At 37.3% G+C, this 60,948-nt stretch overlaps 1 pseudogene; it reads right to left on the reverse strand.

The window, feature by feature from the left end:
• Positions 1-41,444: 41,444 nt before the first annotated feature.
• On the reverse strand, positions 41,445-43,070 carry LOC126380924 (uncharacterized; annotated as a pseudogene).
• Between the last annotated feature and the right edge of the window lie 17,878 nt (positions 43,071-60,948).

The following is a 60,948-nucleotide window of genomic DNA, read 5'->3' on the forward strand; positions in this document are numbered from 1 at the left end:
CGAATCCATCAAGGGCTCACGGAGGATGTGGTCTGTCGTGTGTTCCGGCAGACCACATAAAAGCGGAGGTCAGGGTGGACTGCACTCCTCCCACCCTGAACCCTGGGAGCGTCCGTTCCGGACGGCGCCGGCGGGTGCACGGAAGAGTGTGTAAACGTCCCCGCACACCCGCCAATAGGCGAAGGCTGCTGAACACCGAGGAGTTTTAGTGAGTAGGAGTCTCACATAACCCAGTCGCTTTCCCCGGGCGGCTGGGTATCCATGATGGATTTCTCCTCGTTAAAAAAAAAAAAAAAAAAAAAAAAAAAGGCATGGAGCTGGGTGATGATGCAGTCGCTGTGCGTGAGGCTGCTATGCACGAGGTGCTCACAAAAATTGACGATCATCATCCGCCCCTGGTAATACAATTTAATTATTGTACCAAATCCGCTTTAAAGATTGAGGCCTCCAACATCGACCGCCGGCGCGACTGGTGTTTCCCCAAAGCAAATTTTTTTCAGCTTTATAATATGATCTTGAATTTGGATTGGCAAAGCATATACGAAGAGAGGGATATTGATGCTGCTGTTCAAAGATTTAATGGTAACTTGTACTCTGTATTTGATATATGCGTGCCTAAAAAACTTCGTAAAAAATCACTTAGTAGGGTATATCCTGTATTTTACACCAAAGATATTATTCGGCAAATCGAAATAAAAGCTAATTACCATCGTCTTTGGAAAAGTACCGGTGATGCTTTGGCCTATGATAAGTTCTCGGAACTGCGAAGGGAAATTAAGATCAATATACATAACGCGTATACCAGCTATGTACGTAATGTTTCCAATGACTTACACGCCGATCCTAAGAAGTTCTGGTCTTTTGTTAACTCCTTGCGTAGTAAGGGTGGCATAGAGACCGAAGTTACCCTGCGTGGCAAGGAGTATCGAGGTCCTGAAGCTGCAGCGGCCTTTGCTGAGTACTTTAGCTCCGTATTCTTAGCAGATGAACCGAATCTTGACTGGGAGTCTGTAGGCGCAAGTACGTTGTCTCATGCTAGGTATATAGATATACCTAATGTTACTGAAACCGACGTAAAAAAGTCTATTGCAAAACTGAAAGCTGAATCCTCACCTGGACCGGACGCCATACCTGCACTGATTATAAAGGGCTGCGTTGACATTCTTATCAAACCTATTACATTCCTATACAATCTGGTGCTGAAAACTGGCACATATCCTAGGGCCTGGAAACAGTCACGTGTAACTCCCATTCCGAAGACTGGCTCAAAAGTCGCAGTGGAGAACTATCGACCGATTGCTATCCTCAGTGCGTTGCGTTGGTCTTCGAGGTTATTATGCACAATTTTATTATGCCCCAATGTCTTCCCTTTATTACAGATAACCAACACGGCTTTCTCCCCAAACGCTCGGTTGCAACTAATCTTACCCATCTTCTCGACTTCATCTCAGTGGAGCAGCAGAAGGGGAGGCAGGTCGACGTAATCTATCTTGACTTCAGAAAGGCATTCGATAGGGTGAACAATGACGTGCTACTAATGAAGCTAGGTAATATGGGCTTCTCGCCTAGATTGCTGAAACTCTTTGCTAGCTACCTCTCAGAGAGAGAGCAATTTGTTAAGTACGGTTCATTCGTGTCAGATCCCTATCGAGTGCATTATGGAGTCAGTCAGGGTTCTAATTTGGGGCCATTACTTTTTATATTGCTGATAAACGACCTTCCTGAAGTGGTAAAGGACTCGCTTGTACTGCTCTTCGCAGATGATATCAAATTGGCAATATCCGTTAAAGATCAGTACAATTGTTTCGCATTACAGAGTGACTTAGACCGCATACTCCAATGGAGTTTATCAAATAAGCTCTATTTCAACCCTGAAAAATGCGCAACAATTACATACACACGCAAACGCTCGCCAATAATGTCCCAATACACCCTGGGGGGTACGATTATCCCTCGAGTGGAGCAGGTACGAGATCTTGGAGTCCTCTTTGACGAGAAGCTCACCTTTCACCCCCATATCGTGTCCGTAACTGAGGCCGGGTTTCGCCGCCTTGGTTTTGTGCTTCGAAATTGCTCACAGATGTCCGACCAAGCGGTTAAAGCGGTATACTCAGCATTGCAGCAGAAACGCTTTTTGAGACAGTTGTATAAAAGGCAGTTTGGGTACTATCCATTCATGTACCCTACACTATTTTTGCAGGGTCACTTGGGATTTGACTCACTTCAGTTGCGTAGGTATCTGGCGCTCGTCAGGTTGGCACTGTATATTATCCGAGGCGAAGTGCACTGTCCCTACCTGCTGCAGCGTCTGCTCTGCCTGTATGTTCCAAACCGAAGATTGCGCCACCAGAGCCTATTCGCGCAGCATTTCTCACACACGGAGACCCACAGTCAGACTCCCGTACCGCGTGCCATCGTACTTCTTGGCTCCATGCTTGACAGTGCACCTCACTGTGATGTGTTTTTTAGTTCACTCTCATGCTTGATGAATGAGTGCAAGAGAACGTTTGAAAGTATGATGCCTGCAAGTACGATACAATAGTTCGGAATTATGTTTTGAATTGAATATTGTTTAACTTTTTTAATGTTAAGTATACTTCTTTGTGTGTAAACTTGTAACGATTTGGTCGTGTACTGTTATGTTGCAATGTATAATAATAATAATAAATAAATAAATAAATAAATAAATAAATAAATAAATAAATAAATAAATAAAATAAATGAGGGATGGCGGAAATAAAACTTTGGTTTGTAATTAAACGTCTTCTTCTATTTTTAAACAAATTAAATCCGACCACCGCACGCACACTCATCTCCAACCGCCATCACACTCCCCGTCCCTTTCACACACACCTCTCTTTCTTCCCCATTCCATTCAACTTACGTTCCGTTCCCACATTCGGCCGTCCTGTTACAATGACTGTCCTCAGTCATTCGTCCACACTTTCATAATGTTTCATATCTTTCAATACAATACATCACACAAACACTCTTCATACCTTCAGTCATACCTAACAAACCATCTTTGAACCTTAAATATTACAAAACATCTTATAGAAAAATTAAACATGTTACAAAACATCGTATGTAAATCATCAAAACCTTAAACATCTACTTTTAAACATTTTTACTAACATCTTACGTAACAAAACATTTTATGTGAAAGACAACTTAAAAACACTTTAATTTAAATTTACAGACAGACAGCCTTACGTTATGCCTCTTGAATATATTTAGTACTTATTAGCTTACTTACATAAACTTAATACCTTTCAGACTAAACTGTAAACTAGACAAAACAAACTAAAACCATGCTAACTTCTTCTAACTCCAAATATTCAAACACTAATAATAAAACATAAACCTTCTTTTAGTAAATTAATACCATTTGGCCACAAAACAACAAAAAATAAAATAAAAACTGCATCCTCTTCCTGCAACAAAAATAAAAATATTACAACAATTAAATAAGAATCTTACCAAAACTATTCTTCTGGCCACTTCTTCATGTTATCTGCAGATGTTGAAGTCTTGACAGGACCTTCTGTATAGCTGTCAAGCTTCTCAACGTCATATCTATCATGGCCTTTATACTTTAAGATCTTGTAGGGTCCTAGGAACTTAGGCTTCAATTTAAGTCCTGTACCAAATTGTGTGCGTTTTATAGCAACAATGTCTCCAGTTTTATAAGGTAAGTGCTTCTTCCTTTTCCTATTAAAGCTCTTTGTGTTTTCTTCTTGAATTCTATAAATCTGTTCTTTAGCTTGTCTTCTTAGATCTTCTCTACTTTCATTAAACATCTGTATGTATTCTTCCTGTAGTAACTCTTGTATCTTTACATCTTCTTTTACTCTCATCTTTGTACCTAAAAGCAATTCACAAGGTGTACAGTTTATGCTCCTTTGAAAAGTGCTATTGATGGCTCTCTGCACTCTACTGACATGCTTATACCAAAGGCTTGAGTTCTCTATACACAACTTGGTAAGTAATGGGATCAATATTCTATGTATTCTTTCGACTTGCCCATTGGCACGTGGAACTCCAGTGGTTATGGTTATATGCTGTATATTCTCTTCTTGACAGTAGTTTGTAAACTCGTGACTTGTAAATGCAGTTCCTCTGTCTGTTATTATCCGTCGTGGGTTTCCAAAAGTTTGTTGGTGGATCTCTAGCTTGTTTAGAGTCTCTCGGCTTGACGTGCTTTTTGTAGGGAATAGCCAAACAAACTTAGTGAAAGCATCTACCACTGTCAGTATGTAGTTGTACTGTTTACTGGTTTGCGTCAAGGGTCCAACATGGTCCAGATGGATAGTGTCCAATGGTACACTCTCCTTTTCAATAGGATGTAATAATCCATCTAGTTTTCCTTCCCTTTTAGTAGCTAGTAAACATGGAATGCATGTCACTATGAACTCTTCTAGTTTCTTATCCAATCCTGGTATGTAGTAATCTCTTTCAATCACTTCCTTCATCTTCTTCTTTGAAAAATGTCCATTGCTATGCACCTGTTTAATTACTTCTTTTTCCATTGTGTTAGGTATAACAAGTAGCTTATCTCCTTTATATAAAATGTCATTCTGTGTCCAATAATCTTTATATGTCTTTTCTTGTAGAATCTCTTTAATAGCCATGATGCCTTCGTCTTGCTCCTGTGCTTGCTTTACTTTATCGTGTAATGTGGTAACTCCAACATATGGGTAACGGCTTAATGCATCAACGTGTCTCATCTTCGTTCCAGCACGGTGTTCTATCTCGAAGTCATACTCATTGAGGAATAACACCCAACGGGCAATCTTGGCAGACAGGTCTTTCTTTTCAATGTCAATTCAAACGCCTTGCAATCCGTGACAATCGTGAAGTGTATCCCATACAGGTACTGTCTGAACTTCCTTATGCCTTCAATGATAGCAGTTGCCTCCAGCTCATAGCTTGAATATCTGGACTGAGCATCACTCGTCTTTCTGCTCATGTAGTGCACTGGGTGGAGACCTGTATCTGGATGATGTTGCATGAGTATAGCAGAATAGGCAATACTAGACGCATCAGTGTGTAATTCAGTCTTTAACTTTGGATTGAAAATCTTTAAAACAGGGCATGATGATAATCTCTCCTTTAAAATATTAAATGCTAGTCTTTGTTCGTCTTCAAATAAAAATTATTTTTCTTTCTTTAATAAATCCGTGAGCGGCTTTGATATTAAGGCATAGTTCTCAATGTACTTTCGAAAGTAGGATGTCAGCCCAACAAAACTGTGTAGTTGTTTAGTGTTTCGTGGTTCAGGGTACTTACGTACAGCTTCCATCTTCTCTGGGCTTGGCTTTATCTCTCCTTTACTGATTACGTGGCCTAGATATTCAATTTCAGGTTTGATCAAGTTTGCCTTCTTCCAGTTTATCTTAAGTCCATATTCTGCAGCCACCTTTAACACAAGCTGAAGTCGTTCGACTGCTTGTTTTTCGTCTTCTGCTGTAATTAGAATGTCATCAATAAAAATCATCATGATGCCTTGGGAAATCAAGTCCCTAAAGATAATGCTCACAAATCGCATGAAATACTTCGGGCATATGGACAGACCAAACGGAGCTCGCAGGAATTCGAACTGGCCGTGATGTGTCACAAAAGATGTATAGGGGACAGACTCTTTAGACACCTTTAAATGAAAGAAACCATTCTTAAGATCCAAAACACTAAATATCTTGGCTTCACACAGCTTATCAATCATGTCATCGATCACAGGTAGTGGAAATTCATCTTTAACTATTTTCCGGTTCAGCATTCTATAATCCACACATACCCGTACATTGCCATCTTTTTTTTTGACTAACACCAAAGGACTTGAATACTCAGAAAAACTTACTTGAATAACACCATCCTCCAGCCACTCCTTTACCTGTTGTTCAACAATCTTTTGCTCCATCAAAGACAAGCGTCGTGGTCTTTGAGCTACAGGCACGTCGTCTTTTAAAACAATCTTCAACTCAATGGGTGCATCTTTAATTTGGGTTGGATTATAATCTTCAATACACTGAAGGACTTTCCCTCTCACTGCAGGATTGACAATATGATCCACTTCTACTGTTGAATCTGAAAAACAACACAACTTAGACATCGCACCCTTCGTGGAAAAACGCAGTAAGTTGATTTTATCAACTTTTCAGGAGCTAAAAAAAACTGTCCTACTAATTAGGTATAAGTCCTGGAAATAACCTTCAAAGAGAAAATAATAGCAAAATGTAGCCCGGATTGACCCACATTTATTAATTTTTAATTAATAGTGTATATTTGAAAAAAAAATAAAAAAACACGATTGCGTAGATATTCCACGAAACTATAATCAAACGTTCCGTTGTAAGTACAGACACTGCTTTATTATTACGTAGTGCAAACAACATTGACAGTTGTAACTTTACCTACAACGTTGTTCACCTTCCGATTTCGCCTTACTCGGATGTTGTAAGTATTAGTTACTTCGTTCTTACACGAAAAATTTTAACAAAATATTTTGCGTAAGTTGAGAAACCTATTTGTTCCACGTGAAAGTAAATGATCTTAGATAGTGTAACTATAGAAATTGCTTTTTTAATAAGGAAATATCTCAAAATAATTGTATGTATCTTTAAATACTTGTTTGTTGCAGGGGTTAGTCTAGAATGTAGAAGTATGTATGCTCATACATTATACAGGGTGGCCCAGAACTTCAAGTTCAAAATGAAAAATTTGATAGAGTGGCTCATTGGCTACTAGAAACACCCCCATGTATGTTCAGCCATAATTTATTATTATTTATAGTTTAGGAGATATGACCTATTTTGTACCTTTTTCTAGATTTTCTACCTTACTTCAGAAATAATCATTTTGTCGCTATCCCTTTCTTAATAATTATTTTATTTTACTTCACAACTACGTCTAAAGATATATACCGCTAGGTAAAAAAATAAAAACAGTCAAATCAAAGACAAAAAAAAAGTTATTGGAAGTCAAAGTGAGAATTGGACCAAAATTGTCACAGTTGTTAAAACTTCGCTGAAGAATAATTAACACATGAGATTGGCATGGACGCTGACAGTAGGTATCTCTAAAAAACTGCTCCATTTAATAGGCTTTTAGACACATCCAAAAAAAGTACCCTTAATAGAAGCAATAAACTAAGTAATTAGACCTCAAAGATGGCAAGATAGACAGATTTGAAGGAAAAAATTACATTCTCATACAATGTAGGTAGCTGCTTCTTTCTAACGTTGTTAAAGGTGCTCAAAGACACATTTTCAATAAAAAGAATCACGCTCATAATCGCTAACAGGGTAGACATAGCAACAGTCTGAAGACAAAACTTGCAGTCACTTTTGGTATTCATATTGTAATGAAGGTAAAAGTTATCCCCAAACACTGTTGGTGATTCATACTATGAGATACTAAAATAAAATCTGTCTGTCTTGCAATCTTTGAGGGCTAATTACTAGTTTTATGCCCCTATTAAGAGTACTTTTTTTGATGTGTCTAAAAGCCTATTAAATGGAGCAGTTTTTAAAAACACTTTCAGGGTTCATGAAAATCTCATGTGTTTATTATTCTTCGGCGAAGTTTTAACAACTGTAACAATTTTAGACGAATTCTCACTTTGACTTCCAACTTCCAATGACTTTTTTATCTTTCATTCGACTGTTTTTATTTTTTCACCTAGCGATACACATCCTTAGGCATAGTTATGAAGCAAAATAATTAGAAATTAAAAAGAAAAAATTAGAATTATTAAGAAAGGGATAGCGACAAAATGATGATTTCTGAAGTAAGATAGAAAATCAAGAAAAAGGTGTAAAATGGGTCATATCTCCTAAACCGTAAATAATCGCTGAACATATATGGGGGTGTTTCTGGTAGCTAATGAGCCCCTCTATCAAATTTTTCATTTTGAACGTGAATTTTTGGGCCACCATGTATATTGAAATAAATTAAATCAGTGTTAAATTAAGTGTTTATTCTAATTTGTATTAAAAACATGAATATTTATTTACTAGCTGTGCCAAAACTCGTTTGACCCGCATGGGTTTTCAGTTTTCAGGGAGTTATTTCTATTTGTAATTAAAATCCAACTTTTAATTTTAAAACGTTTATTAATTATTACATGCATAATCACAAAATAATATTAATACGGTATGGCACTTGCCTTCATTAGAAAAACCTTCATTTTCAGTTATTACAGTTAATCATTAAGAGTTTTCTTGAACATTTTGCTCCTTTCCGATCACTCCCTCTTTGCTTTTCGGTAGAACCTGCAAATGACAAAATATAAAAACTATTCAGTATGATAATAAATTACTAAAAAGAAAAACAACCATTAATACCTATTATAGTAAGCTTAGAGATGAGCCAATTTTCCAACGTATCCGAAAAGCGACAGAGTCAGTGATAAAAATGTATGTGATTGACATAAGGTTACATGTCAATCTCTCAAATCACTGTCACTGTCGTTTTACGTACTTAATCGTTGCAACTTGGCTAAAACCCTATAAAAGCCAGTTGGTTTGCATAAGAGATAACTCTAGAAAAAACTACATTAAGCAAATCAAAAATATATCTGTGGTTGTTATGATAAGAGGAAAATGACAGAATAATTATACCACAAATACACAGGCACTGACTATTTCAGAGAAACTTTACCACGCGCCGCTTCCAGGTTAGTAGGTAAATAACTATATCAATCTAGAATACAAATACTGAAAGGATATTTCGGCATACAAAACAGGGAACGTTTTCAGCTGCTTAGCTTCCCGGCCAAGTCGTAAATCAGAAATGGTACTAATATTCATTTTAATATTTAATATTAGTACTATTTCCTAATTACCGACATACATAAGTAGTCAAAGTGACACCCATATCGTAGCCGAGCGGCGAGATCACTAGGACATTGCAGTCTGGTTACCGGATGGCCCAAAAGTAAGATGATCTGTGCGTCGGAGAGCACGTTAGGCAGTTGGTTGCGGCTTAATTAAGTATGCAGGTATGTCGTCGTTACATGAGGCATATCAAGGACCTATGGCGGCTCAGTAGTAACCCTGATACTAGGGTTGATGAGGTCAGTCAATTATTGTCTCAACCCACACGAGAGAAGAAGAAGTTTACTCGACTTTAGTAGGATACGGATAGGTACATACGAACCTTCAAGAGAATGTGTCTCATGTTGACTACGACGAGAAGATATCCCATAGTTTCTTGAAATATTTTTGCATTTCTGGTCATTCTTCCACTGGGTTGTACTGGATTGGGTTGCAGTATTAATGGAATCTGTTAATTGTAACATAATGGTTTAAATACATTGTTTGTAGGTAGGTACATAATAGACGTTAAGCAATAAAAATGACCTATTACCAAATCACCCTAATAATTAGACACAAACCTAGATATTTTATCGTTATTTAGGTACTAGCTTTTGCCCGCGACTTCGTCCGCGTGGCGTGTTATATAAGAGAGAGATCTTTGTGTGTGTGGGAGTGCATACTTATGCAGTTTAGATTTTTTCATAAGTACATTTTTTTTTCCCAATAACTCCCATTTTTCAAAATACAGCCAAAAATAAACTTTATATTTACTAAGGTATGCATGCGTGCTAGATTGAATCAATTGATTGAATTGTTTTTTTTTAATTGATTATTCATTGAGTTTTAATTTTAATACACACTTCCTCTCTTCCCTTCAACGTTGCTGTGCCCTATAGGGTCCATGTTTTAGTTCCTATGCCTATGTAACACCCTATTGTACTACATGGAATGCAATAAATAATTTAATTGAATTGAATTGAAAATATCTATCTTACGCGGTTTCGATTTTTTCATACAAATGTTTTTTTCCCACTAACTCCCGTTTCCGTGGGAATTTTGCAATATCCTGTTGCAACTAAGCTTTAAGTTAACTAAGGTACCTGCATGCCAAATTTCAAGCGTCTAACTTAAGCGGTTTAGATTTTTCATACAAAAAGATTTTCCCGCTAATTTCCGTTGCCGTGGGAATTCCGGGAATTCCTTTCTTAGTGCACCTCTACGGTACCTAAGCTATGTCCCTTCCAAATTTCAAATGCCTACGTTTAGCCGTTCAGGCTATGCGTTGATATATGTCAGTCACTGAGTCAGTCAGTTTCTCCTTTTATTTAGATTTGATTTTTTCATACAAATGTTTTTTCCCGCTAACTACCGTTCCCGTGGGAATTTTGTAATATCCTGTTGCAACTAAGCTTTAAGTTTACTAAAGTACCTGCATGCCAAATTTCAAACGTCTAACTTGAGTGGTTTAGATTTTTCATACAAAAGGATTTTCCCGTTAATTCGCGTTCCCGTGGGAATTTGGGAATTCCTTTCTTAGTGCACCTCCACGGTACTTAAGGTACTTGCATGCCAAATTTCAATTGTCTAACTTGAGTGGTTTAGATTTTTCATACAAAAGGATTTTCCCGCTAACTACCGTTCCCGTGGGAATTTTGTAATATCCTGTTGCAACTAAGCTTTAAGTTTACTAAAGTACCTGCATGCCAAATTTCAAACGTCTAACTTGAGTGGTTTAGATTTTTCATACAAAAGGATTTTCCCGTTAATTCGCGTTCCCGTGGGAATTTCGGGAATTCCTTTCTTAGTGCACCTCCACGGTACCTAAGGTACCTGCATGACAAATTTCAAAGGTCTAACTTGAGTGGTTTAGATTTTTCATACAAAAGGATTTTCCCGCTAATTCCCGTTCTCGTGGGAATTTCGGGAATTCCTTTCTTAGTGCACCACTACGGTACTTAAGGTATCTGCATGCCAAATTTCAAACGTCTAACTTGAGTGGTTTAGATTTTTCATACAAAAGGATTTTCCCGCTAATTCCCGTTCCCGTGAGAATTTTGGGAATTCCTTTCTTAGTGCACCTCTACGGTACTTCAGGTACCTGCATGCCAAATTTCAGTTGTCTAACTTGAGTGGTTTAGATTTTTCATACAAAAGGATTTTCCCGCTAATTCCCGTTCCCGTGGGAATTTCGGGAATTCCTTTCTTAGTACACCTCTACGGTATCTAAGGTACCTGCATGCCAAATTTCAAACGTCTAACTTGAGTGGTTTAGATTTTTCATACAAAAGGATTTTCCCGCTAATTCCCGTTCCCGTAGGATTTTCGGAAATTCCTTTCTTAGTATACCTCTACGGTATCTAAGGTACCTGCATGGCAAATTTCAAACGTCTAACTTGAGTGGTTTAGATTTTTCATACAAAAGAATTTCCCTTCACTACTCTGCTCCTATTGATTGTAGCGTGATGAAAAGTATACTATAACCTGTCCAGGAGTGTGAAGAATAATTGTACCAAGTTTCATTAAAATCCGTCCAGTAGGTTTTGTTTCTATAAGGAACATACAGACAGACAGACAGACAGACAGACAGACAGACAAAAATTTTACTGATTGCATTTTTGGCATCAGTATCGACCACTTATCACCCCCTGATAGTTATTTTGAAAAAATATTTAATGTACAGAATTGACCTCTCTACAGATTTATTATAAGTATAGATTAAATAGAAGGTTAGTACCAATGCGTTAATAATAAAATGCATATCAAACTCAAGCGAACAAATAACAAAATCAAGGGTGTTTTTGCAAAAGTTAACTTATATACCTAGGTAGATAATTCACAACCAAGCCGAAATACTACAGTTGATCACGTAACAGTTTTTTTGTTAAAATATCTTTATTTTATTTATATACCAGGTGCTATGCCAGGTGATAGCGAATGTATAAAAACGGCACACCCTAATTTAAATAGGTAGTTAGTTTATAGATTAAAAGCACCGAATAGGCACCTAGGCATGCTTAGTATACTTTAATAATTAGTACAGAGCAGTGCAATCATCATCACGCATTAACCAAACCAACTTACGTCAAGTAGGTAGGTATCTGCTTCTGTGTAAACCTTACAAAACAAAATATTTATAATATTAATAGTCTAATAAACAGTAATATACTAAGTAGGTAAGGTAATAGGTACCTAAAATCTAGCTAGTCTATTTATAAGTAAATAACTCACCATCTTCGATTTTGTCCAAGTTGAGCATACGTATAATCCTTGGGTTTTTTACTTCCACACAAAGATATGTACGCTTCGAGTAGCCACCATGAACAAATTAAATAGAGAGATAATTATTACATCTATCCAACATTCGTCAATCATGACTTTTTATTCTAACAAAAATCGACCTTATTATTACTGCAATGCGATCGTTATTTGTAGGGTCGTATGCTGACTGACGGAATACCGTGGTAAAACTACGATCACAAATAGACAATCAGCTTTCACTCTACAAATAACGATCACAGTGCGATAATAATAAGGTCGTTTTTTATAAACTTCGTCGGCTATAATTTTGTCTATGGGTGATCTTGGTTTTACCGTGGTAAAAGCACAATCAGCATACGACCCTACAAATAACGATCACAGTACAGTAATAATAGGGTCGATTTTTGGTTGAATATAAAGTCGAGATTGACGAAAAATTGGTGGATAGATGTAATACCTCTCTAATATCTTTCTAATACCTCTCTTTGAGTGTGCAGCCCGCCGCCGCCGGCGCGGCGTAAGTACAGTAATTAGAATAACACGACAAATGATTCAAATTATTGCCTTTAAAAGAGTTGTATTCATATTTACGAAGAGTGTAGTATAAAATATGTCATCGAAAAATGAAGTTAAATGAAATAACGTAATAGTAATATCAAATCTTGCTTGGAAAAAAAAACGTGATTATATTTACACCAAACCGTTACGCTAAAAGATTCGCAGAATAGGCAAGTAGCTGGAGTTACACCAAATAGTAACGCTAAAAGATTCGTGGAATAACGAAGTAACTAGACGTACAACCACTGTCGTGTCGTATAATGTCGTGAAACATGTTAGTACGTTTACTTACGACTCGACCATCCTAAAAAACTTTCGTGTAAAATCGACGTAAGTGTTATTATGACTTTACTATATGGGAAAATTACAAAAAAAAATCACGTATTTATACTTACTTTCTTATTATGGGGGAAAAATATTTTTATCAATGTTGCACAATTTCATTGTTTTTGTAATAATTTCTTCATTTTTACTGATATCTTAATGAAAATTTGTGAGAAGGTGTATTCGTGTACGCTGAATTGAATGGTGCAATAAAAAAAAAATGTCGCTAGTCCACTTACTGCGTTTTTCCACGGGGGGTGCGACATCCATTCATCCCTTTCAGACAAAAACTTAACTTTGTAACCACTCATAATCATGGTAAGTTTTTGAAGTAATTCCTGGCCTAAAATCATATCAAAAGGCATAGCGTCGCTGTTTACAATATGAAATAACACACTATTATAGTATTTGCCGTCGATCGTAATGTCCAAGTACACTTTTCCCAATGAATTCACTATCGTGCGTCCAAGTCCGGTTAAATTTAGGTTATCTTCATATTTCTCCGCTCCAACGGCAACAAAACAGTCGTGAGACATCAAATTGAAGTCGCTGCCGGAGTCTATAAGCGCGTTCACTGATAAATCTTCAATTTTCACCATAATCATCGGCTTCGTAGATGAATTTCTGCCTTTGTTTTCGATTTGCATAACCTCATTTCTTTCGTTTGACGTTTGGTTGTCAATATCAACACTGTCACTTGTCACGTCCATGTTGAAGTTCGCTGAGCGCTGTTTTACCGACGGTGTACGTGCAGTGGCGCCCTCTGAAGGTAACATTTTTGAGTGCTGTTTTACCGACGCAACTTGGTCGTTAATTTTCGGACACTGCTTTCCTATGTGTCCATAATTATTGCACCGAAAACACTTGATTCCTTTTCTGCATTTATTAGCCACATGATCCGTTTCGCCGCAATTGTAACACCTGTTCATTCGTTGCTGCAGTTGTGGCTTACTTTTCTTAGCTTGAGTTTCACTCGTAGTCTTAGCTTTATTCTTCATTTTCTCATATAGTTGTAGTCTTTCCTTCAATACTGGGAACGTCGTAGCTCCGTATAGAATAGACTTGTTAGGTTCATAATCGATGATTCCATCTATGACGTATTGTACAATAACATAGTCGGGAAATTTAGCTTTGCGCCCCAACTCTCTCATGATTAGCATATACTCGTAAAACGTCTCATTTCTTTGCTTCTTTCGCGCAGACATGATTTCGTGTACTTCTTTTGTGTTCATCGTGTCTGGAAACTCTTTTAAAACAGCCGTCTTCAACTCGTCGTATGTTCTGAAAACCTTCTCGCTTTTCAGCCATAGACCAACGGTGCCAGTCAATGATCTCCGAGCGAAAACGAGCTTCTGCTGGGGTGTCCAGTCGAAGATCGCAGCGTTGTCCTCCAAGTCTTGCGCCCATTTTGAGGATGATTCGGTGTCGTCGCCGCTAAACTTTGTAATGCCGTCTAGGTATAATCCACCCATCGCCGTAGTTAGCTCGATTCCTTTATTTTCGCTCGCAGCCATTGTTCGTCGTCGTAAAAATCGTTGTTCCGTCTTGAAAGTACTCTTCGTGTCGTCGTTATTATAAAATACTCGTCGTTTCGTCGTAGATTGCAAAAATACTCACTCGTCGTTTTCGTCGTAGATTTTCGAGCACGTGGCGGCGTGGTCGGCCCGCGCACCGTCTTGTAGTAATCGTCGTATTTACGCGTCGTAGCACTGGTTTTTTATCCCGGACGAGCCCCCAAATTGAGGGATGGCGGAAATAAAACTTTGGTTTGTAATTAAACGTCTTCTTCTATTTTTAAACAAATTAAATCCGACCACCGCACGCACACTCATCTCCAACCGCCATCACACTCCCCGTCCCTTTCACACACACCTCTCTTTCTTCCCCATTCCATTCAGCTTACGTTCCGTTCCCACATAAATGTCTCTAAGATATCCCTCAAGATGTCTTGAAGACACAGTTTAGTAAAAGTGGGCACATACTTTAACTCTTATACAAGACAGACTTAAGACAACGCTAAGTCAGACTTAAACCCTACTTTAGACAATGTTCTTGCGTATTCTAAACTTAGAATTCTTGTAGTATCACTTAATACCAAGAATGTATACTTGAAGATATCTACAATACTTAGTTAAGACTATAGGATTGTATTGCACTGAGTCAATTGTAACTTAACGAAGTAAAAGTTCAGGTCATACTTAAAACGATTTTTACTTCACGCGTCTTTATTTTAGAATATAATGGCGAACATTTACATTAACAGAAGAAATGAAGTCTGTAAGAAAATGGCGACCAAAATACTATATATTTAATAAAAGGTTATTCCGTCGTTTCACATACAGGAAATAATTATAAACGCATGATTGTTTCTCGTGTAAAATCGATAGAAAGTGTTAAAAAACAGAAGGGCCTTGAATATACCAGAAAAATAATAATAAAATTTGTATAATCATATTCAGCAAATAAAAAAAATGGTGACATATGGTACAGAGAAATTCATTTTCTATTAATATGTGACAGCTGAACGCAGTAATTGTTACTACAATAGAAATATTATATTAATTTACTTCAGTTTTTGACGATAATATTATCAAAAAAAATTACTTGTTTTCTTCCTGTAAGTGCAAAATGGCGTTAAGTAATATTTTTCTAAATGAAGTAAGACTTTAGAAACAATTGATTTCGTAAGAATCAGTTTAGAAAAGTAAAGTCAATTTGCACTTCATCAAGTACTAGTTAATTTTACTTCAATTGTCTAGGAGTATACCCACTTAAGACAAAAAAGTATTTAGTGAATTCCTACTTAAAACTCTTATATCTAAAGTGATCCTCTATTTTGATTTAGTGAAGTAATGTCGTAAAATCATGTTTGTTTATTTTGTGCCAGAATTAGCTATGTAACAAGTAACAATTAAAATCGAACAAGCTTTTAAAACTTATGGAAAGTATGTTTGTTTAAGAGGTAAGTTTTTCGACTCGTGGAAGATAAACAATAATGTTATGACAAGTTCGTACTTGGATAGGAATGTGATTTACTTAATTGTTTAATATTTATCAGAAATGGAACTAACAAACAAACTCAATTTGCTAACGAGTCACCGTGCATACATTCTCATAGGTACTTACCTACATGGTTCGCTGACGCAAAGTAGGTACGATCACCGCGCTTCTAATTGCCAACGGATACAATGTGATTTTTGTAAAAATTAACGAGTATCCGTTGAATATTGTATATGTCGTGGCCAGATCATAGAATTAACCATTTCATGAAATGATCGACCATTTCATGAAATGGTCGTATTTCATGAAATGGCCAACTTCAACTGACCATATCGTTTAAACGTCAGCGTTTAATGATATTTCCATCCACGTTTGGCCATATCATTAATGTAGGGTGTCCATGATAAGTGGTGTAATAAAAACGCGAAATAAGGTAGGAAATAATGTATTACTCTAGTACAAAGTACAAAAATGTTTAAAAGTCAATTAAAAATTAAAAAGTCATTTTCGATTAACGGAGTGTTGATGTAGTTGACATATACGCCGTAACTGCATCTCGCTTTGAAGTCGTCGTCATATTTTTTGACACTATTTCATGCCATTGGTCATCATTCAGTATACTTTTCGTGTGTAAGATAAACATACTGGCGGCGTAGGGGTGGCCCAAGGGCCACCCCCGCCGCACCCTAACCTACTGTTATGCCTTGTAAAAATTATAAAAAAAAGGATTATAATAATTTAAATTATGACAAAAACATTTATGCGTTTTAATAGAATCCTGTTTCAAGTAGTTAATGCCATCTGCGGCATATCTACAATAAGTCACGTCAAAAAAAGAAACTTTACGGACAGTAGGATCGTCTATATTTTTCTTTTTTTAAATTAATATCTCTTCATTCGCAGTTTTAATTATATCATATTTTGAAATCCAATAATAGTCCATTGATTTACGTAGCGTGGTCACTCGACCTTCATTATTTGCCATATAACCTAAAAATAAAAATAAAGTTGCTGTCTACTGTTAATACGAGTTTTTCTTTTCACCTTAGTGTCAAAACATTGCTTCAATGCACTTTTATCTTGTATTTGCTCATTATTATTCGTATTATTCGCGTTCACACAAGAATAATTATTGTCCGCCGCCATTATGCAAAACATAAACAAAGCGACACCAGCGCCACTACCGGTGGATAATGTTACTATTTTACGATATGATCGCTAACGTTTGGCCATATCATGAAGTAATCATGCATTTAGTTGGTCATATCGTTAAACGTTTTGTGTTCATTGATCTGGCCAAACCACATCATGATGTGGCCAACGAATGTTGTTCTATTTCATGAAATACGACCATTTCATGAAATGGTCGATCATTTCATGAAATGATCAATTCTATGATATGGCCACGATATATATACGTAAACGTCAGAATGGCTGGTCACCACCCGTATTCAGCTTCGAAATGGTTATAGAGAGTTGTTACCTAGCTGCTACTAGTTGCTACCTTTCGTCAAATACTTGCTACCTACGCATTTTGGAGGCTAGATTACTTTTTGCGGTGACCAGCCATTCTGACATCAGAATGGCTGGTCACCTATCCGGTGAGCACAAACTGAGCACTTAAATCGAATATTTTTTGCACCAATAGTCGCTACCTGGTTGCTACCTTCAGATTTATCACATTTAGATCACATAGCTTCAAAGCACATGAAGTTATTATCAATTTAACAACGAAACGCCTGTTGAATTTACAAGAGCAAATTCGACATCAGATGAAAAAGCATACCTATGCTTTTATGAACAGGCGCTACTGCTATACTTGACTTAGAAACTTTTATTAGGTACACAATTCTTTATATAATATAATTTAAATGGTGCAAAGCAGCTTCTATCAAGATACACTTTGGTTAAACAATTTTCGGAATACCAAAAAACTAACTACTAGGTACTAAGATATATCTTTCTTCAAATGAGGGTAAATTCGTTTTTTTTTTCTACTTAACAGAATAGCCCATTAATATGTGTCATTAGTTAACCACATTCAACTAAACTACATACTATTTTAGTGCAATATTGATATTATTCCCAGTATTTAATAATAATAAGTGACGTAGTGTACGAGTATATCATAGAACTTTTAACTGCAATTAATTATACTGCAATAATGCCAGGAGGAAGGAAATTCGTAAATTCCTTGGAGGTACAAAAAAAAGTGTTCATATTGTACAAACAATTTTTTCCAAGTATAAATGAACTTCCTTCACCCAGTGACCCTTTGTTCAGTGAAATTAAAAACATGTTACCATGCACCGTTTCCGAAAAAGCATTATTATTTGTCTGTGAAGAAGAATTTGAATTACTTTTTTTTGGACAACGAGGATATTAAAATCGGTGATATGGGTGCTCCAAAAGAAACTGGACCAGAAACATCTACTGACAAGTCAAGCTGTAAGCCAATTACTTTCGAGTTTATGATAGATTTATATCAATGGGAAAAAATTCAGCCCATAACTAAACATGTTAAAGTTACCCTAAAGTCAAAGTCTATTTTAAAAAAGAAATATCGTTTACCTAAACACATGTGGGCTCACGTACTACGAGACGAAATTTGGAAAGCGACGAGGAAACCATGCTCTTGGATTTTTAAGCAATATTCTATTATGAATGAAGTCAAAATATCTTGTAAAGGTTGGTGTAAACAATGCAATGCAAGTATAACAGTTGTAATTACTTGGCCTGTTGACAAGATTGCTCGCTGTAAGTGTACCATTGATGATTTTAAGATTTCGTTTATTCATCGCCCTGAGAAGAAAATTAAAATGTCTCCCGTAAAACGGGTTGAGGTATCAACTGAACTTAAACATTAGTCTGCTATTAAATATCGAAATGTTTTAGCTCATGAAATCATGAATACTGATGATCGAATAGAGCCACCACATTTGCCGACTGTTGGTTGCTTAAGGCAAATTAAATACGAAGCAAAACAAAGTTCAAATTACGATAAAGATCAAATACATTCACTGTGGATAATGACGAGCATTTCCCCTTATAAGGAAGCCATCCGGCATATTTCTGTATATCCTTTTTATTTATATTATTGGACTCCCCTCCAAGAAACCTTATGCGCGAAAACTAAAAAAGACTGTAGATTAGTACTGAGCCTGGATGCCACTGGCAGCATTTTTAAATAATAATAATAATTTCTTTATTCAGGTAAAAAAAAAAGGCTACCCACACATTGGAGAAATAAATACATAATTTTAAATCGTTAAAATAATATAAAATATAGTACAAATATAAGTGTAAAGTTAAAACTAAATTAATACAAAGTGACAAAAATTATCACAGTCATTTGCGATTCGCACTCTGGTGCACCTCTCGCCACGCTCTGTAGATCGGGCTGTCAAAATAGTCATTAAAACACTGCACAATAGTGTTATTCGAACTTCTCAGCCCATCCCAATAAGATGCCACTCTGGATCTGATGACGGCAAAGAAGTCTGGAACCCGCGCATCGGCAAACATGCTCGACGCGCTGCAGAACCGCGGCTTCCTCATAAGGATGCGATATGCATCATTATATTGCACCCTTATGGTATGGTGAGTACTGCGGTTGAATTTCGTCCAAAGCTGGCAGGTGTATAGGCAGAGACAGAAGGCTTTAAATAGCGTTATCTTGACCTCTGTGCTACAGCTGGAGAATCGGCGCGCGAGCATATTACACCTGATGGACAGGCTCCGTCTTTCTCTTTCCATATCTGCGTCATCACTCAGATCCTCAGTTAAAATGTGGCCTAGATATTTGAATTGGCGTACGATCCTCACTGGGGACCCCCTTAAAAACACATTAGGTGTCCTCTCCGGACCCCTCCCAGATCTAAACACTAACATTTCTGTTTTAGACACGTTATATATGAGCCCATGAGCAGCAGCATACGACTCACATATAGCCAACAGTTTTCTTAGGCCACTGATAGAAGGACTGAGAAGCACCATGTCATCGGCGTAGCTCAAGTTGTTGACGCATACGTCACCAACATGACATCCCACTCTGGCGCCTCTCAGCTCCTCGATCAGACCGTTCATATAGATGTTGAAGAGGTCAGGAGAGGTCAAACCACCCTGGCGAACGCCGCATTCCAGCCTGTACTCGCTGGAGGTCGAGTCGCCCCATCTAACTACGTTCGTTTGGTTCCCATACCAATATCTCAACAGACTCACGGCGTTACGTGGAATATCTGAGTCTCTCAATTTGGCCCAGAGAATTTCATAATTAACTAGGTCAAACGCGCGACTCAGGTCCAGAAAGTAGTGGACTGTTTGCTTCAAACTGTATATCGCAGAGTCCGTCGAGACACCGGCCCGGAAACCAAACTGCGCGTCGTCAATCCTAAAATTTTTCACCAGTGATGGCCGCAGCAGCCTTTCAAATAATTTACTAATCACTGTACCTAATGAGATTGGCCGATAATTTGCGGGATTACTTAGATCGCCAGTTCTATTTTTTATGATGGGAATAACTACAGTTTTCATTAGATTGTCGGGTAGATAAGAATACTTATAGCATAAGTTGAACAAACTACTCAACTTAATAAATATTAAGTCGCTTGCCCACTCAATGTGCTCAATGCTCAGACCATCGTGACCGGGTGACTTGCCCCTTTTCATGTCCCTGACGGCACGCATGACGTCATCGGGCGTAAAGACATGGATTGGCTCGATGACACCCGTTTCACTGGCCGGAGCATCAAGCACGCTATATTTTTCAGGTACTATTTTAAAACGTCTAGCGAATAGTTCTGCAATTTTCATCGGCTCCTGCTCGCTGCCGACCGCCACCGGTAATGGTTTTTTGATATTCATGGCTTTTGTACCATTCCAAAACTTCATAAAATTTTTATCCTGTCTATGTTTTGTAAGTATATTCAATTTAATCATCTCCTCATTCTTTTGACACCACTTTAACTTGTTTTTAAACTTTTGTCTACTAATTCGCATTTTATTATAAATTTCCCCCGATGGCGGCCTACCAGCGAAAAGCCAGTCGTAGAAGTCAGTTTTCGCGAGTTGATGAAGGGATTTGACGTGATAATTCCACCCGACAATCCTCTTCTTATTTATTTTCTTAATTAGTCCACCAGAGTGCGACTCTTTACTTAGAACAGCAGCCTTTTGTAAAGTATCTGTAATATTATTGTATAAATCGTTAATAAAAATATTATGACTAGATAATTGTGTACATAAAATACCTTGAGTGCAATTCGGACAGTTAAGATTATCATTAATCTTAGACAAATTATTAAAACAATATTCTCCATATATATTAATCTGACTTACATTTCTTTGGCCCCATTTCACGCTGTTAATTAAACTATTATTTTCATTATATGGCCATATTTGGCTTTTGCATACACTGTCTATATTGCACTTAATCAGTAGCGGAAAGTGATCAGACGACAGTATGTCAGTTAAAACTTCGGCTGATTGTACAGTATTGATGGCGGATTCCGTTACGATACAGTGGTCTAACCACCTGCAGCCACCATGCGCTTGATCGATAAAAGTAAAAGTATTAGAATTACGACCAAATAATGACATATCTATGCAGTCCCACTTTTCCTCATCACAAAACGCTAGGAGTTCTTTACCAAAGTCAGCGTCAGGATGAGCGTTAAAATCCCCGGCAAAGTATGCTACCTGTACCTGGCACTCCTCTACGATAGCAGACATTCTACCTTACAAACTAATAAAATCAGTCAGATTATCTTTATTGTCAGTAGGCATATATATACAAAACACAAGAAAAGATCGCAACCCAATAGTTATTTTTATAGCGGCCAGTCTATCACTATTGCAGTCAATGACAGATACATTACGAAATCTCGTCTTATTCCACATAAGCGCAATGCCTCCGTATGGTCTGCCGCGAAGCACGCCAGCACCCAGGTCTACAGATGTTTTAGAAATATAGTCAAAACCGTTGTCAATTTTTGATATATAGTCCAAATCATGGTCTAAAAGCCAGGTTTCCTGAAGGCAAATTATATCGGCATAAGTACATAATTCACGTATATCATCTAGTGAAGTTTTTATATACACTTCTCATCAAAAAAATCGAAACACTTCCGTTTTCATTGTTTCTGTCCGAATTTAACACAAAAAAGAATTCATACGATGAAAAAAAATACATAAATGTATAGCTGGCAGTTTGGCCATTACAGTAATAAGCGAAAATTCTAAATTCAAAATTAGAATTTCATTTGTTTATCTTATAAACGAAATGAATCACTGGTTTGAGATAAATGTGTGTTTAGGGTTGGAGTACATTTAGCGTTTAAAAACTAAAAATTGGCGCCTATCCTTAAACTTTTTGTTTTTTATTTCAATACTGTGACTTTGGGACGTCTGAAAAAAGGTTTTTTTTCTAAAACGTATGGATACTTCGCCCACAGAAGCCGCCCAAGTTGTGGCATTGCTGGATTCTGGCCTTAGTCAGCGTGTTGTGGCTGCAAGACTGCATCTAAGCCTGTCATCTGTTCATAGAGTCTATAAACGTTATCGGGAGACTGGTTTGTTCACGCGCAGTTCAGGATCTGGCAGGAATCGGGTCACTTCTGAGCGAGATGATCGATTTATTGTAACAACTTCTTTAAGAAATCGACGCCTTAACGCTTTTCAACTGCAGCAGCGGCTTCGTGTTGTACGAAGGGTGGCTGTAAGTGACTCTACAATTAGAAGAAGGTTGAAGGATCGTGGACTGCTACCGCATAAGCCAGCAAATGGGCCGAAATTAACTGCAGACCATCGAAGAGCGCGCCTTAACTTTGCACGTGAGCACCTAAATTGGTCATACCTACAGAACCGCCACCATAGCTGACCTTTTCTTCAATGCAGCATTGTGCATAGCGTTCTCCGTCTCTTCTGTAGACCTTGTTCCTTCCGTCGTTACCATACAGCATAATTTTACACTCATCAGAAAAGAGAACTTTGCTCCACTGTAGGTATGACCAATTTAGGTGCTCACGTGCAAAGTTAAGGCGCGCTCTTCGATGGTCTGCAGTTAATTTCGGCCCATTTGCTGGCTTATGCGGTACCAGTCCACGATCCTTCAACCTTCTTCTAATTGTAGAGTCACTTACAGCCACCCTTCGTACAACACGAAGCCGCTGCTGCAGTTGAAAAGCGTTAAGGCGTCGATTTCTTAAAGAAGTTGTTACAATAAATCGATCATCTCGCTCAGAAGTGACCCGATTCCTGCCAGATCCTGAACGGCGCGTGAACAAACCAGTCTCCCGATAACGTTTATAGACTCTATGAACAGATGACAGGCTTAGATGCAGTCTTGCAGCCACAACACGCTGACTAAGGCCAGAATCCAGCAATGCCACAACTTGGGCGGCTTCTGTGGGCGAAGTATCCATACGTTTTAGAAAAAAAACCTTTTTTCAGACGTCCCAAAGTCACAGTATTGAAATAAAAAACAAAAAGTTTAAGGATAGGCGCCAATTTTTAGTTTTTAAACGCTAAATGTACTCCAACCCTAAACACACATTTGTCTCAAACCAGTGATTCATTTCGTTTATAAGATAAACAAATGAAATTCTAATTTTGAATTTAGAATTTTCGCTTATTACTGTAATGGCCAAACTGCCAGCTATACATTTATGTATTTTTTTTCATCGTATGAATTCTTTTTTGTGTTAAATTCGGACAGAAACAATGAAAACGGAAGTGTTTCGATTTTTTTGATGAGAAGTGTATTTACAGTTAAAAGTTGCTAAGTTAAAATTTGTAGTATCTATATCCATAATTAATTATTCATTGAACGAGGGTTGACTTTAGGTATAAACTCACGAAAGAGCCTATACCTCACACCTGCAGGCCAGAAAGTATTGCTAAGATAGGTACTTAATTTACTCTTAGTCACTATTACTTTAAAAGAGTTAAACTCCGTTTCCCTTTGTTGCGCTAACAATATAACATCCCTGCATGCTTCGCCCATTTCTTGAATATGCGCCTTAATGTCATCTATAGTTGTGTTTTTGTCCAGCCTAGATACATACACCGCGGCGGACAGCTCGGCCACTTGTATTTTGCACGGTCCCGTTGCCATACCACAAATTCAAATTCAAAATTCAAAATTCGTATTATTTACGGGCTCCAGCCCCGTTGCCGCCAGAGCGCGTCGCGGGCGCAAGGGAGCTACGATATCCCTATAAGAAGGCGTGTGAAACTTGTCGCTGGACCTTGACCGTGAGCGAGCCGTCGTTGTAGGTATAGCAGTAATAATAGGTACACGCTCACTCGTTAGCGCCTTATCGCTGCATTCCCGAGTCGGTTCTCGCGCAGGTGTCGTCACCGGCTTATTCACATCGCGATTCTTGGTACTTTGCTGTGAATTCCGGTTTCGATCTATTCTATTAATGACGGCTCGCAGGCTACTGATTTCGGAACTAATATTCGTCTGCACTCCGTTCACCTCGTCTTTTGTAGCTGCGTCGTTCCGAATGTTCTGGAGTTCGGTTTTCATACCAGCAATATCCTTCAACAACCTAGAAACATCGACGTGATCGAAGCTCACAGGTGGCAGTCGGTTCAAGTTTCTAGCCACAAAAATCGGTTGGATGTCCGGGTCATTTTCTTTAAACAATTTAATAATATCTTTTAAGTTCTTTTTATTCTTTTCTTCGCCTTTTCGATTAATTACTCTGCTTCCTCCATCAGGTAGTGAGTTAACCAGCGTCGTTTTTCCTTTTTCGATCTCAGTGTCCGTAAAATTACTTGCACATATTTGAACTATGCTCAACTCGTCAAGTGTGTCGATTTTGTTTTGAACAAAAGTCAAAAGCTCGTCAATAATAATCACTGGTGATTGAGTCATGATTTATGATATATATATATATTTTTACGGCATATCGATGCTATGTACGTAGGTAATTAGCAATTAAGCAAAGCGAAGCGCGCGCACGGAAACACAGCGAGTGGGCGCACCGGCCGTCCGGTAATATAAATCATTTGGTCCAAAAGATAACATAATATTGACTAAACATATATTTTTATACGTGTTGATGATGAAACGAAGAGGGAACGTAAGTTCTGTTCCAGTGTCCCAAATGATCTCTGAAATTCAAACGATGGACACCATAAGTCAATGGCTTCAGGCGTGGAGCACGTGCAACCCAACTCCAAATGAAATTAATTTAGATGACTCTTCTGCATTGATTGGCGCATGTGTAAAGGCTTTTACAAATCATAAATCTACTGCAATGTATATTGAGGAATCGTACAGAAGATTAGAGCAATCAGAACTAAGTGATACTTGTTATATACGTATAGACACTAGCCATTTCGTAAAAATTTTATATAATCTGTCTTGTTTCAAGCATATTGACACTCGAGTTAATTTTTTTTACATTAAATGTTTACTTGAGTTAAAAGATTGCGATCATTATGCGAAAGCGAAAGAGATTCTCTCTGACATGATTATTGTATGTTTGAACGAACGTGATGGTGTAAGCCACAGTGGAAATCCATCAAGATGTGAGAATGCTAAGAACAGATTAAAAAAACTAAGCCAATTCCATTGTAAGGACACAGAAATAGAAATTCAGGATAATGTTAAATTAAATGTTATAATTGAAGACTCCCGTAATTCTATATTTCATAAAAATTTAAGTAATATTGAATCTGAAAAAGCGGATTTATCAAGTAAGAAGTATCCGCGCTGGTTTTACGATAAAATTGAACAGGAAAAATAATTATAACTCTCAGTAATGATACTGATGTAGGTGACCATGACAACCTGTATTATTTTCCTGCATTTCTTGTCGTTTTATCACGTTTAATGGGACAGTTTCCTCTGTGGTCTAATGTTATGAAAAATCTCTACAATTCTTTTATTCTTAAAGCAACGTCTTCTAACGTAGAAGCTTACTTAAAAAACATAAAAAAACCTTTTATTTCCAATTTGTACTAAGTCTCATAGATTACGTGTAGATGAGTTTATTATAAAACATTTGGAATACCTTACAGGAGAATTAAAAATTGCTAATAGCAACTTAAATGTACAGAATAAGAAAATAAGAAATAAACCAATAACGAAATGTCCACGTCCTAGAAAAATAAGTAAGTCAACCTCAGACTTTACAGATGATTCAGTTTTTGTAGATTCACCAAGTTTCATAGAAAACTGGAAAGGAAAGGGTGCACTTAAAAGTAAAAAAAAACATACTAATTTAAAAACAGTCGTTTTACTGTCGAATGGAGGTAGGTTTATGATTGAAAACAACATTGTTATTACTAAGAACACTTGTGCATTAGATTCAGTTGCTCAAACATTAGCAGTAATATACATTGATAATCTTAACGCTAGTATAAATCAAATTATATACGATAATGAACATGTGTTTTGTCAATTAGTCAAATCAATGTGTGAGAAGAAAACTAATGAGATTTATAAAATTAGGTCGGTTATAGCTCTAAATTATTTCAAATCAGATCAAAAAGGAACTACAGTGGAAGTTGATTGTCAATGTAATGTATTGTATATTTTCGACAAAATTTTAATAGATTCCTCGCTATACAGCGCAGATGAAAAACAATCATGTACTAATTCAGTTTGCCCTATAAATAATGTCGTTAGGAAAGTTTCTGTTTTGCGTGTTCCTGATACACCTATAACTAATTTACAAGAAGTCTCAAATTCAATCATACATAATGATGATATGACATTATGCAGTCATTCCACATGCGATGGAATCAAATCATTTGAATTAAGTTTATTGCTTGATCACCTACATATATGAAGTTATGTATACTTTAAGCTGAAACAAAGTCTGTTCTTCTGATACTTCAAAGAAAGTATTGAAACTGAAAAAAAAAGTATTGAAGAAAGACCTAGTAGTTAGTTTTTTTGGTATTCCGAAAATTGTTTAACCAAAGTGTATCTTGATAGAAGCTGCTTTGCACCATTTAAATTATATTATATAAAGAATTGTGTACCTAATAAAAGTTTCTAAGTCAAGTATAGCAGTAGCGCCTGTTCATAAAAGCATAGGTATGCTTTTTCATCTGATGTCGAATTTGCTCTTGTAAATTCAACAGGCGTTTCGTTGTTAAATTGATAATAACTTCATGTGCTTTGAAGCTATGTGATCTAAATGTGATAAATCTGAAGGTAGCAACCAGGTAGCGACTATTGGTGCAAAAAATATTCGATTTAAGTGCTCAGTTTGTGCTCACCGCAAAAAGTAATCTAGCCTCCAAAATGCGTAGGTAGCAAGTATTTGACGAAAGGTAGCAACTAGTAGCAGCTAGGTAACAACTCTCTATAACCATTTCGAAGCTGAATACGGGTGGTGACCGGCCATTCTGACGTTTACGTATATACGAAGAACCCTTGAAATTTGATTAACGACGTGCGTGTGCACGGTAGTTTCTAATTCCAGCAAAAACATTATTGTTAAAAATGGCGACCAAGTTCCCGATGACTTTATCAAGCTAAAAAATATTGGAAGCTAACCTAATGCCCACTTTAAATGCATTTTACCATACACAAAACTTAAAATAGATATTATGTTTATGATTGTGAATGAAACTTTGTTAAAAATAGGTACATTTTTAAAATTATTAAAAGAAAGAATGAAAGAAGAAAGAAAAGTATTTATTTATTATTAGAGTAATAGGTACCTACTTTTAAATTTGAACTTAGCAGGTTTTTAATATAAAACTCGATTTTTCATGGTGTAGCGTTGCCGTGCGCTTAGACTAGGTTAGACTAGTTTAATCATTTTTGAGAAGATTTGTGCGAGACGTAGGTACCTGGGCCGCCACACGTTGGATCGGAATTGAAAAACAGGAACTTACGATTTTTTTGACAAAATTAAATGATTGTTTTTTTTTTTTTTTTTAATTTATTTATTCAATATCAAAAAAAACAATTAAATCCTTAGAAATAAAATAAGACGCTCCTCTAAACAGAAAACCCGTACAGGTTTATGCGAGGAGTGAATGAATGCGCTTAACTCGCTATACTTAATTAGTAGGTAGGTACTACATAGTTTAACAACATGCGCCCAGATAATACTTCTTTAATTCTATTTTACATTGTTTAGTTCCTACACACATGTCTGTGTGTAGCCCACTAGGCAATTTGTTTAAAATATCTGGTAGTAAGTATTCCCACTTCCTCATGCCATACACATTATTATATTTCGGTAGTTGGTACACAGGTAAATAAGATAGTTGACGCAAGCGACTTGATCTACTGGTCTTGGTTAGCATTTCAATATTTTTAAACTTGTCAAGTATTATAGCCATATTAACTTTACTAAAAACCGGCATCACCTTACAATATTTGAAAAGACCTTGTTCGTTATCTTTAAATTTTGATTTTATATTTTTTGATACAATTGTTTTCAATATAGTGACTTGTAGTTTGTATATACTATTTAAGTACGTTGTGTAGGTACGCCCATAACTACTTATCCCGTAATTTATAATTGAGTCCGCTAATGATAAATACAACATTCTCAGTATATTAAAAGGCAGTTTATATTTTAGAATAGACTAGCTTTTGCCCGCGACTTCGTCCGCGTGGCGTGTTATATAAGAGAGAGATCTTTGTGTGTGTGGGAGTGCATACTTATGCAGTTAAGATTTTTTCATACAATTTTTTTCCTAATAACTCCCATTTTTCAAAATATTACAGCCAAAAATAAACTTTATATTTACTAAGGTATGCATGCATGCTAGATTGAATTAATTGATTGAATTGATTTTTTTTTTAATTGATTGTTCATTGAGTTTTAATTTTAATACACACTTCCTCTCTTCCCTTCAACTATGCTGTGCCCTACAGGGTCCATGTTTTAGTTCCTATGCCTATGTAACACCCCATTGTACTACATGGAATGCAATAAATAATTTAATTGAATTGAAAACATCTATCTTACGCGGTTTCGATTTTTTCATACAAATGTTTTTTTCCCGTTAACTCCCGTTTCCGTGGGAATTTTGCAATAACCTGTTGCAACTAAGCTTTAAGTTAACTAAGGTACCTGCATGCCAAATTTCAAGCGTCTAACTTAAGCGGTTTAGATTTTTCATACAAAAGGATTTTCCCGCTAATTTCCGTTCCCGTGGGAATTCCGGGAATTCCTTTCTTAGTGTACCTCTACGGTACCTAAGCTATGTCCCTTCCAAATTTCAAATGCCTACGTTTAGCCGTTCAGGCTGTGCGTTGATATGTCAGTCACTGAGTCAGTCAGTTTCTCCTTTTATTTAGATTTGATTTTTTTCATACAAATGTTTTTTCCCGCTAACTACCGTTCCCGTGGGAATTTTGTAATATCCTGTTGCAACTAAGCTTTAAGTTTACTAAAGTACCTGCATGCCAAATTTCAAACGTCTAACTTGAGTGGTTTAGATTTTTCATACAAAAGGATTTTCCCGCTAATTCCCGTTCCCATGAGAATTTCGGGAATTCCTTTCTTAGTGCACCTCTACGGTATCTAAGGTACCTGCGAGCCAAATTTCAAACATGTAACTTGAATGGTTTAGATTTTTCATACAAAAGGATTTTCCCGTTAATTCCCGTTCCCGTGGGAATTTCGGGAATGCCTTTCTTAGTGCACCTCCACGGTACCTAAGGTACCTGCATGACAAATTTCAAACGTCTAACTTGAGTGGCTTAGATTTTTCATACAAAAGGATTTTCCCGCTAATTCCCGTTCTCGTGGGAATTTCGGGAATTCCTGTCTTAATGCACCTCCTCGGTACCTAAGGTACCTGCATGACAAATTTCAAACGTCTAACTTGAGTGGTTTACATTTTTCATACAAAAGTATTTTCCCGCTAATTCCCGTTCCCGTGGGAATTTCGGGAATTCCTTTCTTAGTGTACCTCTACGGTATCTAAGGTACCTGCATGCCAAATTTCAAACGTCTAACTTGAGTGGTTTAGATTTTTCATACAAAAGGATTTCCCTTCACTACTCTGCTCCTATTGATTGTAGCGTGATGAAAAGTATACTATAACCTGTCCAAGAGTGTGAAGAATAATTGTACCAAGTTTCATTAAAATCCGTCCAGTAGTTTTTGTTTCTATAAGGAACATACAGACAGACAGACAGACAGACAGACAGACAGACAGACAGACAGACAGACAAAAATTTTACTGATTGCATTTTTGGCATCAGTATCGACCACTTATCATCCCCTGATAGTTATTTTGAAAAAATATTTAATGTACAGAATTGACCTCTCTACAGATTTATTATAAGTATAGATAACTTGGCATTTAAAGACCGCAATTTATTGCAAAGGATCTCAATGTGAGGCCCCCAGTGGAAGTTTTTGTCGATGGTTAGACCTAAGTAAGTATGTTGGTCAACTGATTGTAGGATACCACAATCACACGAGCGTGCGGGTGTCCGGCGGTGCAGGCACTGGTGATCGTGCGCGGTTATCGTTGGTTTATATATGATTTTTATGTAAGGGGAGTGTATATGTATTATTTTAGTTTTACTGGCGTTGATGACCAGGCCCACATCGTGGGACCATTTACATAGTTTGTCAAAGTTTTGCTGCATTAACTCTTGTGCCTCGTATATGTTTTTGCTATGGGTTACCAAACATGTATCGTCGGCAAATTGATACACGGAGCCCCCTGAAAAAATGTTACACATGTCGTTTACATACAACAGATATTCAGTCGGTCCAATTATTGATCCTTGTGCTGTGCCCTGTACAGTAGGAATTTCATCACTTTGGCAATTAGCCAGACGTACCATTGTATGTCTATTTTTATGGTAGTCCTGAAACCATTTTAATAGAGGCCCCCGTATACCATTCTGTCCTAGCTTAGAAAAAAGAGTTTTGTATCGGAGAGTATCAAAAGCTTTACTGAAATCAATGAGGGCAACAAGGACCTGTTCACGATTGTCCAGGTACCCGTTGACCTCATCTGAGAAAGTGGATAAAAGCTGGGAGGTGCTTCGACCCCTTTGAAAACCATATTGTGTGCTATTAATAATGTTATTGTCAGATAAGAACTTGTTTATTTCATTTCCGAAGAACCTCTCCACTATTTTGTCTATGCTAGGCAGTATTGTAATGGGTCTATAATTATTAATATCATTATAAGGCCCTTTTTTATGAATAGGCCTGATGATTCCGGTCTTCAGTTTATCCGGGTATGAGGAGGTGGTTATACAGGAGTTAATTAAATGAGTTATTACAGGAGTGATTTCTGTGTTTATACATATTAGGTCCTTGACACGTATATCATCTATTCCGGGACTTTTACGTATGTTTAAGTGCTTAATTATAGTGAAGATAACATTATTTGTGGCTTTTTTTAATCTCATAGAAACAGATGATATTTTCTCATATGTATGAGAGGACAGTAAGGGTACATCACAATCGTTACTTATGCTATTGACATTATTATCGAAACCGTAAGCGAATTTATTACAAAGTACGTTCATGTTTCCTTTAAAATGCTTCTTGACTATATCATCCACAGAGTTACAAACTTTGCCACATAATTTATTAATAATTTTCCAAACTTCTCTTGTATTCTTAAAGTTGAGTGATATATCCTTTTTAATGTACGTGTTTCTAGTTTTATTTATATATTTATTTGTTTTATTCCTATAGTTATTATACAGTAATCTCTTTGACATATTTTTTTCATCCCTTTTCCAAATATCAAGAAGTTCTTGTTTTTTCTTACACATATATACAATTCTGTCGTTAATCCAATTACAATTATGTCTTTTCCCTAGTTTTATTTTGGTTTCTACTTTACATTTCTCATAAGCCTCGCTAAAGTTATTTGTAATAAATTTAAGAATTTCGATTGGGTGTTGTAAATTTAATGCAGTCTTCCAATTTATTTTACTAAGCTCAGTTCGCAGTAATTCATTATCTATTCTAGTAGCGATCTTATAACTATGACTCATTGATCGAGTGTTATCGACTATCACAATTCCGGTTATGTAGTGGTCGGCGAGTGAGTAATTAATCACAGCTGACTTCACCTCTTTACAGTTTACTGTGCGAGCAAAAATATGATCAATGCAAGACTTAGTTAACACTCCTTTTTTGGTTTCAACCCGTGTATATTGTGTAATACCGCAGTCTAAGCCGTGAGCACTCAATGAGTTTAAATACGTAGTTCGGTCTGTGCTCCTTACTTTAAGGTTAAGGTTCATGTCTCCTAATAGTATGTAGTTGTACTTACGCGGATATCGGCCCACTACATTTAACAGTTCATCTACAAAGTGTGGCTTACTGTGATCAGGTGGCCGATACACGGCGCATACACCGAATTTTTGTCCATAATTTGTTTCGATGTCGCCGGCTAAACATTCGAAGGATGTAGTCGCTGTGTGTTGTCTTGTAAATGTGAGGGAGTTGTGTATGTACATAATAATACCTCCGCCCTTTCTGTGACGTCGCAGTTCAGAATACATTGCATAATCAGGCAGTTGGAAAAGATTTTTACACCCATCGGATATATTTGCCTCAGTTAGAACAATAATATGTACAGTCTTTGGGCTGGTTGCGATTATATATTCCAAGTGGTCAAAGTTTTTTGTTATAGATCGTATGTTTACGTGAAGAGCCGTTAGGTAATTAAGGTTTGTGCATTCGGTGCTTTTTATAAAATTATTCCATGTTGTGTGGCTATTTTCTTGTATAAAACTGTATTCTTCATCCGTGTCATCCATAACAATAGTAAGTTAATTGATAATTTAATAACGCTCATTGTTATTTCCGGTGATCTATTTCTGTACAGGGGTTTGGGCCATAAGGGACAACTTTTCAATATCGGCCTCGGATCGTACTGAGTATATTTTATCATCTTCTCCTCTACGTACAAGGATTTGACCATTTTTATACCAAACAAATTTATATAGTCCGGGGATTTTGAGGGTATTTTTGGTTTTCCATAGAAGGTATGCGGTGCGAGGTAAGAGTGACTCACGTAGGTATATTCTAGAATCGTCTCCCTCCCAGCCAATATCTTTGCACGTCTTTGCGGTATCCTTGGAAGCGAATAGCCACTGATCACGACGACCATCGCGAAGCCCAACTATGATGGCAGGGTGCTGGGGTTTCTTGCCATTATTTTTGTCACGGGTTTTTTTACGATATGCTTTGATAATATCACTTGGGTCTAGCTGGAACGCTGCGCATACTTGGGTCGTAATTTCCGTTATATTCTCACGATCTTTCTCCACAATACCACAAATTTCGATCTGGTTGGCGATCTGAGCCTGTTCCATGGATGAAAGTCTCTGTTCCAAGACCTCGTTCTTTAATGATATATGTTTTATGTGATTTCTCATATCATAAAATTGGTTATCAAGTGATTTCAGACGAGTTTCATACGTTTGGATTTTTTCTTCATAATCATCTATCTTGTCCGAGTAGAATTGCATTGCGGTTTGTATTTCGATTCTAATTGTTTCCCGCACTTCTCGACGGATATCCATTAGAATTTGTGCAGATACACTACTTGTTAGGGCCTCCGTATCTGTGTTATCATCATCTTCTGGCACTGGGAGAATGCAGGATAGGCGTTTGGGTCTAGCACTACCCGCACACGAGCGACACTTCCAATCTAAGGAATCAGTTGAACGCAATGCACTTAGTTGTTCATTTGAGATAGATGCACATAGGGCGTGTAACCATTTATTACATTTATTACACTGCAATCCGGGCGATTTTTTTGTGACCGCTTTCGCACACTTCGCACATTTAGTCATATTTACGTGATTAGTAATGCGCGCGCGCAATAGGTAAATAACGACTCGTTTGCATTCGTGCGTACCGGTTCGCAGCGAGACAGCGACTGATGATATACTAATCGATAGAAAAAATTGATAGCAGTGAAGAAGATGTCGCATCGCTAACAAAAACAGTAGGATGTGCATTATCATCATCATGTGCATCAGTCTCGCTCGCACGGCGCTGACGTACGGGTGTGTGTGATCGTGTTCGTCATGTCGGTGAATACGCTAAAATGTAATAGTTGCAATATAGTGATATGTGAAGTACTGTCGTATATATATCGTGGCCATATCATAGAATTGATCATTTCATGAAATGATCGACCATTTCATGAAATGGTCGTATTTCATGAAATAGAACAACATTCGTTGGCCACATCATGATGTAGTTTGGCCAGATCAATGAACACAAAACGTTTAACGATATGATCAACTAAATGCATGATTACTTCATGATATGGCCAAACGTTAGCGATCATATCGTAAAATAGTAACATTATCCACCGGTAGTGGCGCTGGTGTCGCTTTGTTTTTTGTTTTGCATAATGGCGGCGGACAATAATTATTCTTTTGTGAACGCGAATAATACGAATAATAATGAGCAAATACAAAATAAAAGTGCAGTGAAGCAATGTTTTGACACTAAGGTGAAAAGAAAAACTCGTATTAACAGTAGACAGCAACTTTATTTTTATTTTTAGGTTATATGGCAAATAATGAAGGTCGAGTGACCACGCTACGTAAATCAATGGACTATTATTGGATTTCAAAATATGATACAATTAAAACTGCGAATCCTACTGTCCGTAAAGTTTCTTTTTTTTTGACGTGACTTATTGTAGATTTGCCGCAGATGGCATTAACTACTTGAAACGGGATTCTATTAAAACGCATAAATGTTTTTGTCATAATTTAAATTATCATAATCCTTTTTTTATAATTTTTACAAGGCATAACAGTAGGTTAGGGTGCGGCGGGGGTGGCCCTTGGGCCACCCCTATGCCGCCAGTATGTTTATCTTACACACGAAAAGTATACTGAATGATGACCAATGGCATGAAATAGTGTCAAAAAATATGACGACGACTTCAAAGCGAGATGCAGTTACGGCGTATATGTCAACTACATCAACACTCCGTTAATCGAAAATGACTTTTTAATTTTTATTTGAATTTTAAACATTTTTGTACTTTGTACTACAGTAATACATTATTTCCTACCTTATTTCGCGTTTTTATTACATCACTTATCATGGACACCCTACATTAATGATATGGCCAAACGTGGATGGAAATATCATTAAACGCTGACGTTTAAACGATATGGTCAGTTGAAGTTGGCCATTTCATGAAATACGACTATTTCATGAAATGGTCGATCATTTCATGAAATGGTCAATTCTATGATCTGGCCACGACATATACAATACAAACATGACGTTATGGATAATGAAAGTTTGATAAAATTGTGTGAACCTACGTATACGAAGAAGGAGGTTGAAGATGCAAAATCACTTCTTTTTGAATCCGTTGCGGAGGCGGCGAAGGTGCGAAGCAAAATATCGCGTAAAAAAGATGGGAAAACGAAAAGAAATCTAGAAGATATAGTGTGTTTTTTCAAGGAAGTTGATCCGGAAGCAATACCTATTTTCGTCGCGAGAGATTTGCAAAAGTTACCTCCTGTGTCAATAGATCACATCGATGTCGTTACGCTGTTAAAAGATGTCACGAAAATTCGTAACGAATTGGATAGTTTTAAGAACACTTACGCCACCGTTTCTCAGTTACAAGAAGTGCAAATGGACATACAACATCTTAAGTTAGTACCTAAGGTATCGGATCATCTGCACCAGTATCGCTATAATATAAACACTAGAAAGCGAGGTGATTATCTGCTAGATAGCGGGCCGATCGGATTATCACATACAATCAACAGCGAAGTCGAAGGTACATCAATACCAGCTGATTCGAATCATAACGGCTGTAAGGTGGATTACCGGCCACTAGACTCGTCGCGCTCGCACCTACAGGGAGTAAACGAGTTGTGTTTACCGAATGACGCTGTCGCGCTCGCATCCGCAGCTACTATGGTGAGTCACCTAACGATGTCGGCGCCTGAGCAAGCTTGCAATCCCATACCGGCTTTTAATGATTCGGAAGTATTACCCGTCTCAACAAAGGAGCAATGCAATGAAAATAACGTACAACAAAGAAGTATGGCACGAGTCGTAAAGGAAAGCGCAGAGTGGAAAATTGACAAACCGAGCGAAGAATGGACATTAGTTCAGCGAAAAAGATTTCGTAATCGTTTTATAGGACAAATGGGGAAGGCAGTAACAGACTCTGAGTCAAATTTCAAGGCTGCTGACCTTAGTTTGCCTTTGTTTATTTCTAATGTTAATAAAGAAGTAACGGAAAGTGATATATGTAATTATATCTATTCTAAAACACTGCAAAAGGTTACATTAGAGAAAATAAACATGAAGGTGGAAAACATAAAATAGAAATGTACCTAAATGAGAATATATGGCCGGACGGTATAAAATTTAGGCGGTTCGTGCATATCAAGAGGGGAAAATTAGTTAGCCAATCTAGACCTGATGATGGAAAACCATAAATCTATATTTATCAGCTATAACTGCAAGAATATTAAAAGAAGCGCTGATTGTGTTCGCGAATTATGTAAATCGGCGGATGTGGTGGCGCTACAGGAAACATGGTTGCTGCCTCAAGACATACCATTCCTAGGAGAGATTGACCAGGACTTCGGCTACACGGGCAAAAGTGGCATGGACCTTTCCAGCGGCATTATATCGGGTCGTTTATACGGCGGCGTGGCGCTATTGTGGCGAAAAAGTGCGTTTCGGCTCGTTACAGCTATAAAATGTAATAGTGAGCGTATCGTTGCAATAAAAGCGGAGATAAGTGATCAACGTAGTGTATTAATTGTGTGCGTATATATGCCTACAGATAAAAGCGAGAACTTACCGTTATTTAGACAATGTTTAGCGGAAATCCATACTAATATTATAAATGCGAAAGTAACTCTGTCTGTCTGTCTGTCTGTCTGTCTGTTACTCTTTCACGCCTAAACGGCTCAACGGATTTTGATGAAATTTGGTATGGTGATAGATGATAACCTAGAAATGGTCATAGGCTATAAATAATCACGCCATCGTTCTTAGGGGGTAGGCAGTTGGCAGATAACTAAATTGATTTAGTGATTTGTAGTCGTTTTTGTTGGGACTTTTGCTCTTTCACGTCTAAACGGCTGAACGGATTTTAATGAAATTTAGTAAGGTAATAGTTGGTTATCTAAAAACGGTTGTACGATCAAATTGATCACGTCATCGTACTTAGGGGGTAGGAAGTAGGCAGAAAACTGAATTGAGTTAGTGATTTTTTTATGGTTTTTGCTGGGAGTTTTGTCTATCATGCCTAAACGGCTCAACGGATTTTGATGAAATTTAGTTAGCTGATAGATAGTAATCTAGAAAAGGATATGGCCTATTAATATTTATGCTATCGTACTTAAGGCGTAGGCAGTAGACAGAAAACTAGGTTAGTGATTTTTAATTGTTTGTTTTAAAAGTTTGCCTCATTCACGCCTTAACGTCTGAACGGAATTTTATAAGACTTGGTTAATTTAAAGATAGGATCTTAGGCACGGACACAGGCTACTTTTTATGGCGGGAAAATACCTCATTCCCGCGGAAATCTAGATTTCGTGATCGTGTCAAGAAGCGCATGACGCCATAGCTACTGGAATGATTTCGATGTTTTTTTTTAAACTGAGTGACCTCAAGTTAGTATTTGATCACTTTTCTAACTTAGAGGGTAGGTAGGCGCCATAATTTAGGGAATTTATGATAAAATTTTGATGCAACTGTCTTTATTAAACAGTTATATCTCATTCCTACAGGAACCTACACATAGCTATAGCTAGCTATCTATTAACATTAAAACTCTTTCTAGAATCACATTACGCCAATTAATTGATCTGATTTGTATAAGTTTTTTTATTCAACTGACTGTTACATTACATACAGATAAAATCTAATTACTTACACCACATAATTAATATAGTACTACATGACTAGCTACGCTTTAAACTTGAGGAGGTAATTCGATAGACATTTATACGAACTTTAAGCCCAGTAATCAATCATAGTAATAAGGTAATACTCATTTTAGACAAAGAAACGGATAGGTAATCAGTTCGTCAACGAAATTATAACACCTACACTTAGTTTGTTTACTATTTAACGAGGGAAAATAATCCTTACTAATATTATAAATGCGAAAGTAACTCTGTCTGTCTGTCTGTCTGTTACGCTTTCCCGCTTAAACCTCTCAACCGATTTTGATTAAATTTGGCACAGACAATCTTTAGACCCTGAGAAAGAAAATAGGATACCTTTTATTGCGAAAAGAAGGGACGAAGAGATTGAAATAGGGGTTGAAAGTTTGTATGGGATATTTTAATTTTAAAATATAAATCCATGAAACTTTATATTTAAGCACTTGATAAAAAATAATTAAACATTTGTTCTAGCGTTGCTGAAATTTCGACCAGTGAGGGGGTGAAATGAGGGTTGAAAGTTTGTATGGGAGTTCGTCATTTTTGGGGATAAAACCACGAAACTTTATATTTAGGAACTTGATAAGAAATAAAAAAACAATTTGTTAAAGCGTTTTTGAAAATTCGATCTTTGAGGGGGGGGATGAAATAGGTGTTGAAATTTTTTATGAGGTTCGTCATTTTTCAAGATAAAAATATTAAATTTTGTGTTTAGGCACTAAATAACAAACAAAAAATCGTTTGTTCAAGCATTTTGAAATTTTTACCAGTATGGGGGTGAAATACGGGTTGAATGTTTGTATGGGTATTCGTCATTTTTGAAGATAAAACCATGAAACTTGGTACGTAGGTCTCTTAGGATGTGCAGAGTTTTTCAACAAACGGATTTTCCGAAATTCGAACGGAACGGAACGGATTCGGAACGGGAACTACGAAGCCAAACTTTTTGTATACAAAATATTAACCACTGAACCTAGGAACATGATATTTAGTAGTTTTGGGTGTATCAAGTTAAAAAAATTTGGCTTTTGTAGATAAAGTTCCTTTTAACGAATACTCTGCATCGCCGCCACTGCCGTCGGTCGTCGTTCGTCGTCGCGCACATTCGCCGAAGTGTGGCGGCAGTCAACGGCGCTGTCTTGTGGTGGGGGAGCGCACGTGGTGTATATATCGTGGCCATATCATAGAATTGATCATTTCATGAAATGATCGACCATTTCATGAAATGGTCGTATTTCATGAAATAGAACAACATTCGTTGGCCACATCATGATGTGGTTTGGCCAGATCAATGAACACAAAATGTTTAACGATATGACCAACTAAATGCATGATTACTTCATGATATGGCCAAACGTTAGCGATCATATCGTAAAATAGTAACATTATCCACCGGTAGTGGCGCTGGTGTCGCTTTGTTTATGTTTTGCATAATGGCGGCGGACAATAATTATTCTTGTGTGAACGCGAATAATACGAATAATAATGAGCAAATACAAGATAAAAGTGCATTGAAGCAATGTTTTGACACTAAAGTGAAAAGAAAAACTCGTATTAACAGTAGACAGCAACTTTAATTTTATTTTTAGGTTATATGGCAAATAATGAAGGTCGAGTGACCACGCTACGTAAATCAATGGACTATTATTGGATTTCAAAATATGATATAATTAAAACTGCGAATGAAGAGATATTAATTTTGAAAGAAAAATATAGACGATCCTACTGTCCGTAAAGTTTCTTTTTTTGACGTGACTTATTGTAGATATGCCGCAGATGGCATTAACTACTTGAAACAGGATTCTATTAAAACGCATAAATGTTTTTGTCATAATTTAAATTATCATAATCCTTTTTTTTATAATTTTTACAAGGCATAACAGTAGGTTAAGGTGCGGCGGGGGTGGCCCTTGGGCCACCCCTACGCCGCCAGTATGTTTATCTTACACACGAAAAGTATACTGAATGATGACCAATGGCATGAAATAGTGTCAAAAAATATGACGACGACTTCAAAGCGAGATGCAGTTACGGCGTATATGTCAACTACATCAACACTCCCTTAATCGAAAACGACTTTTTAATTTTTAATTGACTTTTAAACATTTTTGTACTTTGTACTAGAGTAATACATTAATTCCTATCTTATTTCGCGTTTTTATTACACCACTTATCATGGACACCCTACATTAATGATATGGCCAAACGTGGATGGAAATATCATTAAACGCTGACGTTTAAACGATATGGTCAGTTGAAGTTGGCCATTTCATGAAATACGACCATTTCATGAAATGGTCGATCATTTCATGAAATGGTCAATTCTATGATCTGGCCACGACATATACGTGGCCTGCTCGCGAGTGTCGAGTCCAAACAATTTCTACATTTTAACAAATAATAACAAAATAGCAAACGTTGTGTACAAAAAATTTTAAATTAGGTCATTTTAAAATATTTTTGTACACAACGTGACGCCGACCCCTGTAAGTGTCTTGGACATAAGGGACCGATAAATATTCCTAGGTAATTTCTGCCACTCAATGGAATACATAGGTACTTTATAACGACTGTAAACAGATATTTTTTATTTTTTTTAAATATACCTACTTACTCTCTTTTAATCACATGCTATACCGTTCCTTTTATATAATCCTTAATATTCAAATTAAAAGTACGCAGACGAAGTCGCGGGTACCAGCTAGTAAATGCTATAATCGAGGACAGTAACACTGAAGCTATAATGTTAGGTGATTATAATTCCCACCCGACGACTCGGTTTTATCGTGAGCTACAAAAGTTTTGTGTGGAAAAGGAATGGTTATGTGCGGATATGATCAAACTTGAGAGGTCGCCACGAACGCATACTTTCATCAGTGATGCTAATGGAAGTAAGCGGTGGCTTGACCACTGTTTAGTAAGTAAATCAGCCTGGAATACCATATTAAATATAAACATATTATACGATGTATACTGGTCTGATCATTTTCCGTTACAAATTGAATGCAATCTAGAATTAATTAGAAATAAATTAAATATAAATAATGTAATAATGTAATCTGGGGTTATAGAAAGTCTGAGGAAATTGAGAATTATATGTTAATGTGTAGTAATAACCAGCTGAAAGACATACACTTTCCCTCTCAACTTTATGAATGTGCTGACAAAATGTGTAGTAATGTAAATCATAGAATTATATTAAATAATTTATATCAAAGCATTGTGTGTATTTTGACGCAAGCAGCTGGAGACAGTCGAGAGAGTATTCCAAAGAAAACAGTCAAGAATAAATGTATTATGGGTTGGAATAAGCATGTTTCAGCGGTACATAAACAAGCTAGGTTGGATTACCAAATGTATATCCTATGTGATAAGCCCGACAGCGGGCCTATATTTTGTTTTAAAGGATGGGCGCGGTAATCAAACACGGGATCCAGATAATGACTGCTTTATTATGTCTCTGCATTCGAGGGTGATCACATAATAATTAATTTCATTCTACCTGACATCTTCCTTCTTAAAAACATTTTTTTTTTTAAACATTTTATACTAACAGAAACGTAGCCTCAAACTCTCTAACGATTAATTTTAAACTACATGACATCACATCACCCTTCCTTGAAATAATAATTAAACACATTATTAACATAAGTATGGTTTTTAGAATTTTACTCTTTCGGATCCAAACATATACGCAAGTCCCCATTCGGCTTTTTCACCACTGTAATACTGTTCACCCAGTCTGACGGACCTTCGACTTTTGCAATAATATTTTGTAACTCCATTTCATCCAGTTTTTTCTTTACATCCTCTCTTATCGCAAAGGGCAACTTCCTAGGCGCGTGAACTACTGGCACGGCATTATCATGTATGCGTATTGTATATTTTCCCGGTAGACATCCTATTCCTTGAAATACATCGTTAAATTCCTCAATAAATAACGGGTTCCCTGTACTCGCTTGTGTTAAAGACATAACTCGCCTCACCAAATCTAATTCTATAGAAGCATATTTACCTAAAATCGGAACCGAATCCACTTCTGCTATTTTAAACTCTAAAATATACATTTTGTTTTTATAATAAACGCGTAGATTTATTTTTCCTTTTACATCAATTATTGTACCTGAATATCCATTTAATTTTGTATTTGTTTTCAATAAATCTGATTCTAAAACTCCAATTCTTGACAAATAACTCTGAGGAATAACGTTAACATCCGCACCAGTATCAATTTTAAATGTCACTAGATTATCATTTATCTTTAGTTCAACGGACCAGTCACGGTGATAATTATTATTATTAACGCAATGTATTACCTGTATCGAGTAAACTCCACATACTCGCGCAAAATGGTTTTTCCTTGAACACTTTAGACACGTTTTTCCATAAGCTGGACACTCGTACTTGTTATGCACGCCCCCACAGTGTCCACACGTAATACGGCGAACACCTGCTATAAAGCGTGATTGTTGTGGTGCGGGCGGCGCGGACGGCGGCGACGAGCGCTTCGCACCCAGGCCGCGCGTCACGCCCGATACGCTGCTGCCACCGCGCCCTCGACCGCGCCACGCTCCCCCACAACCTCTCCACGATGATTTCGTCTGGCCTCTTCTCACCATCATTACGTCATCAATCTCACTATCTTTATCTTGTACTTCAAACACGGTCTCAGGTTCCCGTTTTATACTTTGTGAGTACGCCTTAGAAACCACGGCCGCTTGACATATTTCCATAGCTTTCTTCAGGTTTAAATCTTCTTCCCGCAAGAGACGCTCACAAATAGCTGCACTAATCACGCCACAAACTAGTCGATCTTTTATTAATTCATCTTTCAATGTTCCAAACTCACACGTCTGCGCTAATCTACGCAACTCAAATATGTATTGTTCTATTGTATCGTTTTCCTGTTGATCGCGCTTAAAAAACCGGTGTCTCTCCACAGTTACGTTTTTCTTCTTTGTAAAATACCCATCTAATTTTTTCAACACGTCTGCCGCAGTTGTAACTTTCTCCGTTAATTGTTCCAAAATATCGCGACATTGTTCCCCCACAACATGTAATAATATATTAAACTGTCTATCTATCTGCTGGCTTTTTATCAATTTCACACGCTTTACTGTAGATCTCATAACTTCGCTTCCATTTTGACCAATTCTCGCTCAGACCTCCCGACGCTAAGTGAATGCATTTTGATCAAAACAAAACGTAGACGGCGGTGATAATACACTATCCATTATGCTGTTGTTATCACTTATTTAAGGAAACTTAACCGGCTGCGCCATGTTTTAAAGGATGGGCGCGGTAATCAAACACGGGATCCAGATAATGACTGCTTTATTATGTCTCTGCATTCGAGGGTGATCACATAATAATTAATTTCATTCTACCTGACATATTTGAACAAATGAGATTAAGTCGTAAAATATTTAAATCGAGGCTTAAATATTGTCAATGTAACCAAGAACAAATAAAAATGGACATACTAGCTTCTCAACATAATGCAAACAATTTTAGTAAGTTTTGGAAGGGGACTAAAAAGTTAAACAGTAAAGTAAGTTTACCTGTAAGTGTAGATGGTGAAAGTGATCCTGCTTCAATTGCAAATGTTTTTAGGGAACATTTTAGGATTGAGCCGCAGTTGCCGGCCTGCGGGGTGGTCGACCCTGAGCCAAGTCATGTGGAGCAACCCATTAAGATCTCGAGCAAGGATGTTGCCAATGCAATAAAAAACATGAAAAGGGGTAAGTCTCCGGGACATGACGGGCTCAGTATCGAGCACCTGCTGCATGCTGGCCCGCACATTTGTAGAGTGTTGTCTTTGCTGTTCACCCTCTGTGTTCGGCACTCCTACTTGCCGCCGGACTTAATGAAAACTATGGTTGTGCCTCTCGTTAAGAATTTTACGGGTGACATTGCAGATAAAAACAACTACAGACCGATTTCACTGGCGACAGTGATAGCTAAAGTGTTGGATAGGATACTAGACATATATCTTAGTAGTCGCATTTTGTTGCGGGAGGCACAATTTGGTTTCAGAGAGGGTTTATCGACAGAGAGTGCTATTCTTACGCTGAAATATACTGTTAATTATTATGTCAGGAAGAAAACGCCCATTTACGGCTGTTTCTTGGATCTGTCAAAAGCATTTGACCTCGTTTCCTACGACATTCTCTGGCGTAAGCTTAGTGAGGCAGGTGTAACATCTGACGTAATTAGTATCGTTTCATATTGGTATAATAATCAGAAAAACGTAGTGAAGTGGTCGAGTGCTCAGTCAGATGAATATTCTCTTAAGTGCGGTGTGCGGCAGGGCGGTTTAACCTCACCAAGACTGTTTAACCTTTTTGTAAATGACTTGATTGATGAACTCAGCAACATGCATGTCGGTTGCCGTATTGACAACATCTCGGTTAATAATATAAGTTATGCAGACGACATGGTGTTGCTGAGTCCATCCATCAGTGGGTTGAGAAAATTGCTCAAGGTATGTGAAACTTATGCTGTGCAACACGGTTTAAAGTATAACGAAACTAAAAGCGAGTTTCTTCTCTTTAAGGGCAGCAACAAAGAACCTTTGTCTGTACCACCTGTAATGTTGAATGGTGTACCTTTGAGGCGTGTTGCACAGTTTAAGTATCTTGGTCACATAGTGACAGAAGATTTAAAGGATGAGCAGGATATCGAGAGGGAGCGCAGGGCATTGTCAGTTAGAGGCAATATGTTGGCTCATAGATTCGCAAGGTGTACAGTAAACGTTAAACTTACACTTTTCAGAGCATACTGTCAAAGTTTTTATACGTGCGCACTATGGACCAATCTCAAGCTTAAAACTTACAATGCCTTGCGTGTCCAGTATAATAATACCTTCAGGGCCATGTTGCGGCTCCCGCGCTATTGTAGTGCATCAGGCATGTTTGCGGATGCTGGCGTGGATGACTTCTACGCCATCATGCGCAAGAAGAGTGCGTCACTGGTGCGCAGGTTGCGGGGGAGCCCCAACGTGATCCTGAAGATGATCGCGGACAGGATGGACGCGGCCGTTTTCAGGCGCTTCACGGACCTACATATTTATTGTGCGGGCCGGTGAGCTGCCGGTGAGTGGCTTCTCGTTTTCCCGGTGTCTAACTGGGGTATACTCACATTTTATCTTATTTTAAGTATTTTATTTTATTTTTTTCAATATTATTCTTACCTCCTATTATCATATATCTAACATAGTGTGTAAGATTTTCTTTTGTACTAACCATCTATGGACTTTTTTGTCTGCAAATAAATGATTTTTTTTTTTTTTTTTTTTAATTATCACAGGTTAATTTTCTGTATTTAATTTTCTGCCTTCGAAAACCACCAGATCTTTTTATTTTTTGAACTTCGTCCATCTTTCTGCTTGCTTCTATTTCGATTTTATCGTCCAGTGAATAGACTTTTCTTATGTTTTACTTATTGTAGTCAAAAACGAATAAAACAGTCTTGTATAAGAGCAACAAATAATCTTAACTAATCTATTCTCAAAGCTTAGTATTAAAATTGCCTTAAGTATATCTAGGCAATTCATTTTTTACATTACAAGACTAAACTGATACTTCAGTAAATCAATTTAGTTTTATTATTTATTAAGTGAGCCTTCAAATAATCTGAGTAAAGTAAAAATATACTTTTAGACTTAACAGTAGGCTGAGATAAGACTAAATAGTTTTGAGAATACTTAACTTGGTTTTGTGTATTCTAAATTATCTAAAGTAGGATTTGTTGAAAACTATATAGTATTAAAAAAGGAAAAGAATTTATGAAGTCCTAATAAGTCATATTTGATTTCGATAAATCTCACTTTAGCTACAGTTTAGACATATATGACTTAATCACAATTCTTGTTTGCTACTTGGGAGATTACAAGATTTTACTTACATTTTAGCAGGAAAAAAGGTATTTTCTCGAGTTGACATAAATCGAGCTTACCACGCGATTCCAGTTTTCGAAGAGGACATCGAGAAGACAGCGATCATAACGCCATTTGGTTTGTATGAATTTACTCGCTTAAGTTTTGGCTTGCGTAATGCTGCTCAAAGTTTTCAGAGATTTATGAATAATTCTGTGTTGGAAGGCTTAGACTTCCTTTTCTGTTATATCGATGACGTTATAATTGCTAGCGATGACGTAGAACAGCACAAACAGCACTTAAATATTCTTTTTGAGCGATTTGAAAAATTTGGCTTAACCATTAACCTAAGCAAGAGTTTGGAAAGCAAAATATTCAATTTTTGGGTTTTGATGTCTCTACAGAAGGTTTACGTCCGATGAAAGAGAGAGTTACAGCAATTTGTGACTATCCAAAACCAGAAACAGTTGAACAGTTACGCAGATTTTTAGGTACGATCAATTTTTATCGTGCTCATATTCCAGAAGCAGTAAAATTTCAAGAACATTTGAATAAATATTTGCATAAGGCAAAACGTAAAGACAAAACAAAAATTATATGGAATGAACAAAGTAATGAAGCATTTGAACAATGTAAACTTAGCTTACAGAACGCAGTGTACCTACTTATCATTTCGATTAGCAGACGCTAAGTTGGCAATTATGGCCGACGTATCGAATAACAGAATAGGAGCAGTGCTACAGCAAGAGAGTAATGGTATTTTTAAACCGTTAGCTTATTTCTCCAGGAAATTAACTCCTGTTCAGGAAAAGTATAGTACTTATGACAGAGAGTTGTTGGCAGTTTTCGAGTCTATTAGGTATTTTAGAAATTTTGTTGAAGGTCGTACGTTGGTAGTGTATACTGATCACAAACCGTTGACCTTTGCTTTTACTAAGCCATTTAGTGAAAAAGAAACGCCTAGAAGGATTTGTCAACTTATGTACATTAGCGAATTTACAACGGATATTCGTCATGTAATAGGAGAAAAAAGAATGCAGTCGCTGACGCTCTGTCGCGCATAGAGACGATAACATGTCCCACAGCTATAAATTACTCGGAATTAGCTATCACGCAAAAACAAGACCCGGTACTTGCTGAGCTGCAAAACAGGGTAGGTAGCAAGCTTTGTTTTAGAAATATAATGCTACCAGGCGATAATAATTGTATTGTTTGTGAAACCTCTACAGGCAATATTAGACCTTATTTGCCTGAACCATTTCGTCGTATTGCCTTTGACAGTGTACATAATCAAAGTCATCCAGGAGTCCGTACCACTCGTAATATGATGAGGGAAAGATTCTTTTGGAAAAATATGAATATTACTGTTGGTAAATGGGTTAAGACGTGTTTGCATTGTCAGAAAAGTAAAGTAAACAGGCACACTAAGCAATTTCCTAAATCAGCTCGTTTCGAACATATACATGTGGACATAGTAGGTCCGTTGCCCACTACAAGCGATGGTTACAGGTATTTGATAACTATAGTAGATAGGCAAACCGGTTGGCCTGAGGCGATTCCAATCAAAGAAATTACAGCTGAAAATGTAGCGAAATCTATTTATAATGGCTGGATAGTTCGTTTTGGGTGCCCAGTTAGGCTTACGAGTGATCAAGGTTCACAATTTGAAAGTAAATTGTTTTCCAAATTAACTCAGATTTTAGGCATTGATAAAATTCGAACGATCCCTTATCACCCTCAAGGAAATGGGTTGGTGGAAAGGTGGCATCGTTCGTTAATAGCAGCGCTAATGACAAAGTTAGACCATAGTAGTTGGATAGACGAGTTACCAACTGTTTTACTAGGTTTACGGGCAGCCCCTTGCTCGAGGACAAATGTTAGTGCAGCAGAAATGACCTACGGTCAAACTTTACGTCTACCAGGAGACTTCTTTGTAGAAAAGCAAAACATTTGCAACTCGGAAGATTTTGTAGACAAATTAAGGAATCATATTGGGAATTTGAAACAAAAACAGTTTAGTCATCGTAAAGATAAATAATTTTTTGTTCATAAAGACTTCGAGAAATGTTCTCACGTATTTGTTCGGAATTATACTTCGATGTTACATCCTCTAGATTTAACTAACCATGTAGTCCGTTCTTCTATGTACTGCATCGTCACACTGTTCAAAGCATTTAAAAAGTAAAAATAATAAGTACTAATCTCACTCACTCATCCAACTGTCTTACGTTCCCGCTCATTCGTTTTTTGTGTGTTGTATCGTATGCATGTTCGCGATTCACTTCTCGTAAAAACAATTTTATAGTGTTCCTGATATTGTATTCTGTGAGTTTTATAGTTTATCGTGCCTATCTTTACACCTCGAATTGATGTAACATGGGTAAAAGGCGCCATAAGAAAGATCAAAAAGAAATACGACGAAAAATTCGACGACTAGAGAAAAAACTCAGGCGCAATGAAGGTCAGTTCATATAATAAGTATTTAATTTACCCTCAGTTACGAATAACAAAAAGTCTTTGATTTGTTTACATATTAATATGTAACAAGCTTGCCTATCAATGACTGTTAAATTGTACAATCATTTTGCGATAATTCAGAACGGTAGATATTAACTACCTACACATTGTTATCTTTTTTAAATGACGTATTAAGAATTTAATAAGTTATATTTTAACCTGAACCATCTTAACGTGATAACACCTGATGTTACCCAGACGGTAGATAACTTGTTCCCTAACGTGATGATACGCGATATCGTCCCGGAACATACGCTAGTGCTTTCTTAACGTGATAGTACGTGATGCTATCCTGAAAGTAACATTCAACTAGAAATAGGTACTTACGCGCACTAACTCTCGCCTCCGCAGATACGGATCATAGTTCACGAAGCCCCTCTGTCTCCTCCGAGTATGACAATAGATATTGGTCAGCGGATGAAATCGAGGAAGGATATCAAGATGAACCGCTAGACAACGAACATCTAGATATGGAACGGGATGTGTCACCTGTAGTTAATGTACCCTCGCCGCGCCCTTCCTCCTCTCGTAATCTGGACATCGCTCCACCTACAGACGTTACTCTTGACGCTGATGCTCCGGTTCGACCAGCTTCAACACCAGCAGATCCCAGCGAACCATCGACCTCCGCTGTTCCTGAAGAGATATTATGTATGCTTGGTGAAGCAAAGAAAATAGAACAAGCCTTAGGTGAAAAAATTCCTCCCGAAATCTCTGAACGTTGGGGTAAGATTCTATTGGATGGGCTAGCTAAAGAGCAAAAGAATATGTTAACGGAAAAAACGCTAATCCCTGAGAATTTCCTATTAGCTCGAGCACCAAAGCTAAATTCAGAGGTGGTTGCTGTTTTATCTGACGCTGTTAAAAATCGAGACAAGAGATTGGAGAAAGCTCAAAACCAACTCGGTCTCGGTATCGCTGGGCTGGTAAATCTTACAAAAGACTTGATCAATTCCGATATTGATAAACTCAAAAAAGAATCTCTGAAGTTAGTCAACTCTTATTAGACTTACATTATGAAGAGAGTATAAATAGACGAAAATTGATTGTACCATTGCTAGATAAAAAATTTTGGAATACAATTCAAGGTGTCAAACGTGATAATTTCCTATTCGGAGAAAAATTAGGAGATAATATCAAAAACTCGAAAGATATTGAAAAATTTAGTCAACAAATCAAAAAGGCCTCGGTACCCTCGACCTTTCAGAGAAAAACACCAGGGATGATGACGGGAAACATGCGGTTTCCTCCTCGACCACACTCCAACGTGGGCCCGGCGACGCCTGCAGCGGGCCGATATTTCGGCCCTCGCCCTCAAGCACCGGCGAGGAGGAACTACAACTCACCGCCACAACGTGGCAACAAGACTGCTCCGCACAACAAGACCCAAGACCACAGACGCCGATAGAGGTAGGACCACACGCGGGTCGTATACGATTCTTTACTAATAACTGGCTATTATTAACTACTGATCCTGTTGTATTATCCTATGTAAAAGGATACAAAATTCCTTTGAATAGCCATGTTGTGCAGTATACCGAACCAAATAACCCACCATCCCTTAAAAGTGAAATGGATAAAGCAATCCAAAAACTCTTAGATCTTGGGGCAATATCACAGTGCTCGTATCAACCAGGTTAATTCATATCACCTATATTTCTTACACCTAAAAGTACTGGCGGTTTCAGATTCATATTAAATTTAAAGAAATTTAATGAACATGTTAAAAATAACCATTTTAAAATGGAAGACTTACGTACTGCCACAAAATTAGTGACAGAGGGGAATTTTATGGCTACCCTAGACCTCAAAGAGGCCTACTTTTTAGTGCCAATTCATAATTCACATAAAAAATATTTACGGTTTAAATATAATGAATTATTCGAATTCAATTGTTTACCATACGGTCTATGTTCAGCCCCTTATGTTTTCACAAAGCTTTTAAAGCCTATATTATCCTCTTTACGGAACGAAGGACATACAGTAGTAGCGTACCTTGATGACATTTTATGCATCGGTAGTACCTATAAACATTGTCAAAACACAATCAGTGCTGTAATACAAAATTTTGAAAATTTAGGATTCGTTTTTAATTTTGAAAAAAGTAGAATTACTCCAACTCAAAGATGCAAATTTTTGGGACTAGATATAAATAGTCGTTCAATGTGTTTCGAATTACCTGCTGAAAAAACGCTATCAATTTTAAATATGGTCAAAAATACACGTAAAATGTCGTACTTACGAATACGAGAGTTTGCTAAATTTATTGGTACACTGACTGCTGCCTGCCCCGCTGTGGCGTGCGGTTGGGTTTATACAAAACGCTTTGAGCGAGAAAAACACTTAGCTCTTCTTAAATCCAAAGAAGATTATGATTCAAAAATGTTATTAAAAGATTATCTACAGGAAGACTTTGAATGGTGGGCCCACATTGACAGCAAAAACAAAAATAAAATTTGTAAAGGTAATTTTCAACTAGAAATATTCACTGACTCATCGTTAACTGGTTGGGGTGCCGCGTGCGGCAGTCACGTGACTAGAGGCTACTGGTCTGCTGAAAATAAACATAACATTAACTACCTCGAGCTACTGGCAGCCTTCTTGGGTTTACAGTCATTTTGTAAAGATTTAAAACATATCGAAATTCTACTCCGGATTGATAACACCACTGCAATCCCTTACATTAACAGAATGGGAGGAATACATTTACCCACCTCAACAATTTAGCTAGAAAAATTTGGCAGTGGTGTGAAGAACGAAACATCTTCATTTTTGCGTCATATATAAAATCTCGAGACAACGGTGATGCAGACCGGGCTTCTAGGCACGTTAATGTAGATACAGAGTGGTCCCTCCATCCAAATTATTTTCATGATATAGTAAACAAGTTTGGCCGGCCACAGATTGATTTATTCGCTTCACGCCTCAATTACAAATGTAAACGATATACACTTCTCATCAAAAAAATCGAAACACCTTGCAAGTTTACGTTTTGTCAGGATTATCAGAAAAATGTGTACATTTAGGAATAAATGTTAAATGTCTTTTAATAGTGAGTAATATGAGCTTATCAAATCTTAATGTTAATGTTCTAAATTTAAATGAATTTTTCATAGGTTTCGTATTTTGTTAAATGAGTCATTTTTATTCCGTATGGAGTATAAAGGAAATGGATAAAACAACACGTAAATGAAAAAAAAAGCTAAAAAACGTTTATTTAATAACTTGTATTCCCTCCCCGAGCTCTAATTACTGCTTCCATACGGTTCTTCATCGATCGGATGAGAGTCACGATCACATGCTGTGGTATATTGTCCCATTCCTCTTGGATTGCATCTTGCAGCTGGCTAAGTGTTTCTGGGGCAGGATCTCTTGCTCGAATTCGTCTCTTTAATTCATCCCACAGATGTTCAATGGGATTCATGTCCGGGCTTCTTGCTGGCTGTAGTGTATTGACTATTTGTCTCGTGCGCATACGTCACGAGTAACTAGGAGGGGCGGTCAGTCGATGTCAGACCGCTGCGCAGACTAGTTGTATGGTGGTGCGCTGTCGAGCCAATCTTCTATTTATATTTACGAACGTGTGCATCGTGGGTGGCATTCGCGACCCTACATGTGGCGACGAGGAAGAAAGTGAGTACCTACTTAACTCGAGATTATTTTCTTCCATATTACTTACTATAAAAAAGGGGGAGGAAACCCACATTTGAAGTAAATTGCTCATTACCATATTCTACTAATCTATTTCCTTATGATAGAAAACAATAATTGTTATTGGAAAGTGAATAACGAAATAATTAGGCTCCTTCCGACACAAAGTTAAACAGAAAAAAACTACATTGTGTTACGCGGTGGAAGCAAAACTAAGCTTTTTAAAAACTAACTTAAATTTATTACACAAGAAATAGAAGAAATAGATGTTAACAGTCAGAAATTCGGGATAAGAGTGAGCGCAGGATACAGGAACATCTGGTTTTTATAGGAAGGGATGTTTACATAGGAACTTATTTATTAATGATACTTAGGACAAAGTTCTGTGGGAATAACATACAAAATTACTTAATGACATGCTTATCTCTAATTACTAATGTATAGGGTCATAATGTCCATAACACCTCCCCCCTTAGAACAAAGATTGGGCGGTTTTGCCCAATGTTTGAGGTAGAGATGTTGTAGCTTCGACGTCTTCGTCTTCGGAGATGCATGTTGTGTTCGGAGATGATAGCGCCAATGACACGCGTCGGCCGCTGTTGGACCGATCGAAACAATTGTTAAAAATTTGTATGCAGCCACTCCGATGGCTGTCGGGTTGTCGTCTTGTAGATGTTCTTCTTCTTAATAAATGTAGAGGCGTACAACGCCATAACTTGTATATGAGGTAAATGAGCATAATTGAACCCATAAGATAACTAAAGATGGATAGCTTGCTGGAGTGTTGTTCAAATAAAGATGCTTTTGATTTTAAATCTTTGGAATATTTTTCTAGTTCATCTCTCACTGTATGAAGAGAATCTAATGGGATATTGTTGATTCTTAACTGTAGCAATTCCGGTGGCTCGGGGATTTCTTTCATTGTTTTACAATCTTCTTCGAGATTCACGGTAACTACAGGATGGGTGACGTTTGCAGTAATTTCTTCAGTAGCTGACAGAGTCACGATCGCTGTAAACACTTTACACCCTGGGTTAATTGAAATGATTCCGACTCCTTCAAGTTCGTGGTGGGTAGTTTGATCGTTACACTGTAGGACACATGGTGTTTTTCTTCGTAATATGTATATCCATTGATTATTTGTTAGAGGTTGGAATGAGTTGATGTGGGCCGCAAATGTGGTGACTTCGCAGATTTCGGGTCGAGTCTTGCTGGTACTAAGCAGGATCGCCATTTCACATATCGGTCTGGTATTGTAATTATATACTGGGAGTTTGTGGCAGACAATCTTCTCGAATGCGTAAGTTTTACAGCTGTCCAGTGAGTTGATGTTGACATATTGTTGCCGCGTGGAGCTAGTGGCAAGGTATGTCTGCTCAGGTAGGATAGTGGAATAAAGGGAGGAATTGGTATGTGGAATTGGAACAGAGAATAGGTGATATATGGTGAACTTATCATTTCTTATTAAAGGAAAATCTAATACATATACTAATTTATTCATATATATATATGAAGTTATGGTAGAGGACTCTAGAATACTGTGGATGTTTGATGGTGTAACAGGTGCAACAAACTTCTTGTCGGTTCTAGCGTGATTAGATGTTAAGAGTTCTTGATATAGACGGTCTGTCGAGATAATTGAGGGATGAATCGTTCCAGATTTAATAAATAGAATACTAGTCATTATGTCATCTAGTTCCTGTTCTAGTGATATGACTGCTTCTAGAATTTGTATAGCAGTAACAGAGATTTCTTCACTTATTTTTAAATCGAAAATTATTTTGTTGGTTTGGTTGAGATATGAGCTAATTTTATTTAGGTTTTCGTTCATGAGATGTTCGTCGTACGATATCTTGAATATGGATTCATTGAAGTTCGAGATAGTTGAGGAGACGATCTGAATTTGTTGTTTTAATATATCCGAAGTGTCTATCTGTTGTTTTTCTAAAAGATTTATGCACTCATCATAGTGTTTCGCATCTTTCGCATCAGGTGTACCTATCAACCATTTTAGTAATGAGCTTAAACCATCCAATAATTCACGTTTTACACGCTTGTTACTAGTATAGTAAGATAATTCTATAAGTCGGGAATCAATTCTTTTTAAATTAATTTCTAGAAAGGAACTCGTAGTCATTGTGCTTGGTAATTGGTTCTTATTAGCAATTAATGATTTATAGTTATGGGCAAGTCTTTTTAATGAATCTCGGGACAAGAAAAGGGGTTCGAGGTTTCGATATACAACTAGTTTCCATGATGATTCAGAAACCACCAGCGTTCCTTCTTCTTGATAGTACAATCCAGATTGGTTAGGAAGAGGAGAAGATAGGGTATCCCCAACAACTAAAGTTGCGGAGTACCTGAAATAGAAAACTAACGGTATAGAGATGCTGGATACTTATTTTGAAGTGTTACTAAACCTATAGTGATTTTAATTGAGTTAGACCACAGAATTAGAAGTGGATTTAAGTTTTGTAAAATAATTTTTAATTAGAATGTATAATTTATAGATAAGGACATAAAATACCAACTTAATTAAAGAGCAAACGATAAAACTAATATAAGGATTGTTCATGATTTTACTCGCAGTGGAAATTTCAGGATTTTTAGGATCATTAGAAGCTGAAGATGAATTAACCCTGGTAACAAAATAAGAGAACTTGAGATAAAGACTTAGATATAATTATGATTGTATGGGCTTAGTTACTAAAATTTGTATATTTAGAATAGGAAAGTAAAAATTGTAAAATATAAGTATCTATGTACAGCATGCAATGTGAATGTTAGTCGCCTTGTACGACACGCTAGTTCACTAACGTTAGCGCTATTCTGAACCCGGCCGCTACACGGGGAAGTGAATTCTAATTGAACATTCTTCCGTCCGCGGTCTCGCAGTGTGGTCGTGCGCATGGGCTCTGTTGTTCCTTTAATAGTTGCTAAACAGTGATTGGTTACAAGTTAAAAATCCTATTTCTTGTCGCACATTAGTGGCTTATATGGACCTTACTCCCCTCGGGGGTTGTGTGAAGAGGATAGTTATATTTTGTGCGGTCGCTGACATCGAAACTCCGAAAAAGAAATTGTTGATAGGTTGCTGTGTGCGAGAATCGATCCGGGTTCCGCCGGGTCGCGGCTTTGCTACGCTGCCGCTGGACCATAGCTATTACTCATCGGACGGCGAATTACGCATACGTATCTAACTGCAGTCACGAGGCGATGCGGTGACTAATTACACTGCTACAACGTTCGTCACGACTACGCATCTACTACGCAACTACGTATACTAATGATACCTGCCTATTCGTAATAACTTGAAATTGCCTTATTAAGCAACGAATTTTGTATAGTTATTGAATATGGCTTGTGTAAAACGTACTCCCCCGAGCACCAAGAAGTGTGAAACCACAATTAATAAAACTGCATCGGAGCCTAATCTACCTACTTCCCCGATCCAGTTGGAGACACCATCTACGGGAGTAACTATACGAAATAAAAGATTGCGACCAGAGGATTTCGGTTCACCAACCGAACGCCATAGCTATTTAGATGAAATCAGAGGAATGTTTCGATCCCTAATGAAGGAACAAGAAGAAAAGTTTTCTGGATTAACCAAAGAAATCACGGAAATAAAACAACAAAATGTGGAAATTAAGAAAACAAATGCTGATATACAAAAGTGGATGGAATTTAGTAACGGTATGTATGAGGAAATGAAAAATCGTATTGACGTGCTAGAAAAATACAGACAGAAAGATCAGGAATACATAAAAAGTTTGGAACAGAAGATAAAAGATAATGAACTTTCTTCTCGTTCTTCTTGCCTTGAATTTAGAAACATCCCGCAGAAGGATAACGAGTCCTCAAACGAATTGTTGACCAGTATTTGTTCGATCGGAAAAACCCTAGGCACAAATATCTCACCATCTGATATACGGGATGTCTACAGACTACCAACAAAACCCGGTAACGAAAAACCTATTGTTGCGGAATTTGGTTCTGTACATATGAAAGATAACTTGCTATCTGCAGTCAAATCTATACTTATAATAAATCTGTAGAGAGGTCAATTCTGTACATTAAATATTTTTTCAAAATAACTATCAGGGGGTGATAAGTGGTCGATACTGATGCCAAAAATGCAATCAGTAAAATTTTTGTCTGTCTGTCTGTCTGTCTGTCTGTCTGTATGTTCCTTATAGAAACAAAACCTACTGGACGGATTTTAATGAAACTTGGTACAATTATTCTTCACACTCCTGGACAGGTTATAGTTTACTTTTCATCACGCTACAATCAATAGGAGCAGAGTAGTGAAGGGAAATTCTTTTGTATGAAAAATCTAAACCACTCAAGTTAGACGTTTGAAATTTGGCATGCAGGTACCTTAGATACCGTAGAGGTATACTAAGAAAGGAATTCCCGAAAATCCTACGGGAACGGGAATTAGCGGGAAAATCCTTTTGTATGAAAAATCTAAACCACTCAAGTTAGACGTTTGAAATTTGGCATGCAGGTACCTTAGATACCGTAGAGGTGTACTAAGAAAGGAATTCCCGAAATTCCCACGGGAACGGGAATTAGCGGGAAAATCCTTTTGTATGAAAAATCTAAACCACTCAAGTTAGACAATTGAAATTTGGCATGCAGGTACCTTAGATACCGTAGAGGTGTACTAAGAAAGGAATTCCCGAAATTCCCACGGGAACGGGAATTAGCGGGAAAATCCTTTTGTATGAAAAATCTAAACCACTCAAGTTAGACGTTTGAAATTTGGCATGCAGATACCTTGAGTACCGTAGAGGTGCACTAAGAAAGGAATTCCCGAAATTCCCACGAGAACGGGAATTAGCGGGAAAATCCTTCTGTATGAAAAATCTAAACCACTCAAGTTAGACCTTTGAAATTTGTCATGCAGGTACCTTAGGTACCGTGGAGGTGCACTAAGAAAGGAATTCCCGAAATTCCCACGGGAACGCGAATTAACGGGAAAATCCTTTTGTATGAAAAATCTAAACCACTCAAGTTAGACGTTTGAAATTTGGCATGCAGGTACTTTAGTAAACTTAAAGCTTAGTTGCAACAGGATATTACAAAATTCCCACGGGAACGGTAGTTAGCGGGAAAATCCTTTTGTATGAAAAATCTAAACCACTCAAGTTAGACAATTGAAATTTGGCATGCAAGTACCTTAAGTACCGTAGAGGTGCACTAAGAAAGGAATTCCCAAAATTCTCACGGGAACGGGAATTAGCGGGAAAATCCTTTTGTATGAAAAATCTAAACCACTCAAGTTAGACGTTTGAAATTTGGCATGCAGATACCTTAAGTACCGTAGTGGTGCACTAAGAAAGGAATTCCCGAAATTCCCACGAGAACGGGAATTAGCGGGAAAATCCTTTTGTATGAAAAATCTAAACCACTCAAGTTAGACGTTTGAAATTTGGCATGCAGGTACTGTAGTAAACTTAAAGCTTAGTTGCAACTGGATATTACAAAATTGCCACGGGAACGGTAGTTAGCGGGAAAAAACATTTGTATGAAAAAATCAAATCTAAATAAAAGGAGAAACTGACTGACTCAGTGACTGACATATATCAACGCATAGCCTGAACGGCTAAACGTAGGCATTTGAAATTTGGAAGGGACATAGCTTAGGTACCGTAGAGGTGCACTAAGAAAGGAATTCCCAAAATTCTCACGGGAACGGGAATTAGCGGGAAAATCCTTTTGTATGAAAAATCTAAACTACTCAAGTTAGACGTTTGAAATTTGGCATGCAGATACCTTAAGTACCGTAGTGGTGCACTAAGAAAGGAATTCCCGAAATTCCTACGAGAACGGGAATTAGCGGGAAAATCCTTTTGTATGAAAAATCTAAACCACTCAAGTTAGACCTTTGAAATTTGTCATGCAGGTACCTTAGGTACCGTGGAGGTGCACTAAGAAAGGAATTCACAAATTCCCACGGGAACGCGAATTAACGGGAAAATCCTTTTGTATGAAAAATCTAAACCACTCAAGTTAGACGTTTGAAATTTGGCATGCAGGTACTTTAGTAAACTTAAAGCTTAGTTGCAACAGGATATAACAAAATTCCCACGGGAACGGTAGTTAGCGGGAAAAAACATTTGTATGAAAAAATCAAATCTAAATAAAAAAGAGAAACTGACTGACTCAGTGACTGACATATATCAACGCATAGCCTGAACGGCTAAACGTAGGCATTTGAAATTTGGAAGGGACATAGCTTAGGTACCGTAGAGGTGCACTAAGAAAGGAATTCCCGGAATTCCCACGGCAACGGAAATTAGCGGGAAAATCTTTTTGTATGAAAAATCTAAACCGCTTAAGTTAGACGCTTGAAATTTGGCATGCAGGTACCTTAGTTAACTTAAAGCTTAGTTGCAACAGGATATTGCAAAATTCCCACGGAAACGGGAGTTAGTGGGAAAAAAACATTTGTATGAAAAAATCGAAACCGCGTAAGATAGATATTTTCAATTCAATTAAATTATTTATTGCATTCCATGTAGTACAATAGGGTGTTACATAGGCATAGGAACTAAAACATGGACCCTATAGGGCACAGCAACGTTGAAGGGAAGAGAGGAAGTGTGTATTAAAATTAAAACTCAATGAACAATCAATTAAAAAAAAAACAATTCAATCAATTGATTCAATCTAGCACGCATGCATACCTTAGTAAATATAAAGTTTATTTTTGGCTGTATTTTGAAAAATGGGAGTTATTGGGAAAAAAAAATGTACTTATGAAAAAATCTAAACTGCATAAGTATGCACTCCCACACACACAAAGATCTCTCTCTTATATAACACGCCACGCGGACGAAGTCGCGGGCAAAAGCTAGTCATTTAATAAAAGCAAGCCTTCCAATGAAAAACTAAACACTGAAATACTCTGTATACCCGGTAAGCGCACTCCGGTCTACGTTGCTGAATACCTACCACCCAGTATGAAAAGAACCTTCTACTTGGCACGGCAATTTGCTACTCAGAATGATTATAAGTACTGCTGGGTAATAAACGGAAAGATTTTTCTACGCAGGGAGAATGGAAGCGAGTTATTTCGGATCACATCGGAACAATGCCTACAAAAATTGCCACGCAATCGTAATTTATTGGCGTTATAATTGTAAATCTTTACTATATTGTTATGGTATTAGGAGTCATCTGGTAGTTACATTTTGTTTACACATGAACCAACACTTACATTATAATTATATAATACATACAATTCACACATCAATACTCAAGTACCGTTTTAGATATACACATTCATACATATATTACACATACATACATAAAAACCATAATCTTGGCAAACATGAATCCCTGGAAACATTTATGACATTGATTGTAATGATTTCACTAATATTTATAAACTTTACAAATGGCTAACACCAATACAAATAGTTTTATTCCCGAATTAGACAGCTTATCCATAGCTGACGTATACACCTGTCTTCCGGAGGATTGTACGAAATACATTGACCCGTGCGATTATTCTTTAAAAATAGTTCATCAGAATATATGTAGTGTTAATAAAAACTTAGACAGCTTTTCCGTAATGTTAGAAACTACATCTATGTCTTGTGACATTATTGCCTTATCCGAGTGTTGGTTAAGTAAAGTTGATAGTATGCCATTGCTGCAGGGGTACACACCGCACACGTCCGATGATGCGAAAAATCAAAATGACGGCGTTGCTGTGTATGTAAGAAATGGCTTACAATTTAAAATCACAAAACCAGTGTTTTCAGAAGCTAGTTGCGTCATGTGTACCACTGGTGGTGTTGCTGTAGTAGTAATCTATCGCTCCCCTTCGCATAGGGATATAGATCCCTTCATAAATGATCTGGATAACCTTTTAGGTACTACAAAATCCTATAAAAATCTCTTAATCATAGGTGATATAAATATAGGGATTACTTCGGAAGGAGGACATACACAAAAGGACAGGTATCTAACTCTGATGTCATCCCATGGACTACTACCGGCGTACGATACCCCTACTAGACTTGAAAGCTGCTTAGATCATGTATTCCTACGCTGTCTCAATAAACCAATAATTTTCAAATTACAAACCCAAATAACAGATCATATCCCAGTAATAGCATGTCTAAGATTTTCTCCACAAAAAACAAACATTACATCAAAACGTACTGTCATTGACTACGCAACTATAGAGAGTGAGATCAAAAATATGGATTTCTCTCATATCATGATGGACAATGATGCAAATAGTGCAGCTGATGGTCTGATAGGGATGATCGCACCGGTTATACAAAAAAACACTAAAGAAGTCAGTATACCTAGAAGAAAGTTAACACTAAAACCATGGATCACTCCAGGTTTACTGAGGTGTATTCGACATAGGGATAAACTACATAAAAAATCCAAATCAAAACCGGATGATAACATATTGAGGATAAGCTACACGCGGTATAGAAACTTTTGTAACAAACTACTACGTAAAATTAAAATACAATACGAACGTGACGAGTTTGCCAAAGCCAAAAACAATGCTAAAGCTACATGGGACGCATTAAAAAGGGTAGCTCTTCTTCAAAACAAAAAATCTTCTCCTCTAGCTGCTTTGTTCACTTTGGGGAACAGTCCTAAAGCATCTCTTAACAAAATAAATTACTTCTTTACTAACATAGGCAAAAAGCTAGCTGATAAAATACTCTCATCTATACCTTCCGTTCCACCGGCACACCCACATTTGCATGTTGAAAACTCCCTGTGCAATTCCTTTGCACTTCTGGATGTGGATGTGGTGGAGGTTGAAAACATAATCCTAAGTATTCGTACTGATTGCGCGACAGGGCATGATGGTATATCAGCAAGGGTACTAAAGTCTTGTTATGGTTCACTTGTTCCGCCAATCACTCATATATGTGCCCTCTCAATGTCTACGGGTGTTTTCCCGACTGCTTTTAAAACTGCCTTGGTTCATCCTATACCAAAAAGTGGTCCTCCCTACGTAGTCAACAATCTTAGACCGATATCAATCCTATCATCTCTGTCGAAGATCTTGGAGAGAG

The sequence above is a fragment of the Pectinophora gossypiella genome, unplaced genomic scaffold, assembly GCF_024362695.1.
Source record: "Pectinophora gossypiella unplaced genomic scaffold, ilPecGoss1.1 Pgos_31, whole genome shotgun sequence".
Lineage (NCBI taxonomy): Eukaryota > Metazoa > Arthropoda > Insecta > Lepidoptera > Gelechiidae > Pectinophora > Pectinophora gossypiella.